Source organism: Alexandromys fortis, unplaced genomic scaffold (genome assembly GCF_014885135.2).
Source record: "Alexandromys fortis isolate MF-2015 unplaced genomic scaffold, M_Fortis_MF-2015_v1.1 scaffold_349, whole genome shotgun sequence".
In the NCBI taxonomy this organism is placed as follows: Eukaryota; Metazoa; Chordata; class Mammalia; order Rodentia; family Cricetidae; genus Alexandromys; species Alexandromys fortis.
Genome location: NW_026068216.1, coordinates 607,057 through 662,699, shown reverse-complemented (window position 1 = coordinate 662,699; position 55,643 = coordinate 607,057). Strand labels below are relative to the sequence as shown.

General features: G+C 40.0%; 2 protein-coding genes and 1 pseudogene across 2 annotated transcripts; 1 reads left to right on the top strand and 2 right to left on the bottom strand.

The window, feature by feature from the left end:
• Positions 1-6,819: 6,819 nt before the first annotated feature.
• On the bottom strand, positions 6,820-19,406 carry LOC126493433 (zinc finger protein 120-like; annotated as a pseudogene).
• On the top strand, positions 19,331-35,295 carry LOC126493443 (zinc finger protein 431-like). Its single transcript, XM_050130452.1, has 4 exons — positions 19,331-19,455; positions 31,584-31,710; positions 31,915-31,972; positions 33,126-35,295. Exons 1-4 carry the CDS (start codon positions 19,405-19,407, stop codon positions 34,417-34,419), a joined length of 1,530 nt encoding a protein of 509 aa, XP_049986409.1. The 5' UTR covers positions 19,331-19,404; the 3' UTR covers positions 34,420-35,295.
• Positions 35,296-42,103: 6,808 nt separating this feature from the next.
• Positions 42,104-51,370, bottom strand: LOC126493432 (patched domain-containing protein 3). Its single transcript, XM_050130437.1, has 4 exons — positions 50,456-51,370; positions 49,448-49,569; positions 45,710-45,855; positions 42,104-43,700 (listed from the first exon to the last, which is right to left on the bottom strand). The coding sequence occupies exons 1-4, from the start codon at positions 51,368-51,370 to the stop codon at positions 42,205-42,207; spliced, it is 2,679 nt and encodes an 892-aa protein (XP_049986394.1). The 3' UTR covers positions 42,104-42,204.
• Positions 51,371-55,643: the final 4,273 nt, after the last annotated feature.

The window sequence follows — 55,643 nt, the reverse complement described above, 5'->3', positions numbered from 1 at the left end:
AAAAAAAAAAAAAAAAAAAAAAAAAAAAAAAAACTTACAACACAGCTATAACAATCAAGACTGTGAGCAATATTTAAGATAAATATATAGAAAAATATTTAGAAAAATAGAATAATTTAATATCTGCTTCCTGTCACAAGGATTATATCACAAAATATAGATTCTGCCCTATCTACCTGCCCAACACCATGCACACTTGAGAAACCTTGGTAGCTCCTTTTATCACCTGGAACTAAACTTCACTGAATCGTATCATTGTGACTGGTGATAACAGAAAGTTAGTAGCATTCTAATCATGTATAGCCAAAAGACAATCAATATCACCACAGTTCTACCACCTTTTAAACTATTTGAAACATTTATATTACAAACTTGAAAGTGGAAAGCAATATTCAGTTTTCCAATCTGTCTTCCCACTGCACACCAAAAGCACACTTCTATGTGTACACTAGACATTGATATTACAAGCATAATATCCTACCATACTACAGCTGCAGAGTCTCCCTCTTCCCAGGAAATCCATACTCAGGGAGGCTCAGAGGATAATGACCACTGGACAGGTCACTACATAAATCAACAGAACCATAGCCTAGCTCATGGTCAATCAAAATCCCAGCAGAAATGACAGCTCAGCAGATCATCTCTGAATACCCTGCACTCACCATGGTAGAGCTAGTGGTCTTCCTTACAACTCATTACAACAGAAGCAGAGAAGAATCCTGGAAAGAACACCTATAAGCTACCTACCACTATTGTTCCTGCTTGCTAAGCCTTCCCAAAGTCCCTCACTGGCTAACACCACCCTGCTGGGCCTCAGAATATTATCAGCGCCCATACTGGGTGATCAGAGATCAAATTACTCAGATATCACAGAACTTTCTGCTCTGCCCTTCCAGTCCAGGGAACAGGGCCCTAGTTTAGAAAGTTAGTATTTTAGTAGACATTACTCCACTTTCCAAGAGCATATCCTGTTCCTCATCCAAAGCACAGGGTCCTTTGTGTCCACATCCCATTACACACTCAATGTGCAGTACAGCCAACCCATGGCTTCATACCTGGAAAATCCTGCAGCCAAACACAGGTCACATTCACAACTGTTGTTAAAAAAATAGGCCATAAATTAGAAGACACTGAGGGGTCATGGTAGGGCTTGGGAACAGGAAAGAAAATGTGGATATGATATAGTTATAATCTCAAAAAATTATTTTGAAAAGTTGAAAGAGGCTTTATGGCCATGTGCTACATAAAATAGGTATTTGTATTAGAGTATATCAAAGATATCTCAAAATTTTACCTCAGGATATATATCTAAAACCAGTAACAGTCCTGTTAGGCAGGGACACAATATTTCACTCTGATCTATTTTGGTTGAACTATTGTAACTATAGCAATTTGGTTTCATAATAAGGTCAGTCCAGATTCTTGATTGCCTGATCTGTGGACACCAAAAAATGACCATCAGGACATTTATGGAGCATCTAAGATTGATTACCTAGTTCCACACTGCTAATCTCAGCTACTGTTGAAGTAGGAAAGTTCTCAACCACTGTCCTGTCTCTCCCTTTCTGCACTGTGAATCTACCAGCTTCAAGCTTTGTCTATGCACTCAGTTCTTGCACAGATCCCTCTTTATCTACAATCAAATGAAAAATCAGAGAGACTGGAGGTCACTCATTAGCTAGTTTATTTTTCCTTCTCATAAACCAGTAAAAGCCTAGTCCTGAAATCTACCCAGCAATGGGCAGCAGATGCAGGATTAGGTGTTTAAAGAAATTCTCAAATAAATAGCATGAGAAAACAATATTACAAGCTCATAGTCTCCCATGCCAGGATGGCAGAGCCTCCCCCACACTCAACAAAGATCAGAGACCAAGGGCCACTACCCAGGGAACCACAAAGAACAACAGAACCTGTCTGGCTCATGGTTCATTCCTGTCCAAGCAGCTCTGACAGCTCAGCCAACCTGCTCCTCCTGGTCTGAGGACAGTGGCTCCTATATTCACCATAGCATGGCTTGTGATTCTCCTAACAGATCCTTAGAGCAAAATAAGAGAATCCTGAAAGAACCTGTAAACTACCTCCTATTGGGGCTCATGATTGCCAACCAGAGTCCCTCAATAGCTAGGACCACCTAGCTGGGCTTAAAGACAATAGCAGTTACCCTACTGGGTGAGCAGAAATCAAATGTCTCAAAAGGCAAAAATCTTCCAGGTTTGTCTTTACACACTATGGTCAGACAAGATCATAATCTGGGAAATTTGTAGTTTAGTAAAATCTTCTATTCTCCCAGAGCACTTTCTGTACCTCCTCCAAAAAACCAGGTCCTATATCTCCATATTCCATTACACACTCAAGTCCAGTGTAGCCAACCCTTCACTTCACAGCTGGGAGGTCCTGCAGTGAAACACAGGTCACATTCAAATAATAATTGTTGTTAAACAAAAAGAAGACATAAGAATTAAAACACAATGAAGGGTTTATGGGAGGGCTTAGAAGCAGGAAAGAAATAGTGGAACTAATGTATTTATAATCCTGAAAAATTCTGTTCAAAAGTTGAAACAGATTTTATGATCATGTGCTCCAGAGACCAGGGATTTGTATTAGAGCACACCAAGTACTACTCACATCATTTCTCTCAGAGTATACATCCTTAAACCTGGAAAATAAATTATGGTAGACAGGGCCACACCATTTTATCCAGCTCTTCTATTTTACTTGAACTACTGTAACTACAGTAATTTGGTTTAATGATAAGTTAAGTTCTTTATAGAGATTCCTGTATGCATGGTCTGTGGACTCACGGAATAGCCAGTCAGCACATTTATGGAACATTTAAAATTGACTAACTCACTACTAACTGCAAATGTCAACTATTGTCACAGCAGGAAAGCTTTTACCCTCCTTCTTGCCCATCCCTTTTTCTGATGTGACTACAATGGCTTTACAGTTGATCAGTGAACTCAATTCTTACACATGTAAATTTACATGTAAATTAACAATACAATCTAGAGAAGTTGAAGGATACTCATTCACTGATCTATTTCTCCTTCACAAAGACAAGTCAAGGTCCAGCCTGGTAGGAGTTGCTGGACTGTTTTTGCAACTAGGTAGCAAAAGCAGAATTAGGTGTTCACAGCAATTCTCAGTGACATAGTATGATGCAAACCTGAGCTACAGGAGACATTAATCTAAACCAGTTTTTCTCAATCTTCCCAGTGCTGTGACTCTTTAATACAGTTACTCATGATGTAGTAATCTCCCAACCTAAAAAACAATGTTCACTACTACTTCTTAACTATATTTTTGCTGTTGTGAATTATAATATAAATATCTGTACTTTTTGATGGTCTTAGGCCTGTCCTGTGATAGGTTCATTTGATCCCCCAAAATGAGTCATGACCCACCAGGTTGAGAATCACTGCTCTAAACTGATATAAATAAAAAGATGAATAAATAAACAGCATTAAAAATGGAATGAAATTCAAAACCTGGGAATCATTAGAAAATACAAAGAGATTATAGTAGTAATGCCTTTGAAGAAAATGAAATCTAAAATATGACAACCAATAATTAACTTCTTAAAATGATAAAAAAATAATTGAATGCTTACTTATACTGAGTTTGAAACAGAGTAGGCAATTCCCTGGTAGGGAGAATGCCATTAGTAAGAGAATGCATGACTTTGTCCCACGTAAAATGTTAACAGCTGAGTGCTATAAGCTGATGTATGGAGTTACAAGCCTGTGTCTCAAGCATCTGAGCTGACTTAATTGTGTCAACCAGGATTGAACATATCTACATGGGAGAGTTCACTAATTGGAAACTAAATATGTAGTAGTTCAAGCTCTCCTCCCTAAACTGTACACCCAATGGTGTCTGTCTTCATTCACATGCAAGGAATTAATTTATGATGGGAAATCACACAGAAAGTCACACACTGTGTCAATCAGGTCCTTCTTTGTAATGGATATCCCTGAAGCTCACTCCATTAAACTTCATTCTCTGATCTAGTTATTGTCCAGTCGTTTTCCCCCTTCTAGTGTATACGGTATACTGTTCCTACACTTCTGGTCTGAAGAGAGAAGCCATGTTCCTCAAAAATCCTTTTATTGTTATTGCAATGGACACCCCAAGATATGACTCAAACTGGTAATTTTAGAACTCTGTGGTGAAGCATACTTGTAATCCAAAATTTTATGGTGGTTAGCCAAGAAGATAGCAAGGGTAATGCCCTGTGGGGCTACAGACAGGAATCAGTATAGGGGACACTGATTGTACACTGCTTTTCTAAAAGCTGAAAAATGCAGCTGTTCTAGAATTATTATACATTCATGGCACACAGGTTGTGATCCTGTAATGGCCCCTTGGGCAGCATGTTAGAGGTCTTTGATGGGGAAGTGGGTCTTTTGGCTGGTTGTAAATCATGGTTGTCTCATTTGTTATAGGAATGTACCTTAATGGCTTATTAATCCTGGTGAACAAACATTTGCATCTCATGATACTAATCTCTAACAGGCATGGTTAGCATACTACTTATCTTTGGGGAATTTGGGATGCAGCCCTCCCTCACTTAAATTCTACTTTGTGTGACTTAATGTCTCCTAAGAACTGGCAAATCCTTAAACCATTTAATTCTATTATCAATTATGCCCTCCTACTTCACAGTTTAGCAGTGGAGTGCTACTCTACACAGGAGAAACCATTTACGAGCTCCACAAAATTAAATACAGACGGATCCTAAACCTAAATGCTAAAAGTGCAGAACTTCTGAAGATACTGGAGAGACCAGTAGGCTCCAAGTTTGGAAAATTTGGTGATATCTCTCCACATGCAACAACATAAGCACTACAGGCACCATTTGCAGCTCCCAAAGCTCTGCTCTGTGCAGACACAGCCTAGGCAGTGAAGTTATTCAGAGGCTGCCACGGGGAGTTGCAAGGATCACTTAGGACTACTTAGGATGAGGCAGGAACACACTAAACTCTGTGTTTGTCCACTGGCTCCCACCCAGCCAGGGGAAGATGCATCACATCGGCCACGAGCCTCAGCAATTCACTCCACCTAGTTTGGGGACAGCAGCCCCTCACCCGCCAAGCCACTCCTCCACAGGTGGGAAGAGCAGCTGCGTGCACCAAGGCCAGCAACTCCTCCCCACCTGGGAACATTGGCCCCTTACTCTCCTTGGCCCACCTCTCCTCCCATTCGGGAGAGCAACCACTTACTCACCATGGTACAGCTGCCTAGCTGACAAACTTTATCCCCACAAGGGATCACAAGGCGTAATGCTTGAGAGAGACTGAGATTTCTTCAGGAAGCACTAAAAGGGAAGCCTGGCTACCGGAAGAACCCTCCCATTTGACTGTTGGAGGCTCTGATTGGCTAGTGAGGTCTGAGTGACAGAACCAGGTGAGCAGAAGGAACACAGCACAGCGTTCCCAGCACTGGCTGTTAATCTACAGAAAGACAAATACCAGATTGGCTGGAGATCTAAGTCAAATTCAACAGCAAGTCTCTTGCTAATGTAAATCAATGGGTTTGGTTTTCAAAGGAAGTATACAAATTCAGAAAGAGGCTAATCAGACAATGTTGCACAAGAAGAACTTTGGGTAAACCAAGAACATTATAAACAAAGTCCACAGTGGTGTTGGAACTGATAACCACAGTTTTCACCCTTCTGTGAAAAGTCTTGGGTGAGGATCTGAAACAAGCCTTTTCCAAAGGCCCGGTCCCCACATCTTTACCCGCTCTCCCAAGCATATTCCCCAAATTAGAGACAGTGCTCTGTTGTTGCTCTATACATCAGGGCCTTAGAGAAACCTCCCAAAGCCTAGGCAGGTTGCCAAAGTCAGAGAGGCCTAGTTTCAAGTATTTTCTAGAAGTTCTGCACTAAGCATTTGACATTTAGGTGTAAGGTCCATTTGGAGTATGATACATGGCATTACTACTGAAAGACCACCAGTGCTGGGGAGACTCACTCAAGTCTTGGGATAACACGACCCCCCCCCCCCCAGTAACTCACGAGGGACTGTCCTTGCTGCAATCACAGGAGGCTTTAATCGATGAGATGGGAACCAGTGCACTGAGGCCGAGACTGATAACCCACGCAGGGGAAGAGTTCAACCCTGAGTGACCGGGAGAAGGAGTTTTTAAGGGAAGAAACCACAGCCCAGTAATCCAAAAGGGTCATAGAAAATTTCGAAAATCCAGTGATGGTCACAAGGGGGCAACTCCCTGCCTCTTAAGATCACTTCCAAGATTACAATCTAACTTTATCTTCAGCTAGTTCCTGAAACACAGTCACTGAACTGGCGAATACTAGATTCCTGATTCTTCTCTTCCTGTTTAGATTTTTGGCTATTTTCTTCCTGCTGGGAGGGTCTGGATTAATCCAGGTATTTCACTACTATAACCATGCTTTTGGGTTTTAATGTATGTAGTTGATACCAAGAAACAGCAAATACATAACAAAATATCATGGAATTGATCCAGTCCAACACAACTAAGAAATCCCTCTTAAAACTGTGATGCTCCAGCTTACTCTAGATAGTTACACAGGCAGACTCTCTATCCTTTCTGTGGGTAAGTATCTCATTTGCTTTTTTCACTACAGACATGTATACACAAAAGTTAAATAAACATTTACATCTTTGCATCCAAATCTCTAATAGTCCTGATTAACATACTACTTGTCTTTGGGTGTATTTCAGAGGCAGCCCTCCCTCAGCTAAATTCTATATTGTGTGGCTTACTCTCTAAGGATTGGTCAGTCCTTTATATCACCAATTCTACTCTTCTACTTTGCGACTGAGTAGTGGAGTACTACACAGTACATGAGATGCCGCTCTCTCCAGTATGGGTTCTTTTATGATTTCAGAGAATATTGTGACATGCAAAGGCTTTACCATATTGATTATATTCATAGGGTTTCTCTCCAGCATGTGTTTTTTTTTTCATGTGCTTGGAGACTACTGCGACATACAAAGGCTTTACAACACTGAATACATTCATAGGGCTTTTCTCCACTATGGTTTCTTTCATGCGTTGGGAGATGACTCTGACACACAAAAGCTTTACCACACTGATTACATTCATAGGGTTTCCCTCCAGTATGGCTTCTTTCATGCAATTGGAGACTACTGTGATATGTAAAGGCTTTACCACACTGATTACATTCATAGGCTTTCTCTCCAGTATGGGTGTTTTTATGTTTTCAGAGATAACTCTGAGACACAAAGGCTTTACCACACTGATTACATTCATAGGGTTTCTCTCCAGTATGAGTTCTTTCATAACTTTGAAGATGACTGTGCTGTGTGAAGGCTTTACCACAGTGATTACATTCATAGGGTTTCTCTCCAGTATGGGTTCTTTTATGTTTTCGGAGACTACTGTGGTATGTAAAGGCTTTACTACACTGATTACATTCATAGGGTTTCTCTCCAGTATGGGTTCTTTCATAACTTTGAAGATGACTGTGAAAAGTGAAGGCTTTACCACACTGATTATATTCATAGGGTTTCTCTCCAGTATGGGTTCTTTCATGTGTTTGGAGGCTACTGTGATACACAAATGTTTTACCATACTGATTACATTCATAGGGTTTCTCTCCAGTATGAGTTCTTTCGTGACTTCGTAGATGTGCTGTGCAAAGGCTTTACCACATTGATTACATTCATAGGGCTTCTCTCCAGCATGGGTTCTTTTATGTTTTTGGAAACTACTGTGACATGCAAAGGCTTTACCACACTGATTACATTCATAGGGTTTCTCTCCAATATGTGTTCTTTTATGCATTTGAAGAGTACAGTGATGTCCAAAGGTTTCAGAACATTGATTACATTCATAGGGCTTCTCTCCAGTGTATGTTCTTTTATGCATTTGAAGGTGACTGTGATATGAAAAAGCTTTACCACACTCATTTCCTTCATAGGGTTTCAATCTAGTATGTGTTTTTTCATGCCTGTAAAGATGACAGTCACATGCAAAGGCTTTAACACATTGAGTATATACAGAAGTTTTCTCTCTAGTTTGACTTTTTTCATGCCAACAATGAACAGTTTTCACCTTATTTGAAACATTAAAGATAATTCTGCCTTACCTATAGTAGTGAGGTTTCTGTAGGTTTCCACCATCACATCTTTGTAGAGATTCTTCTGGGAAGGATCCAGCAAAGTCCATTCTTCCCAAGTGAAGTCGACATGCATGTCATCATAGGTCAATGCATTCTAAAATAGCCCATACATGTGTACAACAGAAAGTATGATTTTGACAACACTATAAATGTATACTTCTTTGACAGTATAGTCATATAATTCTGGTGCTCCCCATACTTATTCCATAACATAGACACCATAATTTAATCACCAAATCACTTTAATTAATACAGTTTCTGTGTGATTATTTTCAGGCTGAGCAACTAGAGCTAACAAGCAGCTTCCCACAACAAACTGGTGCCCACATTGCCAACTAAAATCCACTTAAAATCTTAGAGAGTTTGGAAAGGAATTCTAGACACTAAAAAATGAAGTTGAGCCACATTTATTTCCCCAAATGGGCTCTGCTTACTGGTGACATGCTTAGGCCCCTTTAAGAGAGGTTTCCCTGAGTTAGAGGTAGCAGAAAAAAAGCTGCACCATTTTGAAATGCCAGTTTTCTGGGCCATGCTGCCAGCGTGAACTCTGACTCTTTCTGGATGACTGGCTATGGGGTCTGTGAGCAGATTGATAATGGCAACTTAGACTCCGTGTACACCTGAAAATGGGGCAATGGGCATTGCTCTCAGAGGCAGCAAAAATGCCTCTGCCATGTTGGACTGTGTGGGATAAGCATTTAGGCAATATTTGCTCTACCAATGGCACATCTTAAGTTCATAAGAAGGACTTCCCATTTTAAGAAGTGTTCCTGAACAGTACAGAATTACAGATACACAATAGGAGAGATTCATACATAAAAGACCTCTAAATGAGACACAGTGTGTTTAAAAAATGTACATAGGCCTGGGAGAGAGAAGAAAAATAATATAGAGAGTTATAAAAAAAAGAAGTAAATGGTTTATAAAAAAATTAAATAAAGTTTTAAAGAGAGTACAGACAGTCATAAATTAAAGGAGGAAAGATAACAAAATAAATATTTAAAAAGTAATAGAATAAAAACAAATAAGCCACATAAAGATGGACTATATACAGAGTATCTGGATTATGAATATTACTGTGTTTTCTTTGAATTTTTTGACTATAAAGCAGCTAAGTAACCAACATATATACTTTAAAGTAAACATATCTTCAGAATTTGGGTCTAAGGATTAGTTACTTTGGAAAAAAGGTTCTTCTTTTGTTTCCACAGAGGATGAGAACCTGTGGAATCCTTCCAGACTAATGTGGTTGGCCTATTAGCTCAGGCTTCTTATTAACTAATTCTTACATCTTAGATTAGTACGTAATTCTTGTCTGTGCTAGCCACATGGCTTGGTACCTTTTAACAGTGAGGTATTCTCATCTTGTTTCCACTGTGTCTGGGTGACAACTGCAGACTGAGCCTTTCCTCTTCCCAGAATTCTCCTGTTCTGGTCATCCCACCTATCCTTCCTGCCTGGTTACTGGTCAATCAGCATTTTATTAAACCAATACAAATGACAAATCTTTACAAGGTACAAGACCATTGTCCCCCAGCAAGTAGCATATTGTAAAAATCAGAAAACAAGTTACATCTTTCCAACATACAATGGTACAGAATACCATTTACACTACAAAATAGAGAAATGGAGACATTGTGAGGGAAGATTGAACCAAGGCAAGACTGAAGCATAGCAGGTCAAACATCAAATCCTGTAGCTCTGTTTCAAAGGGCTTAGATGGCCCTCATCTTCTCATACATCTCTCTCTCTTCAGTTACATTCCACTTCCTATATTCAGTTAGTTCTCCATAGAAGATGCCTTACAGTTTAGGGATCTCAATATCTTGTGGTATCAAAATGCAGCCTAGGCTGTATCAAAATACAACCCTGGCTGTTGTGGAATATTATTGTAAGATGAGTTATATTTATTTATGTTGTGAAACAATTGTTTCAATGGTGCAAATATGAGTTGCATTTGTTTAATTCTGTGAAGCTGTGATACTGGGCTGGTCTAAAATACTTGTTTGGCCTAATGAAAGTCAATAGCTTGGTAGGAAAGAATAAGATGGGCTGGCAGGCAGAGAGAATAAATGAGGGAAGAAATCTTGGAGGGAAAAAGGAAGGATGACCAAAAAAAGAAGAGGAAGGCATGGGCCAGCCACTCAGCTACACAGCAAGCAACAGAGTAAGAAGTTAAAAAAATGTATACAGAATAGAGAAAGATAAAAGCCCAGAGGCAAAAGGTAGATGGAACAATTAGTTAAGAAAAGCTGGCTACAAACAAGACAACCGAAGACTAGGAATTTATAAGCCTCAGTGTATGCCATTTTTTTGAGAACTGGGTGGCAGGCCCCCCAAAGAGTAAAAACAACAAAAGATATAAGTTTCATCCTCACAGCTTCATGAAATGAACTCTCACAATCTCTTCACTGGGTTTCTGACACTGCCAAACATGGATGCCAGTAACAATGCTGAGTTGTAACCAAAAACTAAGAACCCATTACCTTGAATTTTGATTCTTTCTTGTTTCCAGGACAAGCATATGATGAGTGATCCTGAAAAGTTTAACTTCTTAATTGACAGATACTACACACTTGGACCACAGGTGTAGCAGGTTTTGTATGAAGTTGCTTCCTAGGACTAGGAATTACTTTGCTTACTCCTTACATAAATTGAAGATTTATGTGGATGGAGTCTTACTCTTGAAGCACCTTACTAGACTTCCATTCCATGACAAGGGCCTTGTCTATAATAGTAATAAACTCCTTGAAAATCCCTGCTTCCTTCAGTAATTGGCTGCCACCTGAAACTATCTTTCCATTTTCATTTATTTAAGCCCCCAATTTTTTTTTACTGTAGACCTAAATGAATAATCAGGAATGAACATCCAACTGATCCAAAAAGATTTTAAAGCCAAAAATAGCACACAAATGACCTCTAACTTAATCTATTATGGAGTCTACCATTTCCAACTGAAATCCTATGATCTCAATCTCTACTTTCTGGCATTCCTCTTAACATTTCAATCATCCTGGTCATACAAGAGCAGTAAATTTAGAGATACTAGGCAGAGTCTAAGAGATGCCATGTAGCTGCCAAAGCAGGAAGACACTCCAGAACCTTATCAGTAGGCTACAGCCTTGTGGCCATACAGAGATTCATAGACATGGGTTAAGATGAAAGAGGTAGCTGGTGTAGGAGGTCCTTCTGTATTTTGTGTTGCTTTCATTGGTTGAATAAAGAAACTGTCTTGGCCTTTTGATAAGGCAGTACTTAGATAGATGGAGAGAACAAAACTGAATTATGGGAGGAAGAAGGCAGAGAAAGGGAGCCACCATGAAGCCTCCAGGTCAGACATGCTGAATCCTTCCTGGTAAGCCATGACCTCATGGTTTTAAACAGATTACTAGAAATGGGTTGAATAAAGATGTGAGAGTTAGCCAATAAGAGGCTAGAACTAATGGGCCAGGCAGTGTTTAAATGAATACAGTTTCTGGGTAATTATTTTGGAGGTGAAACTAGCCGGGCAGACAGGGCGATAAGCCTGCTCCTCCTTAATGCAGCTAGTTAATAAGAAGCCTGAGCTTCAAGTCCAAATGGATCAAAGACCTCAACATAAACATAGCCACACTGAACCTTATAGTGGGAAGTACGCTTGAATGCATTGGCACAGGGAACCACTTCCTAAATATAATCCCAGAAGCACAGACACTGAGAGAAACAATTAATAAATGGGACTTCCAGAAACTGGAAAGCTTCTACAAAGCAAAGGACATGGTCAACAAGACAAAGTGACAACTCACAGAATGGGAAAAGATCTTCAATAACCCCATATCAGACAGAGGTTTGATCTCCAAAATATACAAAGAACTCAAAAATTGGACACCAAAAGATCACATAATCCAATAAAAAAAAATGGAGTACAGACCTAAACAGAGAACTCTCAACAGAGGAATCTCAAATGGCTGAAAGACACTTAAGGAAATGTTCAACATCCTTAGTCATCAGAGAAAAGCAAATCAAAATAACTCTGAGATTCCATCTTACACCTGTAAGAATGGCCAAGATCAAAAACACTAATAGGTGGTGAAAAGAGAACACTTCTGCATTGCTGGTGGGAATGCAAGCTGTTACAACCCCTTTGGATGTCAGTGTGGCGGTTTCTAAGAAAATTAGGAAACAACCTTACTCAAGACCCAATAATTCCACTTTTAGGTATATATTCAAAGGATGCTCATTCAATCATGCCACAAGGACATGTGCTCAACTATGTTCATAGCAGCTTTGTTTGTCATAGCAAGAACCTGGAAACAACCTAAATGCCCCTCTATCAAAGGATGGATTTTTAAAAATGTGGTACATTTACACAACAGAGAACTACAGAGCAGAAAAAAATACCAATATCTTGAATTTTGCAGGAAAATGGATGGAACCAGAAAACATTATTTTGAGTGAGGTAACGCAGACATAGAATGACAATTATCACATGTACTCACTCATAGGTAATGTTTAAACATAAAGCAAAGAAAGCCAGCCTACAAACCACAATCCCAGAGAACTTATACAATAATATGGACACTAAGAGAGACTTAGAAAGATCTAATCTACATGGGAAGTAGAAAGTATAAAAAGACAAGCTCTCCTGAGTACATTGGGAGCATGGGGACCTTGGAGGAGGGTTGAGTGGGGCAAGGGAGAGGCAGGGAGGGGAGTAGAGAAAAATGTAGAGCTCAATAAATATCAATAAAAAATAATATAAAATAAGCTTGAGCTAATAGGCCAAGCAGTGCTGTAAATAATATAGTTTCCATGTAATTATTTGGGTCTGTGTGCTTGGGAAATGAATAAGCAGTCCCTGTTTACAAAATGAATAAATTTTGAAAAGAGAGAGAAAGAAATGTGGACACAGTAAGGAAAGATTGGTTCACAGTAACACTAAAACTCAGTAGGGCAAACNATATCCTTTGCTACTTCTACTTCCTGTATGAAATACTCCATGGCAGATATCTCATAGCTTAGGTATCTCAACATCAGATCATCTAAAACTACAACTCTGTCTTCATCTTCAAAGCTTCATGCAATGAAGTCTCACAGTCTCCTCTGACTCTGCTAAATAGATAGATGCAACAGTGCTGAACTGAAACTAAAGAGAAAGAATATATGACCTATAAATTTTGCTTCTTTCTTTTTTTCCAGAAAAAATACAATATAGGTCCTCCCCACAATTTGGCTTCTAAGTTGTTATGGATGCTACCATGCTTGAATAGAGTTCCAGCAGCTTCTACATGAAGTTGCTTCCTTGAATTAGGAATCAAATTGCTTATTCCTTTGAGAAATTCAAGACTTAGATAGATGGAATCTTACCCTAAGTTACCTTCCTAGGCTTCAAATGATAAGAAGGGCCTTCTATTTAATGGTTCTAAACTTTTTGAAATTTTCTCCTTCTTTTTCACCACAGGACTACCATTTGAATCTCCCTAGTGTTGTTTTTCTCCACAAAACTGACTTTTCATTTCTTTCTACATCACACATTTTTCCCGCTATAGATCTAAATAAATCATCAGTAATAAACACCCAACAGAATCAATACTTTGTCCAAGAAATTACCCAATTATCTTTTAATTTTGCCTTACTCAATTTCTCAGGGAATGGAAAAAATTGGAGTGATTTGGGAACAAAAATATACAAATGACCCCAAGATAATTTTTTACAGTCTATTTCCTACTGAAATCCTATGAACTCAAGCTTCACTGTGTGCATTACTTTCAACACCTCCATATTCCTAGTCCTACAAGAATAGTTAATTAAGCTCTGTACAGTTTTCTATGGCCTTTGACATCTAAAGTCCCAATATCTTCCACATTCCTCCAAAAGACAATGTTCCCACATTCTACCCAGCAACAAAATCACTTTTGGTGTAGCACATTTTGACCTAATTTGTTCATTTCTTGCTGTGATTAAATACTCTAAATAAAGGCATATGCGGTAATAAACAGGTTTGTTTGATATTTCCAGATCACAACCCACAATTGTGGAAGCTTAGGATAGAAATTCCAGTTAGGAACTGAAGGCAAGAGACAATAGGAAAGAATGTTTACTGTCTTTCTCTCTTGCTTAGTCACTGTCTCTTGTTCAGCTAGCCTTCTTATCCCTCTCAGTCCCACTTTCTTAGGGTATTGAAACAATCAGTGGAAGAGAAGAGTCTTACCACATCAATCATCAATCAAAACAAACATAGTAAGTAGCAATTTTGACCTGGACAAAGCCTCAATTGATGTTCTCTCAGATGACGCTAATCTACATCATGTTGACAGCTGAAGCTAATTAAGGTAGAGATACTAATATATACGAAGATTTTTTTAAAACACAAAATCAATATATTAACCGTATAAAACATGAATAACTGGAAAACACAGATAGGTCAATAAATGAGAAAAAGTAAGCGTCTAAGATCAAGAAGAGAAAACTAAAACTGTCTCTCCACAGAAACTTCCTAAACCAAGAAATGCTCAGGGACCTCATAATATAGTAAATTTTCTGAAAAAGAATGATGAAGATTGATCATTTTCTAGAGAAACAACAATAAATTTAGATAATTAGTAAAATCAACAATATAGACAGTATCATAGGCAAAGCAAGACACAAAGACAAGCCTGAAAAAACATATCATGGTTTCTTAAACAAGAATGACAACATACTAACCAAAATTAAATAACAAGAAATCACTGGCCAGCAGTCATCCTGTGCACTCTAGTTCTCTCCTTTGCTGATAATAGAAAATGGATTGGGTGAGGAGAGCTGTTTCACAAAAATTGGAGAAATGTACATAAAAATTTCTGATGTTTTAAATCTATAAAAAAAAGTTTTGATTACTAAAAGGATCTCATTTTCTTATAAAAGGAAAATTATATTAGGATCACTTAGGCACCATTTTGTTTCCTATGACTGAAGATTGCCTGTAAGTCTGCTTCAAAGTGAGGAAATAAAAACTTTTTCAAACCAAATGCAAGATAATAAATTTTTTAAAGAAACAGTGTATGATTTGTATTTTACACCTAAAGCAACCTGTTTGCTCTGTTTTATGAGAAACTAGTATTTTGAAAAAGAGTTTATCCCCACATTTTGTATAAGTTTATGTATGAGAAAAAATGTTTTCCATGTATATACAGGTGACATATAAGAAAAGAAGGTGTCAGATCCCCTGAATCTGGAGAAGCAGGTGGTTCTGAGCCTCCAAACTTGGATATTGAGATATGAACAGGCCTAATAATTTCGAGTCACTGAATAGAAGCAGTATTTTATACAGGAAATCAGTTTATTATTTTGTAATTCGGCCTACGCACTTTCTCAGGACATGGAGAGAATAAGAAAGATTAGGACGAAAATATCACGCAAATAATGTTTTGATAAATTTTTCATGACGTCTTCTAAGCACCTGGGCTTATGTACCAAGCTAAGATCACCTTATGGGGCCATAAGGAATGATGCCAGACTTGGGCTAGAAAGGCCACAACAAGACAAGGCTGTGACTGTTTTATTGAGGACACTCAGACTTTTTATTTATCAAAAATAGAAGATAATGGCAATTTCTAGGATCAAAACAGTTGTCTCTGTAAGCTGTGAATATGTTTTATTCCCATTGGTTAATACAAAAAACTTCTTTGGGCTTATGGCAGCATGTGATAGAGCAAGGTGGGAATCCTAAGCAAAGATAGAGGTGAAAAGAAAGGAGAGACAGGGAAACACCATGAGGCTGCCAAAAGAGACAGACTATATGGAACCTTACTGGTAGGCCACAACCACTGGCAATACACAGATTAACAGAAACAGGTTAATTTAAGATGTAAGTGTTACTTAATAAGAAGCCAAAGCTATTGGCCAAACAGTGTTGTAATCAATATAGTTTCTGTGTAATTATTTCTGGGCAGCCAGGAAACAAACAAACAGCCTTTGTCAACAAAATGGTGCCAAAATGAGGCAACTATATCAACATAAAACCTGAGAGAGTTTTAAAAAATCTAGACACAAAGGAAGAGAGTTAAGCAAGACTTCTTGATAGCCACATATTTTTCCAGATGGGTTTTGTTAGCTGGCAGCAAGCAAGGGTGCCACAGCTCCTATAAAAGAGGTCGTCCTGACTCAGCATTGGCAACAAAGGATATACAGCGTCTTTAGGAAAGAACTTCCTGTATGTGCTGGCACAAATAGCTCTGACTCTTTTGGGAGGTACTGGGGTCTGTGTGTACCATGTTACAAATTGCTTAATGGAGACATAGATGCACCATGTCCCTGGAGCTAGGGCAGAGAGAATGGCTCACAGAGCTAGCAGTAAACATACCTTTGTCATGTTGGACTAAGTAGAGCAAGCAGGCAGGGCTGAGGAGCTGGTCCTAGCCATGCTTGTTTAGCATTTAACAAAAGTGCTTCTGGTCAGAAAATAATTACAAATATGCAAAAAAAAACAGATTCAGATTAAAAAAAAAAAGACCTGTAAATGGGCCACAGTGTATAAATGTATGTAAGCTTGGGAGAGAGAAGACAGTCATAGATTAAAGGAGTAAAGAAAAATAAGCCATGTAAAGATGGGAAATAGAGAGTTTAGATTATGTATATTATTGTGTTTTCTTTGAGTTTTTGACTGTGAATGAGCTAAGTACAGAATTAGCTGTTCAGGTTTGACCATGAAAGCAGGGTGGATTTCATCAAAGAATTTCTCAGCATTTTATATTTCATCTTTGATTGCTATTAAGTGCTATCTAGTTCTTATTAAGTGCTATCTGGTTCATGGTATTTCGTGAGCACTTTTCGAATTCTTTTGGGGTTTTTTTTGTGTTTTGTTTTGTTTTTATGAGGCAGGGTTTCTCTATGTTACAGCGTTGGAACTTGTTTGGCAGATGAGGCAGGCCTTGAACTCACTGATATCCTCCCGCCTCTGCCCTGGAATTCTTTTTGTTGTTGTTGGTGGTGGTGGTGTGTGAGTGTTTTTGTTTTTGGAGACAGGGTTTCTCTTTAGCTTTGCAGCCTGTCCTGGAACTAGGTCTTGTAGACCAGATTGGACTCAAACTCACAGAGATCTGCCTACCTATGCCTCCCAAGTGCTGGGATTAAAGGTTTGGGCCACTACTTCCTGGCTCAATTTTTCCTAATTCTTGAATGGTGTAACGACCAAAGGCATTTCTTCCTACTTGGTTTGTGTTTGATTGCTGTTTTGAGTTTTTAGATCACCTGTTCTACAAGCCCTGGCCTCCACACATATTTCCTGAGGGCACCTGGTAGGAGTGAGACTCACTGACTCCACAGACTAGTAAAGTTCAAGGTTACCACCCCTTGCTAAAACCTTGAACTAGTGGCTGACCCATTAAAGAGTGAGGCTACAACTTGACTGGTCTGCTTAGATATGCACTTTTTTTTTTGAGACAAGGTTTCCCTGTGCAACAGTCCTAGCTGTCCTGGAATTAGCTCTTGTAGACCAGGCTGGCACCAGGGATCTGCCTGCCTCTGCCTCCCAAGTGCTAGGATTAAAGGCATGCGCCACCACCGCCCTGCCTAGACAGGTGTATTTGCTGCCTTTCAGCTAACTATTGCCTTCTTGTTGAAGTTGGGAAATTGCTTATTTGAATTCAGTCATTTTCAGGTTTCTTAGGAAAAAAAAAGAAAACAAAACAAAAAACTTATTTGTATTATTTCACATTTTAACTTGATTTTTTTTTAAAGGACAGGACCTTTTTATTTATGCTTTCAGCCAAACTATTTTAATACATGGCCCAGGACTTCTTTCTAAACACTTCTGCTGCAACTACAATTTAAAGAAGAAAAACTGAAATTAAAATAACTGACATGGGATTAACAAAGATAAAAAAGGAAAAAAGTTGCATTTTCCTTCTTTCTTTCTTTCTTCTTCTTCTTCTTCTTCTTCTTCTTCTTCTTCTTCTTCTTTTTTTGTTTTTTTTGTTTTGTTTTGTTTTTCAAGTCAGGGTTCCTCTGAAACTTTGGATCCTGTCTTGAAACTAGCTCTTATAGACCAGGCTGGCCTTGAACTCACAGAGATCTGCCTGCCTCTGCCTCCCAAGTGCTGGGATTTAAGTTGTGCACCAACACTGCCTGGCTCTTTCTTTTTTCCTTTCTTTTTTTTTTTATTTTTTATTTTTTTTATTTTTTGAGGCACAGTTCCTCTGTGTAATAGCCCTAGTTGTCCTGGAACTCACTTTATAAACCAGGCTGTCTTCTTGGTGAAGAACCAGCCCGGCCCAGGGAGTTGCAAGGCCACATAGGACCACGCTGAACCAGGCAGGGATACAGCGAACTCTGTATGCCCACTGGCTCCCACCAAGCCAGGGGAGGACCCATGACAGGCTGCTGAACCTCAGCCAGCCTCTCTACCTAATTCGAAGGCAGCGGCCCTCACTCACCAGTGCAGAGCTTCAATAGAAGGCTTGAAACTAGTCCTCTCCAAGTTTGGCAACCTGCCTAAGTTTTGAGTGGTTTCTCTAAGGCCCTGATGTATAGAGCAAAATCAGAGTTCCCTCTCTATGCTTTTTTTAATACTTTTTAAAAATATTTATTTATTTATTTATTTATTTATTTATTATGTATACAATATTCTGTCTGTGTGTATGTCTGCAGGCCAGAAGAGGGCACCAGACCTCATTAAGATGGTTGTGAGCCACCATGTGGTTGCTGGGAATTGAACTACAGGACCTTTGTAAGAGCAGGCAATGCTCTTAACCACTGAGCCATCTCTCCAGCCCCCAGAGTTCCCTCTCTAATACCGGGAATATGCTTGGCAGAGCTGGCAACGATCTGGGGCCAGGGCCTTTGGGATGGGATTGCTTCAACTCCTGAGAATCCAACACTTTTCCACACAAAGGTCTGTGGTTATCAGTTCCAAGGTCACTGTGGACTCTGTTTAACGTTCTTGAGTTACCTGTGTTCCCCGTGTGCAACATTATCTGAGTAATCTCCTCCTGAATTTGCATACTTCCTTTTAAAACTGAGCCCACTGGTTTACATTAACAAGAGACTGGTTGTTGAATTTGGCACAAATTTCCATCCAATCTGGGATAGGTCTGTCTTTACGATTGAAGCCAAGGCTGAGAATCATTGGGTTGCATTCCTATCACTCACTCATTACTAGCCAATCAGAGCCTCCAGAGGACCGGCCAGTCAGATTAGTGGGTTCCTCCGGGAGGCAGACTTCTGGTTCAGCATTTCTGAGGAAGTCGGAAGTTTCCTCTGCGCGGAACCTTGAGCTGCATTGTGGGGACAGCACGGATCGTTCTGGCAGCCGCAGCATGGTGAGCGAGGGGTTGCGCTCCACAAACGGGGAAGAGCGGTGGACCACGGTGAGTGAGGATCGGTTGTCCCCATGTGGGGAGGAGTGGCTGGCCATGGTGATTGATGGGCTGCTGACCCCATGCGGGGAGGCGCGGTGGGCCTTGGTGAGCCAGGGTCCGCTGTCCCCACGTGTGGTGGAGTAGCTACCCTTGGTGAGGGAGGGGCCGCTGTCCTCACACTAGGTAGAGAGGCTGGCTGAGGTTCAGCAGCCTGTCATGGGTCCTCCTCTGGCTTGGTGGGAGCCAGTGGGCAGACAGAGTTCGCTGTATCCCTGCCTGGTCCAGCGTGGTCCTATGTGGCCTTGCAACTCCCTGGGCCGGGCTGGCAGCCTCTGAATAACTTCAGTCACCCGGCCTTGTCCGCGCAGAGCACTGGGAGCAGAACTGTGCTTAGTAAGATCCTTGTTAACATCACTGTGAAAAGCTGGTGCCTGCAGTGTGGAGAGACATCACCAGATTTGCCAGAGTCGAAAAATACTAATCTCTCTAGTATCTTCTAGAAGTTCTTCACTTTCAATACTTTTTTGAAAAGCAATTTTGAGTCAGTTTGATTAAGGTGAACTTGAACCGCGTCTGTAGTTCCACAGGACCCTGCGCTTGCTATCCTCCTGACTAAACCACCCTACGTTCCTGGATTGCAGGTCTATAGCACCATAGAGTTCTAAAATTACCAGTTTGAGTCATATAGTGGACTATCCAATGCCGTAACAGGAGAAGGATTTGTGTAGATGGAGCATGGCTCGTCCATTTAGAATAGAAGAGGAGGAACACTGTACTGTGCACCCTGCAGGGCAAACAGACTAGACAATAGCTACATCACAGGTTAAGTTTAAAGGCAGTGAGCTGCAGGGGTCCCCATTACAAAGACAGACCTGCTAGTGTAGGGTGAGGGACTATCTATTTCCTATCATGAATTAACTCCTTCCATGTGAATGAAGACAGACAGAATTGGTGGGTGTTCAGTTTAGGAAGGATAGCTTGAACAACTAAGTATTCATTTTCAACCAACAAACTCTCTCATGCAGCTATGAGCAATCCAGGTTGACACATTTAAATCAGCTGAGAGGTTTGAGACACAGGCCATTGGCTGTAACTCCGTGTGTCAGCTTACAGCACTCAGTAGCTAACATTTTACATGAGACAGTCATGTATTCTCTTCTTAATGGCGTTCTCCTTACCAGGGGAGTGCCCACTCTGTTTCAATGTCAGTATAGCTAACTACTCTTCCAATTATTTTTATCATTTTAAAAGGCCAGTGTTTTGTATTATTTTTTATTTTATTTTTAATGCATTACTGCTATAATCTCTTTGTTTCTGTTTTCTATGTTTCCCAGTTTAGAATATCATTCCATTGTTTTTTCTTAAGTGCTATTTATTCATATTAGTTTAGAGCAATGGTTCTCAATCTGGGGGGGTCTGGCTCACTTTGAGGGATCAAATGACCCTATCACAGGACTGGCCTAAGACTATCAGAAAATAGATATATTTCATAACAGCGAAATTATAGCTATGAAGTAGTAGTGAAAATAATTTTATAATTGGGAGTTACTACATCATGAGGAACTGTACATTAATGAGACAGCATTAGGAAGGCTGAGAACCACTGGTTTAGCTCAATGTCTCCCATAGCTCCGATGCCTCACACTGTGTAACTGAAAATTTCTTTGAACACCTACTCCTGCCTCTGCTGCCCAGTGCTGAAAAGACAGTCCTGTAACTCCTTCCAGGCTGGGCCTTGACTGGAAGGAAAAATAGATCAGTGAATGATCCTGTAGATTTTATTTTGAATTTACAAATGAAGTGAGACCCATGGAAGAATTGAGTCCACTGACTAACTGTAAGCATGTGTAGTCACAGCACAGAGAAGGATGGGCAAGGAGGGTAAAGGGTTTCCTGCTCTGACAGTACTTGACATTAGCAACAGTAGTAGGGAATCAGTTTTAGATGGGCAATAAATGTTCTGCCTAGCCATAGCTTGGGTCCACAGAGCAGGCAATAAAGAACCTGGAAAAAAAAACTGAACTAGAATCCAAATTATTGTAGTTATGCCCGTTCAACCTAAATAGAAGAACTGGATGAAATGGTCCCTGCATTGCATGACTGTTTTCCAGGTTTCAGTTGTATACCCTGAGAGACATGAGTGGTATTGGTGTGCTCTACTAGAAATTCCTAGTCTCTGGAGCATATAGCCATAAAGCCTGTTTCAACTTTTTAACATAGTATTTTACAGTTGTAATTACATTATTTCTCCTATCTCAGTTTTTGCCTCCAAGCCCTCCCATAGACTTTTCATTGTATTCTAATCCATGGCCTCTTTTTGTTTAACAACAGTTACTATTTGGATGTGACCTGCCTTTGGCTGCAGGACCTCCCAACTATGAAGCAAAGGATTGGCTGTACTGGACGGTGCACACATAGGACCCTGTGCCTTGGAAGAGGAGCAGGAAGTGTTCTGGGAGGTTGGGGGATTTTACTAAACTGCAGACTTCCCAGATTAGGGCCTTATTTGATCATATGTGGAAGGACAAGGTTGGGAAGGACCGTGTGGTCTGAGTCATGTGATCTCTACTCACCCAGCGGCATTGCTGCTATTGTCCTGAAGCTCACTGGGTGGTCTTAAGTGAGGAGGAAATTTGGGAAGCCTTAGCCTTCAGGAGCACTAGTGGGAGGTAGTTTACAATTTCTTTTCATGATTCTCCTCTTGTTCTGCTGGGGGAAGGGGCTGAAGTCCACAAGCTAGTCCATGGTGAGTGTGGGGGCCACTGTCCCTAGACCAGGAAGAGTAGGTTGACTGAACTATCAGAATCAGGACTGCTTGGACTCAGATACCCCATAAGCCAGCCTGGAGTTTGGGGTTCTGTTGATCCCTGTGGTGACATGAGCAGTGGCTCTGGACCTCTGAGCTTCCTTGAGTGTGGATTCTCTGGGCAGGGGGAGGTTCTGCCGTCCTGGCCTCGGAGACTATTATCTAGTAATATCACCGTCCAGTGTCCACACAGAGGCATTGCTTATGTTGTGCCATGGGAAGACAGATTGGAAAACTGAAGATCGGGGTTGTAGAAGTTCTGAATGTTTCATTCCACTTTCAGGTTTGTTTAACACATGTGTCAGATACTTTAGAAACTGGTAGAAAGGAGGTGATGGGCATCATCCTTCAGCAATACATGATTAGAATGTTTTCAACTTTCTGCTACTGCCAGCCACCATGGTGTGAAGCTCAGTTCCAAGGGACAAAATGAGCTGCTGATCTGTAGCGGTATCTCAGGTTTACATGGTGTTGGGCAGGTGACTAGAGCAGGTGCCACAGCTGTGCTTGCCTCCATTTGCAGGGAGGGCTCCTGAGCGCGGGGCCTCTCAGGAAGACATCAGTAGCTGGAGGTTCAAAACATGAACAGTTTAAGTGTCACTGTGAGTTAATTTTGTTGAAGTTGTGAAATCTATCTTTATTAATTTCTGTACTATCATATCATCAGCAAACAGTGAGAGTTTGACTTCTTTTCCAATTTGATTCCCCTTGATATCCTTTTATGTTTTATTGTTCTAGCTAGGACCTCAAGAACTATATTGAATAGATATGGAGACAGTAGACAACCTTGCCTTGTTCCTGGTTTCTGTGGAATCTCTGGGAGTTTCTCTCTATTTAGTTTGATGTTGGCTGTTGGCTTGCTATATATTGCCTTTATTATGTTTAGGTATGTTCCTTTGAATCCTTGCTCTCTCCAAGACCTTTATCATGAAGGGATGTTGTATTTTGTTGAAAGCTTTTTCGGCATTTAATGAGCTGATCATGTGGTTTTTATTTTTCAGTTTGTTTATATGGTGGATTACATTGACAGATTTTCATATGTTGAACCATCCCTGCATCTGTGGGATGAAGCCAACTTGATCATGGTGGATGATGGTTCTGATATGTTCTTGGATTTGATTTGCCAGTATTTTATTTAGTATTTTTGCATGTTCATGAGTGAGATTTGTCTGTAATTCTCTTTCTTAGTAATGTCTTTGCTCTGCTCCCTTGGAGTTTACTCTCTCTAGCCTACTTTGGCTTAGGTTACTGGCTCTGACCTGTTTCTGTAAATCCTGGTCTGGATCCCCTCCTGCAGAAGTCCCTGGCTTGGAGTGTGTCCTGCAAAGGTTTCTGGCTCCAATTTACTGCCTCCAAGTTCCCAGGCTTGGGTGCACCCAGAACCGCAGATGACCTGGCTCAGGCTTACTGCCTCAGATGTCCCAGATTCATGCTCAGACCTGCAGAGTTTCCAGGTTCCTGCCTATTCCCTTTGATGTCCTAGATCACAGAGGTCCTGCCTCAGGCCTACTCCCTCTGAGGTCCCAGTCTCACGCCTGGCCCTGCAAGATCGCTCATCCCTGCCTACTCCCTCAGAGGTCCCAGATTCATGCTGAGACTGGCAGAGGTCCTGGCTCAGGCCTAGTTCTTGGGAGGTCCTAGACTCACATCTGGACCCTCAGTGGTCTCTTGCTCTGGCTTACTCGCTCAGCGGTTTCTCCCTGATTTTATTTGTAATATTCTGGAGTTACCCTGTGTTCCTCTTGGGCAACATTGATTATCCTCATTCTGAATTTGTTTAGTTTTTTTATAACTGAAACCATTGGTTTAGGTAAACAAGAGATGCGTTGGTGAAGTTGCTGCAAATCTCCAGCCAGTCTGGGATAGTCTGTGCTAAGGGTGGAATGGAGGCCAAGGCTGGGAACCACTCTGCTGGGTCCCTTCAGCTCACCCTGTCTCCAAGGGAATTTCTCCTGTCATTCAGATCTCACTAGCCAATCAGGGCCTCCACTGGACCTGGAAGCTCAAATGGGAAGGTTCTTCTGAGCCCCATGCTGCCTTCTCAGCTACACTACTGAGGAAGTCAGAAGTTGGCCTGTGTGTTGCTCCTTGTGCTCCATTGCAGGTAGAGAGCAGGCATGCTCAGCAGACATACCTTGGTGAGCAAGGGGCCACTGTCCCCAGACAGGGAGGGATGGCCTGCTAAGCTACTAGATCTGGTGTTGTGTGTTCTCCCCAGGGCTGGGTTGGAACCAGTGGCAAGAGGCAGAATCCCCTGTGACTTGCATGATTCTGCATAGTCCTGCATTATCCTTGCAATTCCCTGGGGCTGCCTCTGTGCAGAGCATTGGGAGTGGACTACTTAGACATATTCTTGTTTTGGGGGTCATTATGAAGAGGAGGTGTCTGAACTTTCAACATTTAACATTTAGTTTAGAATTCATCTGGAGTTAATTTTGTACAATTTATAAACAGTATCTGCTGTGTAGAGTAGCACTCCACTGCTAAACTGTGACGTACCAGAGTAGTGTTGATGGTAATAGAATTGATAGTATAAGGATTTTCCAATTTGTAGGAGACATTAATTCACATAAAGTAGAATTTAGCTATGGGTAGGGCTGCCTCCCAAATACACCAAAGATAAACATTAAGGTAACCAGGCCTTTTAGAGATTAGGATGCTAGTATATGAATGTTTGTCCATCAGGATTTGTTAAGCTACATTCCCATAACAAAAGAGACAACCCTGATTTGCAAACAGCCAAAAGGCCTCCATCAAAAAACAGTCCTCTAATACGCTCTTCATCAATGGGACATTACAGGGTCACAACCAGCATTGCCATAAAGGTGTATTATAGAACAGCTGCATCACCAGCCTTTTTGAAAAATGGTTTGAGTCAAAGTCTCTGATGTTTATTGAGGTGAACTTGAACCCTGTCTGTAGACCTTCAGGGCATTGCCCTTTCTATCATTTTGACTAGCCATCCTAAATATCTGGATTACAGGTCTGTAGCGCCACAAATTTCTAAGATTACCCATTTGATTACTGTAGTGGACTGTCCATTTCAGTACAGGGAAAGGATCTGTGTGTGAAGCATGGCTTCTCCGTTCAGACCAGAAGTGGAAAAACAGTGCACTGGGCACACTGCAGGGGGAAATAGAATAGACAATAGCTAGATCACAGACTGAAGCTTAAGGCAGTAAGCTGGGGGATCTCCAACATAAAGAAGGACTGATGGGGCAGGGTAAGTACTTTCTGTGTGATTTCCCATTGTGTGTTATCCCTTCTATATAAACAAAGACAGACAGAATTGGTGAGTGTACAGTTTATGGAGGGTAGCTTGAATACTGAGTATTCAGTTTCTAGTTAGAGAACTCTCCTATGCAGATATGTGCAGTCCTGGTGGACACAGTTAACTCAGCTGAGAGGTTTGAGACACCAGCCATTGCCTGTAACTCTGTATGAGTTTACAGCCCTAAGCACCTACCATTTTATACAGGACAAAGTCATACAATGTCTTATTAATGGCATTCTCTACCAGGGAAGGGCCTATTCTGTTTCAAATAGAACTAAGTGTTCTTCCAATTATTTTTATGTCTTTAAGAAGTCAATTATTGGTATCATTTTTTAAATTGTATTTTCTTTAAATGCATTGCCTCTCTAATTTCTATGTGTTTCTGTTTTCTAACATTTTCCAGTCATTAAGAATTTTCATACCATTTTTTCTTAAGTGCTTTATTATCTATCGATCGATCTATGTATACATCTGTCTATCTACCTGTCTGTCTATCTATCTATCTTTAGAATAGTGTTTTTTAACCTGTGGGTCATAATTCCTGGGGTCAAAGACCCTAACATAGGGGTCACCTAAGACCATCATAAACACAGATATTTATATTACAATTCATAATAAAAAGCAAAATTGTGGTTATAAAGTAGCAATGGAAATAATTTTATGCTTGGTTGTCACCACAGGAATTCAAACTGTATTCAAAGATTGCAGCATTACAAGGGTTGAGAACTACTGGTTTAGGCCAATGCCTCCTATTTCTCAGGCTTGCTTTACAATATGTAATTGAGAATTACTTTGAACATTTACTCCTGACCTTGCTTCCCATTGCTGGGAAGGCAGACCAGTAACTCATTCCAGACTGATTTCATTTCCACAATTCCTGCAGTTTGTGTTTTCTTTTCTATTTCCATTTTCAGTTCTGAACAGTTTCACTTGTTTTAACTATTTGGTTTTTCTTTTCTTTTTATTTTTTGGTTTTTTGAGACAGGGTTTCTCTGTAGCTTTGGGGCCTGTCCTGGAACTAGCTCTTGTAGACCAGGCTGGCCTCGAACTCAGAGAGATCCACCTGCCTCTGCCTCCCAAGTGCTGGGATTAAAGGCGTGTACCACCACCACCCAGCCTGGCTTTTATTTTCTTTGCTTTATTTTGGGAGTGTGTACTACAGCTATTTATGTTTTCCTTGATTTTTTTGGTGATTTATTGATTTCCTCCAACATTTGTGTTTTCCTGAATTTAAGTATTTTATTCATTTTTTATTTGAGGACCTCTGTTATCTTCATATAATTGTTTTCTTCCTTTCATTTATTTATTTATTTATTTATTAAAAATTTTCACCTCCTCTCATTTTTCTCCCACTCTCCCTATTCCCCCTCCCCCTCCCTCTCAAGTCCTAAGAGAAGTCAGTGTTCCCTGCCCTGTGGGAAGTCCAAGGCCCTCCCCACTCCATCCAGGTCTAGGAAGGTGAACATCCAAACAGACAAGGCTCCCACAAAGCCAGTCCATGCAGTAGAATAAAAACCCAGTGCCATTGTCCTTGGCTTCTCAGACAGCCCTCATTGTCAGCCACATTCAGAGAGTTCGGTTTGATCACATGCTCCTTCAGTCCCAGTCCAGCTGGCCTTGGTGAGCTTCCATTAGATCAGTCCCACCATCTCCGTGGGTGGGTGCACCCCTCGTGGTCCTGACTTCCTTGCTCATGTTCTCCCTCCTTTTGCTCTTCATCTGGACCTTGGGAGCTCAGTCCAGTGCTCCAATGTGGGTCTCTGTCTCTATCTCCATCTATCGCCGGATGAAGTTTCTATGGTGATATTCAAGATAGTCATCAGTGTGGCTATGGGAGAAGGCCAGTTCAGGCACCCTCTCCTCTGCTGCCTAAGGAACAAGCTTGGGACATCTCCTTGGACACCTGGGAACCCCTCTAGAGTCAAGTCTCTTGCCAACCCTAAAATGGCTCCCTTAATTAAGATATCTACTTCCCTGCTCCCATATCCATCCTTCCTCCATCTCAACCATCCCATTCCCCCAAGCTCTCCCCAATCCTCCCCTTCTCCCCATCTCCCCGCACCTCTGCCCCACCCCCACCCCTGTGCTCCCAACTTTTACCTGGCAATCTTGTCTACTTCCAATATCCAGGTTGATAACTATATGTTTTTCTTTGGGTTCACCTTCTTATTTAGCTTCTCTAGGATCACGAATTATAATGGATGGATATAGAAAACACTTTACTGAGTGAGCTAATCCAGACCCAAAAAGATGAATATGGTATGTACTCACTCATAAGTGGATTTTATCCATAAATAAAGGACATTGAGCCTATAATTTGTGATCATATAATGGTTTTTAAGGGCTTTTTGTTGTATTTTAGCTATGTTGGAATATTCAGTACCTGCTATGATAGGATAGCTGAGCTCTGTTGGTGATATATGTCTGTGGATGTTATAGATTATATTCCTATGCTGTTGTGTAAGCATTTGGGGTTGGGATGATTGTAGGTCTAGGCGCTAATTTCTGGCTTCATTGTTGGACGGGAGGTTTGTTCCTGGACTTCTGTGTGCTCTCTGGAATATCAGAGTGTTTGTTGGCTGAGTGTGTCCTTTTTTCCTGATCTTCTTGCCTGATATGCTCATGGGAGAAAGCTTGCTGGTGTTAGAGGCTGGGGGAATGAGAGGCCAAAGGGAGATCTTCCTAGGGATCCACAGTAGGTATGGAGAGGGTCGAGGGGAAGCTTCCTCTCATTTCTATTCCAGTGCTAGAGGCAACTGGGAAAATCGGATGTGGGCTAATAGATAATGTGGTAGATCTGAGAGTAGCCTCCCTGATCTTCTGATGGATGTGGCAAGTAGTTGAGCATCTCATTTCTTGGCATATCTTTGTTTTCCATTCCTTACTATCATCAATATTTACACTTTTGCTATTTAAGTTATTGAAGTGGTTACTAGGTTGGTTTTTGCTTTTTAAAACTATCTTGCATCTGGATAGTTGTGTCACATGCCTTTAATCTCAGCAATTGGGAGGCAGAGGCAGGTGGATCTCTGTGAGTTCAAGGCCAGCCAGGTCTATGGTGCAAGTTCCAGGATAGGCTACAAAGCTACACAGAGAAGCTCTGTCTCAAAAACAATCAAACAAACAAAAACATTCTTGTATGTTATTGTCTCTGTGCTAGTTAGCTCCAGGTGTCAACATGTCAGATCATACACTTGATGTATGATGTCCTTCTGTATGTGCTGCTTTTCTTGGTTAATCAATAAAGTTGTTTTGGCCAATGGCTTAGCAGAGTAAAGGCATGTATAAAATCTGAACAAAGACATATAGAGTGAATAGGCAGAGTCAGAGAGACTCAATGTTCCGCCAAAGGAGGAAGACACTGGAATCATACCCATAAACCACAAGCGTGATGGTAAAATATTAAATCACTGAAATGGGTTAATTTTAAATGTAAAACTGGGTAGGAATACACCTAAGCTATTGGCCAAGCAGCTTTGTAATTAATATACTTTCTGTATGATTATTCAGATCTCTGTTCCCAGAAATGAAAGAGCAGTCTCTATTTACAAAATGGCAGCCAACATGGGGCAACTACATCCACATAAGACCTGAGATAACTTGGGAAAGAATTCTAGACACAAAAGAACAGAGTTAAATTTGTGGTAGCAGCAGTTTCTTGAGTGAGCTCTGTTTGCTAGAAGCAAGCAGAGGAGTGATTCCTTTAAGAGAAGGCTTTCTGTCTCAGCATTAACAACCTAAACTGTCTGCTTCTTTGAGAGACAGCTTCCTGGTTGGTGCTGGCAGCATGAACAGCTCTGGCTCTTTTAGGAGACTGAGCACTTAGATGGGATTTGTGAGCAAAGTGCTACAAGTTGCTTAATAGAGACATAGACCCTCTGAGTCCCTGGAACTGGGGCAGTGAGCAAGACTTTCAGAGCTGGTGGTGAATGTACCTCTGCCGTATTGGACTGTGTGGAACCAAAAGGCAATGCAGCCTTAGTCCTAGCCATGCCATTTAGCATCGGGACCTTACCTGTAAACCATGAGCCTCGTGGTAAAATAATTAAATCATAGCAATGGCTTAATTTAAGATGTAAGACCTAGATAGGAATACGCCTAAGCTATTGGCCAAGCAGTGTTGTAATTAAATACAGTTTCTGTGTGATTATTCGGGTCTGGGCAGCTAGGAAATGGAAGAACAGTCTCTGTTTACATACAGTCATCTAATGGAGCATCAATTGAGGATGTGCCCTGAGAAATTGAATAAGGCAGAAAATTAAAAACTGGTGGGCTGATCTCTTAGATGAAATATTGAATCTCCTAGATGGCTATTAATGGTGGCTCATTCAGGACTCCAGTGAAAACAACAACAACAAATTGGGCAGAAATAAATGAAAATCTGTGGGATGTAGGGAAAAGCAGGCCTAAGTAGTTTCACATGGCAGCCAAATGCTGAAACAGAGGCAGGAATTTTCAGGGAGATTATCACCATTAAAGAGATGGCCCTTGTTCTGCATTGGAGCAAGGTGCCCTAAGGTTAAGAATCCGTCCTTCTATGCCCTCAGTTAATGGAAGGATTAGGAAAAGTGATTTCTAGTTCCAGGAAGAAATTTTCTATAAAAATCTTAAGCAACTCTGTTTGAAGTATGCAGGTCCCATCACAAATTAGAAGCCAAATTTGGTGGAATCATTGATGTTGTACTGAGGAGGACTAACTTAACATTAGTGCAGCCATGAAAGGCTACAGGCTAGGAATACTGGTACTAGGCCTCACCCTCATATTGGTCCCGAGTTCAGCCACCAGTCAGAATTGAGACAAACAAGTACCAGACATTCCAGAAAGTTAAAAATAGCTTACATAACTTGCATATAGGTTTCAATTTCCCTGCAGCAGTGCCAGCACCAATCCCTGTTTGACAAGACTCCTGTTGCCTCTCACCTCCCAATGAGGAGTTCCCCTACCCCATCTCCCATACTTTAATCATTGAAAACCCTGCCACAGCTGAACTTGGGGCTCTCCCTGAACCAACCTCTGTTTCAAAACGGATGGAGAGTTTAAGCTCGTGGTTGCAATAAATAAAAGCTCATGACACTAATACTGCCCGAGCATTCTGAGTCATTGGATTGCAAATTTGTGACATTCTTCCTGCCTGTTGTATTTGCTTTGAATTTTTTTTAAGTTAATATGAGTCTTTGTCTGTTTCCCTGGACATACACCCCATGGGTGCCTGGTCCTCACAGTAATAAAAAGATGGTCTCAGAACCTCTGAACTTGAGACAATAGATAATTAGGATCCCCCCCCTGTAAGTACTAGCAATTGATCTCACCTATATGAAAGATCAGCAAATATTCTTTTCTACTGAGCCATCTCTCTTGCCCTATGTTGATTATTTATGATCAACATTTACATTGCTTGTTTCCATCTGTCCATTTGTACCTGTTTAAATATGCAGTTCCTTTTAGAAAGGTCTTATTTATATTACAGTTTAGACAGGCACTTCATATTTCTCGAATATGAATGCAAAACTGGAATGAATACATACATAGTCTTTGTAGGAACTTCAGTAAGAAACCCCTGAGTTCTTAATATCTTTTCTGTTTGTTTGATTTTTGCATGGGAGACAGGTTCTTACAATGTGCTTCCGTCTGTGTTGGAACTGGTTGCATAAATGGGGCCAGTATTCAACTCAGAGGCAAACATACCTACCTGCCTTTGCCTTCTGAGTACTAGGATTACAGACATAAGCCAGCACACCAGCTTGCCCATCATGTTTTTGTAGTTGGTAGTTGTTCATACAATTTCTCTGATGTGTAGTCAGTACTATTGATCTGTTTGCTTGTCTCTCTGAGTCTGTTAATAGGCATTTCTCTAACAAGGCAATATCCCATATAAAGGTGCAGAAATGACAGAGTTGACCCTCCTGTTTAATTTTTTTCTAAAATAACTTGGTGATTACATTTAAACTTCTGTGTCATGAAATATGTTGAGAAGCACCAGAATTATATGACTATATTTTCAAAGAAGTATACATTTGCAAGGTTATCACTTTCTTTTGTACACATGTATATTTTAGAATGCAGTGACCTATGATGATGTGTATGTTGACTTCACTTGGGAAGAGTGGTCTTTGCTGGATCCTTCCCAGAAGAATCTCTACAGAGATGTGATGCTGGAGACCTACAGGAACCTCACTGCTATAGGTAAGACTATGAATTTTCCTTCACATTTTAAAATAAGGGGATGACTGTTTCTTGATTATAGATGATCTTTTCTCATTGTAATTGAGACTAAGGAAGGATGATGTGAATAAGTTGGGCATGGTTCTAAGGTTCACTGAAGATAACAACTTAAATTTTGCACATTTTCCAATAATACATTACTCATTTTCTGTTACTATATTTTAGGCTGCAAATGGGAAGATCATAATTTTGAAGAACGTCGAAGTTCTAGAAGACCTGGAAGGTAATTTTCATATGCAAGCTAATGTAAATATGCCTCAGGAAATTGTAAGACATTTTAAAAGAAAGCAACAGTGTAAATAAGGACAACTTAAAGTGCACTAAAGATTATTAAATTCTCACAAAACCACATATCTTGATGTCATATAGGTGAATTTTGTTTGCAAATCATTATGTTAAAAAAAGAAGAGAAGGAAACAGTTTCTTAATAGATAGATATCACCATTTCAATTATAGCCCCATGCGAGCTGTACTGTGGAACTGCCCATCCATTTAGTTTCATACCAGTCATAGTACAAAAGGTATGCTCATTAAATAGGTGATATGTATATGTCCCAAACCTTCTAATAAGCAAACAGTCTATAATAAAGCTCGTGTTCCTCATATACTTGTTGTGATTTTGCTATGTTTGGTGTGAGGATGGGTAGTTAGAGTCAAGAGCCAAGGGGCAGTTGTTGTGCAGGAACCTTAATCCCTATACCATATGTCTATGAGGAACAGAAACTCAAACTTCATAAATGGAACATGGACACCTTTTATTTGTAATTCTTCCTTTAATAGGTATATCCTATGTCATTCTGGATACAAGCCAAATAAACATAGGGATATCAAAAGAAGCAACATACCCCTCTCCCTCTCAGATCAATTAGAAGATATATATTAGTCCTCACTTTGAATGAACTTCTTCAGTAGGTTTCAAGTTTACAAGTAAATGCTTTTACTTCTTTGAAAATTCAGCAACAAACTCACACTGCAGGAAGCCCTGTGAGTAGTAGGGATGTCTAAATACTTGTTTGTTCTTGTTCACTCTGCAAATGTAGTATGACTCACATTATAGGAGAATTTATGAATGCAATATGTGTGGTAAAGCTCTGAATTTTTCCAGTTCTTTTCAAATATGTGAAAAAAATCTTAAATAGAAAAAAAGATGTTATAAATGTGAACCATGTAATAAAGGCTCTTACCATCATAGGTATCTTCAAAGATGCAAAACATCCCTTAATGAAAGAGTACAATATGAATGTGATCACAGTCATAAAACCTTAAGATCTGGTTCCTATTTACAATTAGACCAAATTGTAAAATTAATTTATGCAATATATTCAATAGTGTAATGAATATGGTAAAGCTTTTACATGTGCCAATTATTGTTGCAGGAATGAAAGAAGCCATACTGGAGAGAAGCCTTCTGAATATACTCAAAATGTTGAAGCTTATGCTTATAATAATCAGCTTCAAAGGCATGAAAGAATCCATACTGGAGAGAAACGCTATGAATGTGATCAGTGTGGTAAAACTTATGTATGCAACAGGAATCTTCTAAGGCATAAAATAACACATACTGGAGAAAAACCCTATAAATGTAATCATTGTGGTAAGGCCTTTTCACGTGACAGTAATCTCCAAATGCATAAAATAATACATAGTGAAGAGAAACCATATGAATGTAATAAATGTGGTAAGGCCTTTTTACGTGACAGTATTCTCCAAGCACATAAAAGAATACATACTGGAGAGAAACCCTATGAATGTAATCAATGTGGTAAAGCCTTTTCATTTCACAGTTATCTCACAACACATAAAAGAATACATACGGGTATAAAACCCTACGAATGTAATCAATGTGGTAAAACCTTTGCAAAGCACAGTCGTCTTCTAATGCATAGAAGAACACATACTGGAGAGAAACCCTTTGAATGTAACCAATGTGGTAAAGCCTTTGCATTTCACAGTTATCTCCGAATACATAAAAGAATACATACTGGAGAGAAACCCTATGAATGTAATCAATGTGGTAAAGCCTTTGCTCAATACAATCATCTTCTAATGCATAGACGAAAACATACTGGTGAGAAACCCTATGAATGTAATCAGTGTGGTAAGGCCTTTGCATGTCACAGTAGGCTTCAAACACATAAAAGAACACATACGGGAGAGAAACCCTATGAATGTAATCAATGTGGTAAGGCCTTTGCATTTCAAAGTTATCTCAAAACACATAAAAGAAGACATACAGGCGAGAAACCCTATGGATGTAATCAGTGTGGTAAAACCTTTGCATTTCAAAGTTATCTCAAAACACATAAAAGAACACATACAGGCGAGAAACCCTATGGATGTAATCAGTGTGGGAAATCCTTTACCACTCACAGTTACCTTCTGATGCATAAAAGAATACATACTGGAGAGAAACCTTATGAATGTAATCAATGTGGTAAGGCTTATGGATATAGCAGTGCTCTTCTAATGCATAAAAGAACACATACTGGAGAGAAACCCTATGAATGTAGTCAATGTGGTAAGGCCTTTGCACGTGACAGTAGTCTCCAAACACATGAAAGAACACATACCAGAGAGAAACCCTATGAATGTAATCAATGTGGTAAAGCCTTTGCATTTCACAAATATCTCAAAACACATAAGCGAACACATACAGGCAAGAAACCCTGATTGTTGATATAATCAACGTGGGAAATCCTTTGCATGTAACAGTAGATTCCACATATATAAAAGAACACACACTGGATTGAAACTTTCTGAAAGTAATCATTGTGGTAAAGCCTTTGTATGTGATTTTTGTCTTTGAAGCCATGAGAAAAAAAATCAAAAACTGCATAGAAACCCTACAAATGTAGTTAATGTGGTAAGGTTCTGCACTTCATAGTACTCTTTATACGACAATAAAACTTTTAGTGTGAAACCATTCTGTTAAAGCCTGTGCATATCACAGTAGTCGTTGAGGACATGATAAAAACTCATACAGCAGAGACTCTAGCTGTAAAGGATTTGGGAAGACCTTTAGCTAACACATTTAAGTTACACAAGGGAATTCTGGAGATAAAATCTGACAATGTCAACAATCTGTTCAAGCAGTGTATTATTATGTTTATACCTACAAACTCGTATGAACAGAGCCCTACAAACTTAAATGTTAAAGTAACTCTTTTGGATTTCATGTATCTCTTCAATGACATGAAATAACTAATTCAGTTGTAAAACTTTATGGATATTTGATGTGGGATGGTGCTTTTGTACACTGTAAAGATTTGTTACTTGTATTTGTTTAATAAAATGCTGATTGGCCAGTAGCCAGGCAGGAAGAATGGGGAGGGGAGTGACCAGGCTAAGAGAATTCTTGGAAGAGGAAAGTCAAAGAGTCACTCACCAGCCAGATGCAGAGGAAGCAAGATGAGAATGCCTCACTGAGTAAGGTACCAAGCCACATGGCTAAACATCAATGAGAATTATGTGTTAATTTAAGTTGTAAGAATTTTAGTAATAAGCCTGAGCTAATAGGCCAAACAGTTTATAACTAATATAAGCCTCTGTGTGTTTCTTTGGGATGAATGGTTGCAGGATCAGGCCAGACAGAAACTTCTGTCTACAAATGGCACCCTAACGTTTGGAAAGAATATCCACATGAAGCTTGAGAAAGCTTTCTTTAAAAAAAAAAAAGTATTCTATGGCAGGGAACCCTGATTGCTCTTTGGGCTGACGAGGGAGGGGGACTTGATTGGGGGAGGGGAAGGGAAAGGGGAGGCGGCAGTGGGGAAGAGACCGAAATCTTTAATTAATTAATAAAGAAAATAAATTAAAAAAAAGTATTCTAGTCAGACAAGAACAGAGTCAAGTGCAGCTTCTTGGTAGCCATCTTTTCTCTGGTAGGCTCTGTTTGCTGGCAGCAAGCAGAAGCTCAGCTCCTTTAATTGAGGCTTCCTAACTTAATGGCAAAAACCACATGGCAGCCCTTATAAGAGGTCCTGTTTCCAATCACTTAAAAGGTTTTTATAAGTAGCTGGTGGCATGCTTCCTGGTGGTGCCAGGGACCTACAGATTTAATGTTAACCGTGTTGCTTAGTAGATTTAAGACTCATGCTCAGAAAAAGATAGAAATATACATCTAAATGGTTTACAATATGTTTAAAAATATATGTAGGCTTAAGAGAAAAAGGGTAGAAAAAAATTTTTAAAGTAGAGTATCTGGGCATGATGGTGCATGCCTTTAATCCCAGCACTCAGTAGGCAGAGACAGGTGGATCTCTGTGAGTTGGAGGCCAGCCAGATCTACAGAATGAATTCCAAGACAGCCAGAGCTGCTACACAGGGAAACCCTGTCCTGAAAACAACAATAACAAAAGAGAGTTAAGCTTTTATTTTATGTACAAGAGTACTCTATCTGCATGCATGCCCCTTTACCCAGAAGAGGGCACCAGATACTATCATGTGCTTTCTGAAAACTGTAAAGGAAGAGCAATCAGTCCATCTCTCCAGGCCTGATTCTTTGTTTTTCCTGCAGGTCTGCATTAGTGGAAGAGTGGGCAGCTTTCTATTTCTTGTGGACTGCTTTGCCCATGTAATGATTAACCTGTGACAAGAAAAAAGAATAAACTTCCTCGTGTAAAATTTACAATAAAAGACTGTTATTAATTATTACCATGAGGCTATGGCCTACCAGCAATGTTCTGGCATCCTCCGTTGGCAGTTACGTGGCATCTCTTTGACCCTACCTACTCTCTCTATAGATCTCTGTTCAGAACCCTGTGTTTGTGTACTCACTTCACCTTCCATATCCCAGATTCGAGACACATGCAGCTCCGTGATCTGTGCCCTTTGACCAAATGCACCTGAGCAGAGGTCTGGAAAGGGGAGGGCACAAGAGAGAAGAAGGCAGGCAGATGGCAAGGAGCCAGAGGGAGGAAAGGCTAGGAGGAAAGTGGAGCAATGGAGGAAGGGAAGGGGAAGAGGCAGGAAAGTTGAGGAGGCAGGAGGAGGGTTGAAAAGGCAATGTCAGTTGTCGGGGCAGGAAGTTAAGCTTGGATAAGACAAATTATCCCAAATGTGCATCAGTACATATTAGTCCAATATACCAACTTCGAATGCCAGTCGGCTAGTTAGGAGTTACCTGGCAGAGTCAACTTCATCTTTTATATCAACTTAATGCTACAAACTTACAAAAATGTACTGCTGAACCCCTGAGGAACAAGAGCTCCCTGGGGATGAGTGGAGGACCTCTCAGCGGCTTTACCTCCAGGTGCACCTGTGACCTTGGTTCAGCCCAGAGCATTCCCCATCCCAGGAAGGGAAATGGAGGAAAGTTGACTCCTGTCCCTGTCTAACTACAGGGACTCTAGCTGGTCAGCCTCTGGGGAAATAAGTGGAGCCAAGGCCTTTCCCACATCCCAAGAGAGATGGCAGGCACTAGCCCATCTCCTCACTAGCTGCTGAGGCCTTGTCTTCAGTGAAGACTCTCCCTGTCACTCCATCAGTGTCCCAGAGGGAGAGGTGCAAACCTGCCACCAAGCTAAAACCCCAATCCTAACCATCCTCAAATACTCAGTTGTTACAGCGATATCCACTAAAAAACATTTTCCCACATTGATTTAGGAACTTCTTTCAAAATGCAGCTGGTGTGGGAAGTCCTGTGTATGTGTTGTTTTTATTGGTTAATGAATAAAGAAGCTGCTTGGGCCTATAGCAGGGCAGAATAGAGCAATGTGGGAATTCCAAGCAGAGATAGAGGAGAAAGGAGGGTGGAATCAGAGAGACACCTTGTAGCTGCCAAAGGAGAAAGACACCAGCCACCAGCCAGAACCTTACCAGTAGGCCATAGCCACATGGTGGCACACGGATTAGTAGATATGGGTTAATTTAAAATGTAAAAGTTAGCTAGGAATATGCCTAAGCTATTGACCAAACAGTGCTGTAATTAATATAGTTTCTGTGTCATCATTTGGGTCTGGGTGTCCAGGAAATACACAAGCAGTCTCCACCTACATACAACAATGTATATGAATATGAATTCAAGACTATGTTTTACTGATCTTATGTTCATGTCAAAGATATTTCTTATTAGTATACTTATTTGGTTCTTTTGAGACAGGGCTACACTACATCCTCTAGACTGACCTGGACTCACAATCTTCCAGCCTGTGGCACACACTGAACTGCCTATTAGTGTAACTAATGCATTTCTATGGTAAGCTTTAAAATTATTTAGTGTTTAAGATTTTCCATTTATTCTTAGAAATATGCATTGGTTATTCTCAGACTTTTTCATTTCCACACAAATTTTAGATTAGCCTGTTCATTTAAACACAAAATGCCTCTGAATCTAAAAGTTAATTTGTGGAATACATGTTATGTTTACAATACTTAGTTTTCCATTTTGATCATGATATCTTTCTGCATTATTATGGGTTTTATAATTTCTTTAAATTTTATCTGTCTTATTTGGGGAGGGAGAGTGCCATAGTATTCGATGTGGGACTGCGGTAATTGGATCTTTCCTTCCATGATGTAGGTCCAGGCACTGAATTCTCAAGCAAGCTCCTTTACCCACTAAACTACCTCACTGGCCCTTTGCTTCATAATTTCATTTAACATTACTTTAGTTTTCACCCTAGTCCACACGTATTTCATTAATAAAAAAACTGAATATATTTATATCATTATAAATGTAGCTAGAACACCTAGCTAAGAGAGTCAATGGGCCCTGTTGCTTTGGGGCCTGGACCAACATAGCACATCATTGCAGACAAGTCTGGCAGAAGAGACCTGTTCATGTCATGGTCAGGAACAATAAAGGAAAGAGATCAAGGCCTCATTAATCCCTTAAGAAGCATATATCCAATAATCTAAGGTCATCTTGCTAGGTTCTACCTTTTAGAAGAGTCCACTACCTCTCAAGGCTGGATACAAGCCTTTAACATGTGGATAATTAGGAGATGCATAAGGTCATTCTTTTCACACATATCTGAGAGTGCAGAGATACATTGACATAAAAACCCATATGCAAGTATATGAAACTGGAAAGGGCTTTATAACTGCCCAAACATCTTCCAACAGAGAATGCAAAAATAAGATGTGGTATATCCGTATGATGGACATATATTCAACAATAAAAACAAACTGCTAACTTATGTACCAGATAAATCTCAAATTAACTGAGCATTGTCAAAGAAGCTGCAGCCAACACACCACATAATTCCATCCATGCAACATTTCAGATAAGCACACTCTATGGATAGAGAAGAGCCATAGAAGCAATGCCAGGGCTCAGTAACCTGGCTCCTCCAACTCCACTGGATCCACAGGACATATTTTTGTTTTTGAGGCCCTCCTATCAGCCCTTGTAGTATCATTTCAAATGTATTTTAATAAATAAAGACTTCCCAGAGATCTGAGAGTAAAACAAAACCAGGTTATGGTAACAGACACCTTTAATCTCAGTAGCCACAATGACACACACCTTTAATCCCAGTGACACACTAGTTGCCATAGAAACTGGGTGGTACATGCCTTTAATGACAGTGGCGCACACCTTTACTCCCAGCCCTAGAGAGAAATATAAGACAGGGGAAGAGAGCTCTTAGAAGCAGTCTCCTGAGATTTCAGAAGGTACTATCGCCATTTCAGACTGAGGTCGAGGTAAGAGCCAGTGGCTGGCTGTTTTGCTTTTTGGATCTTCAGACTGAACACCAATTTCTGACCCTGAGCTTTTGTTAAATCATGCTTCAAGCCCTGTTACCAACCAGAGGAGAGGGACAAAGTCTTAGATAAAGGGGTCACACAAACAAAAGACAAGAGTTTATACTTAAGTAGCCACCTCACCAAGAGCTGTGGGAGGCAAGGAAGTATTGGCTGGTACTTCACTGTGTTTGGGGTGATGGAACTGTTCTCTTTTTAGTTTTTTCTTTGTTTGTTTCTTAAGCACAAAGTCTCATGTAGCCCAGGCTGACCTTTAGCTCCTGTTTCTCTCTCCAAAGTGCTGGTGTAACAGGTGTAAACTACCACGCTCATTCAGTCCTACAGTTTGGAGGAGGTAGTGGTTACACAACTATTGGCATTTGCCAAAAAAAAAAAAAATCACCAAAATGGAAAGAATGGACTGTAAAAATGCAAAAGTTAATACAAAACACATTATTTTAGAAATTATTTTTATAGTACTGGGAACTGAACCCATGGTTCCACATATGTTAGGCAAAAACTGAACCACTAAGCTGTATTTCCAACCCAATACAAACCATTTTAAGGGAATATTCTGTGAAGTTTTGTAGGCTGGATATTGGCACAGCCATATCTGATGGAAACGGCAGAAATCATAAAGCCAGCACAGCTATTTGGCAAAGATCTAGCAAAGCTGAGCCACATGACGGCCGCCATACTACCTTTGCTTTTCATCTCCACCTGTTGCATACTTGGGAGACTTTTAATATTTGTACAATTTGGGATATTGGATTGATGGAACATTTATTATGAGTCATTTAGGCCTTCTCCCAGGGATGGCATTTCTAAGCTTCCCTAGCACAGTCCCTAGCATACAATTCCCCTCCCCCCACTTTGGAAGACATCCTCATCTACTTGAAGGTCTTCCTTACACCTTGCAGGTTGTGACACACATAAAGAAGCCAGAAGTCCTCTGTGAGTTCGAGGCCAGCCTGGTCTACAAGAGCTAGTTCCAGGACAGGAACCAAAAGCTACGGAGAAACCCTGTCTCGAAAATCAAAAAAAAAAAAAAAAAAAAAAAAAAAAGAAAGAAGAAGAAGAAGCCAGAAGTCTCTTTATGAGGTTATAAGACATTCTGAAACATCTGTCCCTATACTTATTCAGGAACAAGATAATCAAAACAAAGTAAACTTCAAAAGGTCAACAAGATTCGGTGGGCTAGAGGAACTGGCCACAGTTCAGATCACAACCCTCTTCCCACTGTACACTCAGGCAACTGCCTGGCATAGGCAGCAACAAAGTTAGATTAACTGAAGTTGCCTCTGTCCTACACAGAGACTTATACTGATGGGCAAAGAATGATATAGAAACATGATAAAAGTATTCCATAAAGATATAAAATATAAACATTATATTATGCCAGAATTTGCATAATAACTGCAGCAGCTTTGGCCTGAGGATATTTCTTGGGCACTCTGACCATTAAGAGTTAAAAATACACTGCTTGGGATGTGGCAGCATGCTCAGGATGGCTTGAAGATGGTTTGATCAAATGTCCTTGTAGTCACAGAAGCAACCAGTCTGAGAACAGCTTTTCATATGCCTCTAGATTCTTAAAAATTGGGTTATGGGGTTAATGAGTAAAAATGATAACTCTGTTAATCAATAATGTCAAAACTTGAGGGAAAATGATTGGAAATGATAAATCTGTTCTGTCATAGTTTATTAATGATGACTAAAAGATGAGCAAGAAGAAATAAAACATATGTCCAAAACCAAAAATAATATAATACATCTTTTTGGAACAACATCCCTACTTACTAATTACTAATAAATTTATTTATTCAGAATTGAATGCTATCTCCTTCAAAAAACTATGTATGTTCCCAAACAGCATTATGACAAAGGTGGCAGGGCTGGCACACACCTTTAATATCAGTACTCAGGAGGCAAAGGCAGGCAGATCTGAGTTTAAGGCCAGTCAGGTGTACAGAGTGAATTCTAGAACAGTCTAGAACAGACAAAAAATCCCTGTCTCGAAAAAGAGAGAGTAATGTCTTGTTTTTGATAGCTGAGTACCCACAGTATCTAGCTTACAGTCCCTTCATGGGCCATCTCTGGAAAGGTTCCCTAGGGTATGTAAGAAATCAGGCTGAGCAACCCATGAGGAACAATCCAATAAGAGTTTTTCCAACAGTCTATGCCTCAGTTTCTGTCTCTCTGTTCTTGTCCTGACTTTCCTTTGTGATGGACTGTAAGCTGCAAACTGAAATAAACCTTTCAAATAAAGTTTGGTTTTGGTCATCACATCAATAGAAAAGTAACTAAGACTTATGGTAGATATTAGAATAAAGATGATAACATTTTTCTGAATTTGGTAAAGACATTTTAATTTTTCTCAGAATATGTTAAGGAACAATTTAATATGGAACTTCAAAATCAAGAAAACATCTTTTAAGTGGAATGACTATTTTTAACACTTTGTATCTGTTTTCAGTTATATATTAATAATTCATACTTTATTAGTGCATACCAATTGAACAAACTAACGGTTTTTATTGAGACATTTTCATACATGTATACAATGTTCTTTGTTTATATCCAACATTACCCTCTCTTCCCTCCCACCCCTACCCCTGGTTTTTCTTACCCTGAAATGCCTCTTCTAATTCATCTCTCTCTTTTTCTATTGACTAGTCTTAATGAGTACATTTTGCAATCAGACTGGATTCAGGTCATCAGGAATTCTCTAACTGGTTAGGGCTATTTACCGTGTATTGAAACAAACTTTCAAAAAAAGGTTAAGAATACTGGAATAAAAATTAGGCCATGAGCGGCCCCAAAAAACATAACAAGAAACATAATCTTAAAAAATGTCCTGAAGATGTAAGCTTTAGCTGCAGATAAAACACACACCCCTATTATTGTTGAAATTGCACTTTGCAACACTGGATAGCCTAGCATATATAACGCCTCAATTGACTTTTTATTTACTGAGGTCTCAGAACTGGAAACAAATGCATAGGAAATGTGTGCAGAAAAATCAAAAGAAAACCCTATACAAATAACAAGATTAATCATGGATATGGAATCAAGATTAACATTCCAGAATGCCATGAAACCCGTCACTCCCACAATCACAGATGCAATAGCAAAAGTAACCCACAAGGAGCACACTGGGTGAGGAATTAGCAATAGGGAGACAATGAGCATAGCTGTTGATGCAACCATGACATTCCGAACAGTGTTTTCTATTATCGCAGCATACTGATCAAAATAGATGAATGCCTGGTTATACACCATCAAGGGAACCTCACAGTTCTCAGCTATGCTTCGTAACTCTAGTAACATTTTCTTCTTACTGCTTGACGAAGAAACCCCTACAGTCTGAATGAAGCCTCTGGAGGCAATGATCTCATTTGATGAGGAAATATTAACATCATATGTAAAAATAGGGGAAACTTTTAAAAAACCTGAAATATTATTCATAAATATATTCTTGTCATTAGGATCCTTTCTACTGTTATTCATATATTGAATATATGCTTTCAACCAAAACTCTGTGAGATTTTTATCTATATATTCATTTTCTTCAAATTTTACCATACAGTTGTCCAGCTTCTGTCTTACATCACCATCCCAGTAGTTAACACTCTCAGTGACTATGACCATAACCCTTGGACCATAGTCTGAAAAATAATCTTCCTCAACATTAAAATATGGTGTGATGTAGGAATCATCGCTCGCAAGGTTCCGAAGATCTAACCCTTCCTGCACTTGGAAACATCCATATATACTGCTTATGATGTAGAAAATGTATATCAGCACTACAAAAAACTTGGCTTTAGAAGTTGTGAGGAAAGGACCAAAATAGTCTCTAAAGAACAAATTCATTGGATGCTTATCTTCCCCATTCTCCTCTGGGGTTGAACCAAATGGGACACAGCAGGATTTTTTTAATGAGGCATATTTTGGGTCTGGCTTTTCTAGCCAGCGGAAGCACGCAACTTCTCTTTTACCATCCAGAGCCATAATTGCTCCAAAACAGGTGATACTATAAAAATAGCAAAAGAGCAGAGTTGTTCCTGTATAGATGCAAAAATACTGTACAGACCTAAAAGAGCTGCTGATTCCCGTGTAAAAAGCAAGGACATTGGTGAGGGTGGTGATTGTAATGGACACTGCCACCTTTGAATATGAATTGGAGAGTCGTTCTCTTATGCTTTCCATGAGGCTGGTCTTCTGCCAGGCGGAAATCATGATAAACATGTCATCAACCCCAACACCTATAACAAAAGAACAGATCTTTCTATATATTAATAATACACATTAAATATTAAAACAACCAAGCATTGTTTATTACTTGTCTTGAAAATCTGTTTCAACACCATCTTCTCAGTCTGCTTCTGAATTTATGGCAAAATTTGTCACTCTTTCCTCTGTAATAGGTCTTAGCTTTGTACATACCTATGTTGCTAGTACACAGAATACTCCCTAGTGTTTACCCAGGGTGTCTTCGTGATAAAATGAAGACATCTACCTGATTGCATACCAGTTGAAACAGCATCAGCAATCTGAGTCATTTCAACTAATACACAAACACATCCATCAGACATTCTGTGGGAGTTGGCAAATGTTTTTGCAGGTAAGCATAAGGCCATCCAAGTTGTGCCATTTTTATTAGGCATACACACAAATCTAGTGTCTCTGTTGGTTTTTGACACCTTGCATGCAGTGGACAGAATGTTTCTTTGGTCCTGAGATGAGAAAGGTGTGCAAAAGTGAATCTTTGGAATCCTTTCCATGGTGCCATTTCATGGTTGGCTTGAAACAAAACTGAAGAATGTTTGAGAGCTTTTACATTAATAGTGTAAAGAATGAAGATGCAAAAGCAGGGAGACTAGACAGTCTGAGCCAGCTACCAATGACTTCCCTCCAGCATTAGACTGAAGTGGAGACCACTTGCAGTCAAGTGTGCTTTTAATTTCCATGTTTATTTAACAGCAGGTTTGGGACTGCAATGCTGATCTTTACTTCTTTTTCATTGGTTACAAGTTAAGGTTAGGAGAATACTGAAAATTACAAGCTGGCCTGTAGTTCAGATATAATTGAGGTAGGAAGTTGCGCAAAGGTAGAGGGACTGACATATACTGTATGGTAGCACCCCATGACCAGCAACTGAACAGAGGAAACAATCAGAGGCACTAAAAACTAAGAATGGAATGGAATGCAGTGGTAACTCTTGGGTGTTTAAAACCTGATTTTATTACTTATGGAAATTTGTTCAGAAATTCTCCTCACAGTTATTGAGTTGCTAGAATTACATATACTCTTTACAAATCTATACTTACACTCCTATGGATATAGACCGTATGAATACAGTGAGTACAAACTGGCTTACAATAAAGACATCAACCTAATTATTGATGACTATGGGCACAGTGGCTGACTGTATGAACATGGGAGTGTAATCTTAAGAGCAGGCTAAACTGATGTGCAATATAAACCCATCTATTTACAGGGGAATAAACTGATTTCTCTCAAATTGCATAGTTTGACATGCATACTTACTGTAAAATAAAATTTAAAAACAGCAATACAAAAAACTATAATCACCCTTGCAAGAAAAATTCTGAAAACACATTTAAAAAATTCATCTAGAATTTGTTCTATGCAGCTACATCCATGAAATTATCTATTGCATGTATCTTGATTCATAATGACAAATTTTCATTTAATTCATTATATGTCTTTTTTAAAAGGTCAAATACGGTTTCCATTTTTAATATGTTTGATTTGACAAATGCCATATTGATATGGGATCAAGTTTCTTTCAATATTTTCTCATTCTAAAAGACACCAAAATAAACCCACTTGTTCTTATGATCAATTACATGTATCAAATAAATTTTATAGAACTGAAATTGTTGCTCTATAATTTTTTGCTATAAACTTGGGGAATACAAACCAATTTATATTTTTTCTACAGCAAACTCTTGAGTACTCATTCACACACGACATTCCAAAATAATCTTGCTAGTACTGATTAACCTAGAGAAAAACTTTTTTAAATTTAGTGTGTATCCCTTGATACAAAATACTTCTTGCATATTTTCAGTGTGAACTAAAGTCCATTCTCCTTTCTATTTGTTTGGGATACTACATTTTTCCAACTCTGAAGATAGATAATCCAATTTTTTTCTTCCAGTTGCTTGATCTTTCTACACAAATGTGTTCCCTTTTTCACCCCACATACCTACAGGCTCAACACAGCTTCATATTTTGTTTTACTCACCAAGAATAAGAAATGGTGAATTTGCAACTATGATCACAAACGGGACTCCAATGTGCAGCATCAAGCCAAAGCCGCTCACCACTGACAAGGCAACACAAAACACTCCAGAGACTGCTACCCACATTTTGTTTCTTACACAGTCCAACCTGTAAGTTTAGAGAGAAAAATAAAAACTTGTGATGGCAGCTTTCATACTGAAATCCGACCAATTGGTTGTTGACTTAGACACCATGGCAAAAGCCTCTAGGATGATAATTTTTATATCTGTCATATATATATCTCATATCCATACATATGCATATATACATAAATAAATATATACATATTACAGGTACATCAAACAATCCCTCAGGTCAGGCAGTTATAGAAAAATCAAATTGAACTATAAAGGACATGCTAAACAAACAGAAAGAGATAGAAAAATACCTCCAGAAATAGACTGTATAATGCTTTATTAACCTTGAATTTTCTTATCACTAATGAGAAAGAAACAACAGCAGAGAGATTGGATAATAGAAAAAAATTTTGAATTAAATCAGCCAGTGTATATCAAGAATGTGTTGACTTCAGAATGGAAACTAGGAGATTGGGGAAGGGGTTTCTCTCTTGTTTCTACAGGAGAAGAAGAGCTATGGATATCATCAAAATTAATAAAAATTCAGTTTGAAAAAGAGAAATCTCTGAGACATAAAAACAGTTCATCCACAGAGATTACAATCATATAAGTGGTAAGAAACCCTCATAAGGGTTGGGGCAGATTCTGTTCTTGTCTTTGCAGAAAAATACTCATCTTCAAAAAGTCAAGAGACTTTGGACATTTAGATGCCGAAAGAAGAAAACATAGCTATCCAGAAAGAATCAACAAGCAAAGAGAAATTTGACTTATGGTACCATATCCTTTACAAGGTAAAATTTCATTACATATATATTCACTTCTCAGTATAACAGAAGCATAAATCACTTAAAAATCAAAGTTGGCTTTGGAGTTGAACAATGACTATCCATCTCTAAATCCAAGCATTTTGTTAAAAGACAAATTCAGAGTTTCTGTCTCATATAGAGCCATCTGGTATGGGACAGAAAAAAGAAAGAATTTAGGAAAGATTTTACTTTTCTCCATAAATATTTCTGTCTCTATCATACCTTTCATTGAATATATGTCTATATGAATAATAATGATGAACAATAAATTTTCCTGCAGTATTCTTTGAAGTTTCCAGGAAGAAGATGGGGGTCCCACAACAATGATTTAATCTGGCTGTTATGACATCATGATGTTGATAATGTTACTTTAAGATCAGTTTTGGGTACCAGTTTTGAGCACAAAATGATTCCAACTTGGTCAGCTGAAATGGTACACCTTCTTACGACATTATGGCCAGAATTTCAAACGAGAACTTCAGAAAAACCCTACCCACTACTCAGAGACTATTTGCAATTATATCAGACAGTACTCTTGAAATTTAACCATCATTTTAGTTTTTACAGGATCCCATAGAAAGAACATGGCCTTCATGACAGCTGGAAGTAATTCTAGAAGACAATGTCCCTTCGGTTAGGGACATCAATTAGGGGTTGATTATAACTGGCATAGGGTTGGAAGTTGGGGTGTAAATTTTGTAATCTCAGGGATCTCCTTTGGGGGATTAAAAGTAAAAAGGGGATATAAATATGACAAGATAGAAAGGTAGATTATTGAATCTATTCTAAAAAGAAAAAGGAAGGATATAGATATGATAAAAGGTAGATGTTGAATCTACTTTTTAAAAGCAACTATTAATTTTAAATGTTTTACATTGGTGGCTTGATACTTTATAAAATAAAAACCATTGATTTAGTTCACAATTCTGAAGGTCCAAGAGGATGATGCAGCATCTTTGCAAGAGCTCCTCGCACTGTGTTATCACATAGTACATGTCTTTGTGGTAGGAGAGAGAGAGAGGGAGAGAGAGAGAGAGAGAGAGAGAGAGAGAGAGAGAGAGAGAGAGAGAGAGAGAGAGAATAAAAGGAAAGATGGGAAAAGAAAGATTTTCTGTTTTCATAACAACTTTTTGTTACAAGAACTAATGAGAGCCATACCAGTGCTCTCTGAGGACAGCATCCCTATCACTTTTCATAGACTCTACTGTCTCCCAATATCACAATGCTAAAAACCAAGTTATCAATACATGAACTAGGACTCCCTCAAACCACATTCAAAGCACAGTCAAGGGCAAGCTGTGTGTGAAATGGAGCACATATTCAGCTCTTTGTCCATCCAACCCCTGACTTCAACTAGACATAAACATAGTAGTACAAATAGTCTGCAATTTCAAATTAGTCCAGTAGATACTGTACTAAAGGTATGGAAACATTGTTTAAAATCATTTTCATGATTTTTATCTCTTTGATGATGTGTGCTTTATAGAAAGGTTGATAATTTGAAAAAGGAAAGAAAAGAATTGGAGTACAACACATTTTGAACAACCAACCTATTTCCTTGTCAAGACAACAGAAAATTTTAAAATTTTTGGATTTATTTTCTTCTGTGTGTATGCTATATCTGTATGTTCATAATGCCCATTCCTTCTTCCCACAGAGGTCAGAAGAGGATGCTTTATCATAAGCCACCAAGTGAATGCTGGGAACTGAACCTGGGTTCTCTATAAGAACCATCCCTCTGCCCCCATCAGTACATTTTAAAACCTTGGCAATACACTACAGGTTTTAGACTTCACTTGCTAGAAAGTGCTTCAAAACCGTGAGTGACAACTATACTTCCAAATACATTATGGGGAAAAGAAAACAAGTTAGGGCCCTACATGTGTGGATGATGAATAGGAATTCAAATCAGAGATTCTAAGACAAAAAAGAAAGAGCGCATTCAAATAGGCAAAGATTTCTTCACCTATTCCTATTCCAGGAAGGAGGAAGAAACTCCAGAGACACACATCTAGGAAAGCAAAAGCTTGTAAAAATTCTCATAGATCTGCTAGGAGAGGAATCTAACCAGTCAAGACGCAGAAAAACCCTCAGTCTATCCAGTTTCCTTGCAAATTATGCAGAAAGTTCTAGGGATACAACTTTCATGAGTGGCCACCCATGTTGAGTTGTGCTTTCTGGTGATCCAGCTGCTCTTTTAAGTCACCCCTATTCCTATAAGTAACCCCCTTACGCATATTACTTTTAGTAACCCCATTAAAAACTCATTAGTTCTTCAAATTTAAACTCTGCACAATCATTACTTTGATCTATTGTGAGCTCCCTTTCTGGGGTGAGTAGGTGTGTATTGTGTTGTGTTTTCCCAAGAAAAGTATGTCATACAATAGTGACAAATGATGTTCCAATAACAGTTGTTTGGAGGCAGTGGAAAGTGCATAATCAATGGTGGTTCCAGAAGATTAAACCAGGGCTGACAACTTCATGTCACCTGCTCAGTGTATAGATAAATACGCAGAAAAATGAAAAAACGCCACAGAATAATTTTCATGAAAAGTTGTAATGAGGGACTTAGCTTTTCAGACCTCAACAAACTCTTTAAAGAGTTAGAAAAAGGAGCTGGAGAAATGGCTCAGCAGTTAAGAGCATTGGCTGCTCTTCCAGGGGACCAGGGTTTGGTTCCCAGCACCCACAGAGTAGCTCACACCATCTGTAACTCTGTTCTAGGGTATCTGACAACATCTTCTGTCCTCCATGGGTACCAAGCAAGTACACAGCACACAGACATATGCGCAGGAAAACACCCAAAAGTGAGATTACCTGAAACATGATACAACTGCAAACAGTATGATTAAAATGTATGCCAGATGGAACAGAGGAATCACAGTCTTGGAGGTTGCCTCAAACTCTAGCTGCCTTGAAATGGATGTAAAGTAGACTACCTGCAACAACAACAAAAAATACTCGGTATCAATCCCAGTTCCAGAGTCTGTCAGAAGTTACAGACTCTGCTGGACACTTCAGCTTGTTAATGGCCACGCTGTAAAAAGTCATTGGTTTGCCTCACAGAATCTGCAGTGTGCTTTCCAACCTTTCCCTCAAAATGCAAAGTTTAAATGGTTGCTCTACATTTTAGCAAGGTTTTTTTTTTAAAAAAAAAAAAAGCCAACCCTAAATATAAACAAACCAAAATTGAATTTTATGCACACTGTAAAACCTTATCCTCACTGACAACTGTGGGAAATTGTGGGTGTATTCTACATTTTATTAGATTGGTGTCTTCATATTTCAGTTGCATCAGTAGCACTTTAAGAAATGCTTGGCTTCCCAGTAACCATTTGCTTTCACTAGGGTTATTTATTGGAATTGCTGGCCCAGAATTTTAACAGATGACATATACTTCAATACTAAGCTAGGTGTCTTATCTATAACTAACCATAAAAGGGCTGAAGTAGTTATCTTCTTAAATAACATGACATAACTCAAAAGTCTTGTCTTTTAATTCCATAGGGCACAACCAGGCTGTAGGAACTCCTAGGAACAAGAATGGGCTCAATAAAATATTTTTCAAGTAACTTAATTAGAAAACCAAACCCCACACCACGTGTGAAAGTCATTTTCTATATTAAGCAGAGTTCCTGATGCAGGATTCGTGTGCAGACAAGAATGGTGCCAATGCTTTATGATCTGTGGCTTCATCTATCCGTGTTACAATGGGATTCCATACCGAGCATAGCAGAGCATATTCAGCTTTACTTCAAGGGCCACCTCATCTCCAACCCTCCCACCCTTATTGGCCTCCCTTGCAAACCCTAACCTTCAGAATACCTCTGTCTCTTCTAAAGTCAGACTGCTCTTCATGTCGTTGAAATGGTCAAGAAAGTGAGTCAGCCATGCCTTGCTACGCTCACTGTCCTCGGGGTCTTCGGTCTTGAGGTAATACAGCAGCCTCAAAGCTCGGGACTCGACAAGTCGTTGACTTCTTCCCACCGATTGGCCCAAGACGTTTCCCCCAAAGAAGCCCGCCAAGTAGATGAAGTGGTTGGACATGTTATGAATGGGGAAGGTGAGTCTTGATAGATCCAATGACAAGTTATGCTGCCAGGCATACAGCAGAGGGTTGGGTGGCACGCACAACGTCTTGTACTTGGCGCACACCTCTTTGTACAGGATCGGCGGTCCGTTTTCCTGTCCCACCTTCAGAGCCTGCACCGCTTTGTCCAGCTTGCTCACCTCTGTGAATGTCCTCGGCTTCAGGAGCGAGTCGGTGAGAGATACCACCAGGATGGACACGAAGTTGGCCTCGGAGCTGGTCCTGGAGGCCGAGAAGCGGTACGTGTCGTTGGTGCTGAAGTGAGCCTGCACGAAGCGCCGCTCGGCCTTGGCAGGGCTGCCAGTCGGCGTGTACTGCTCCTCCAGGTTCTCCTTCTCCTTGGGCAGGAAGATGAGGCCGGTGCCCAGCGCGACCGTCAGCAGCAAAGGCCCGAGCAAGAACAGCCAGGGGTGCGAACCCACCGCGGCGCCAAGGCGCTGGAAGGAGCGCGACAGGGGCGCTTCCAAACAGTCGGTGTGGCAGCGGCGTGGCGGAGGAGCCTCCTGACCCACGGGCGGCAAGCGCTCTGCCGGCGGCCCTGCGGCCCAGCTAGGGCCAGCCTCGTCGGAGGACTCTGCCTCCAGTCGACCTTCAGACAGCGTCTCCCGCTGAGCCTCCTCTTGGGGCACCACCTTGGAGGAGGAGATCATGTCGCCTACAGCTGCTCAGAGCATCTGCTGCCGAGCTACTTGCGCGCCCAACGGTCTGGGACCCATGGACCGTTGGCTGCTGGAGGCGACGGTTGGGAGCACGTGACCGAGGGGGCCTTCCTGATCCGGGGTCTGTCCCAGGGTTAGGGTTGGTACCATTCTCCTTGTTACAGAGCTTCTCCTCAAGCCAAGCCCTATGGAGCACTTCTCCCTCACTGCGAGTATGAGCTTACCCCGCCAGCATGGCGTCCCAGTGGCAGGGACAACTTCACACTTGCTTTGTCGTAGCCTAGTCGCTTTTCCCTACTAGACTGTCAAATCTCTGAGAATGAGGCTTGTATCTAGGCTTGTTAACAAACGTAAATGCCAATCAGGAACGGAAGCATTTCTTAGAGGAAATACTGCTTAAACAATTACAGAGTTATCAATCTGAAGTTTACAGTTTCCAATCAAAACAAAAACTGTACTGAGACAGTTAGATTTGAGATTCATTATAAATTGGCACCCAAAGAAGGAAGTGTAGCACATAGATTGTTACTTTCAGCTTATTTCCTCTATATTCAAGTAAAAAGCCTGTAACCAGATAGCACTTACTGGAGATTGGTTAAGATCATCTAACAAAATTTCCTCTAAAATTGTTGCATCTTTGTGCACTTTGCAGTGTCTATGAACCAGTATCAGTTGCTTTTATCACAGCAGGAGGCAGATTCTTTGATAATTTGCTGAGTTATTGTGCCCATCCTGGAACTGTGGTATGCAATCGTGTGAATTTCCAAATGTTTATTCACCCCAAAAAGGAAGGGCCTAACAGATTAAAGATTCTGCCCCCGCCCCACTTTAAACAAATCAATGAGTATTAGGATTACTTACAGGAGCAGGGGCAACAGCGCACCACCAAAAAGACCCACCTCAGTCAGCATTTTACTTCCTGCCTAGAGCTAGGAAAGGGGGGAACAGGAGTTGAAATAGAGGAGTGGAGGAGATCCTGCTAATAACTCACTTACTACACGTCTCGCTAATCTGATGTATATTTCTGTTGATTTTGTTTCCATAGCTGCAGGCTAAGGGCTCCTGTAGGTCATCACAACCATTCTGGAATATGCCAAGAGGAGTAAGTAATCCATCACCTGTGCTTAAACTGAGGTCAGTTTATGGTTGGCCAAAAATTACAGATGAAGCCAGATGCAGTGGTTTGCACCAGTAGCCCTAACTATTCAGGAAGTAGAGATAGAAAGATTGTAAGTTCAAGGCCAGTCTGGGCAACAGAGTGGGACATGTCTCAGAACAAAATATTGAAGCGGAGAAATGAGACTGTAGCTCAGTGTTAGAGTGTTTGTCTAACATGTACAAGATCCTGTACATAATCCCCAGGACCACACACATACATGTATGTGTTTGTGTATATAGATATATAACCTTGTGGAGGTCTTGTGGTTTGATGGAACAAGACCCTCCAAAAAGGTCTCTATGAACCCTAAAATTACTTCACCCAACAAACATTAGGAAGTAGTTTGGAGAAAACAACACCCAAATTCCCAAAATGATTGTTTATGAATGTTTGTTTTCATTTAAAGGTGATTGATTATAGATGATTAATAGTCACAGTAAATTTCTAAAAAAAATAAACAGAATATGATATAGAAATTAATACTTTATATTGGTATGGATTTTGGTTATTGAAACAAATTTAAGGTCAATTTTGTTATATGTATATTTCTAGTTTAAGGTATTATGTTCATACAGCTCACTTAAAATGTAATATATAATTAAAAATGACAGATGAATAGTCATTTATAATAGTCGAACTTGTAGTCATGCTAGGTTTTCTAGATCTATAGAAACATATTTCAGTTAGATAATCTTCAACACTCCAAAGACCTACAGAATATGGCATTGAAAAGATTTTAAGAACTTAGACTTTCCTCAACAGTGAGACATGTCTGCTTCTGGCAGGACCATTATACTTCAAGAGGATGATGGGCATCAAAAAGGCTCCTTATGGAGTTGGTTAGCCAATTGGGCAAAAAACCACTCTTGCCTGGACTGCTTGATGGTACGTTGTATTAACTGGACATGCAGGACCCACAGAAAAATGACTGCTGAACTTGCCAAAAGAAGGTGAAACAGTCCTTCAGGGTTCCTGCTCCACCAAAGAAACTGGCAGACATTCTGAAGGACACAGAAGAAAGGGACTGACAGACTGCCAATATCAGCAAAACTTTCAAATTTTTCAAAAAATCTTTCAAATTTTGTGTTTCACTGAAATGTCTGTCAGATATTATGGGCTGAAGATGGGTGCCTACAACATTATAGAAGAACTTTGGGTGACTGTCCAGGCAGAGAGATGTCTCTGTCAATTCTAGAGTTTTGGAAGTTGCTTACAATGCACTTCCTGTTAACTTAGGTAATACTGTATCCTTCTGGGGTCTTTGATGAAGTTGAAGTAGGTAGTTATAATTTTCCTTAGTTATGATAAAAGATAAATTAGATATGAAACTTTCCAGATACAAATAGACTGAATATTGTAACTGTAATTTTTGTTTGACACCTGTTTTGTTATATGTAATTTTACTGTATTAAAGTTAAAACCTTCCTTTTTATTTAGACAGAAAGGGGGAGGTGATGTGTGAGTCCCCTCTGTATGCTGTGAATATGTTTTACTACCATTGGTTAATAAAGAAGCTATTTAGGTCTATGGCAAGGCAGAATAGAGTTAGGCAGGAAAAGTAAACTGAATGCAGGGAGAAAGAAGGCAAAGTCAGGGAGATACCATGAAGCTGCCAAAGAAGAAAGATGCCAGAACCTTAGTGGTAGGCCACAGCCTCATGGTGATACACAGATTAATAGAAATGGGTTAATTTAAGATGTAAGAGCTAGCTAGAACTATGCCTAAGATATTGGCCAAAACAGTGTTGTAATTAATATAGTTTCTGTGTGATTATTCAGGTCTGGGCAGCCACAAGGATTCAGTCCCTGGCTCTCTATGTATTCAAAGTCTTGCGCACTAAATCTCACTTTATATGGGCTGTGGGGGAAGAACAGGAAGTGTGATAGAGCAAAGTCATGAGCCTGTGGGAAGGACTCATGCTTCACTCAGATCTGTCCACCATCCTGGTACCTCCTGCCTATCTCAGAAACAGCAAGATATAAACAACAGGAGCTGCCCTGTTCAAGCAGTAAAGTAAGAATTGGTAAGAACTGGCAGCCTGGTGGCAGGGGCGCACACCTTTAATCCCAGCACTCAGGGAGGCAAAGGCAGGTGGATTGCTGTGAGTTCAAGGCCAGCCTGGTCTACAAGAGCTAGTTCCAGGACAGGTTTCAAAGCTACAGAGAAACCCTGTCTTGAAAAACAGAACAAAATTAAAAAAAAAAAAAAAAAAGAATTGGCAGTGGACAGGTTGTCGTCTAGGAAAGCAGAGTTGTGTTAGAAGTACTCCATCTACAGTAACTCTGGTCCTGCATGGCTAGAGATTGATTTCTCTCAACACAAGGGTATTCCTGCCTTATTCTTTCGCAACTCTTCTCTCCCCTTCTGCCTTTACTCTCCTGGGACTATCCAAACTCTGACTTGATTTTTAATCTTCTCTAGGATCACTGGAGCGCCTTCAGGGTGTCTCCACAAAGTGTGTCTATTTCCTGGAAGGAAAGCTTTTTCTCACATTACGCAAATTCTGAAATGGTTACTAAGAGGTGCCTGAAGGAATTATAGCTTGCATCAGTTCCTCGGCACAAACACTTGGTGTCAGCAGAGTAACGCGCAGGCTGGGCTCTGACTCAGAACTACCAATGTAACTACAAGTTAATTTTTCCTTTTACTTGGTTTGGATTGTTTTTCCAGCTGTGTGCTTTGTTAGAAAAAGGTTTGATCATACCTGGCAGCTGGATTTGGTCCTCCAAGAGAGTCAACTAGACAGAGAAAATCTATAGAGTGTGACTGCTGGCTGGAAGATTCTTAGTGAGCTACCCAACATCCCCAAGTTGTTTGCTAACTGGAATTGTAATCCCCAAGAAGCAAGTGCTCCTGGGCATTAAACAGTTGGGCCAGAAACCATACCCTATCCCTGGCTGCGCCTACTTTTCCCCTCACCCTGCAACAGCTCTAGGGCACAGTGGAGCAAGAGCTCCAAAAGCACATATTGCAAAATGGTGGTGTGCAATCTAACAGCACTAAAAGACCCCTGTCACACTTGGATTCTTGGTTGTCTAGAGCACAACAGAGAAAGGAATACAGACCTGTCTGCTGTGTCCCCCCCCCCCCCCCCCCCCCCCCCCC

Bases quoted from the DNA above. Each gene is read 5' to 3' on its own strand.
- LOC126493443 (XM_050130452.1), top strand. From the start codon at position 19,405: ATGGTGAGCGAGGGGTTGCGCTCCACAAACGGGGAAGAGCGGTGGACC. The intron at 31,711-31,914 runs GTAAGACTATGA...ACTATATTTTAG, and splicing joins CAGGAACCTCACTGCTATAG to GCTGCAAATGGGAAGATCAT. The intron at 31,973-33,125 runs GTAATTTTCATA...TTATTGTTGCAG, and splicing joins AGTTCTAGAAGACCTGGAAG to GAATGAAAGAAGCCATACTG.
- LOC126493432 (XM_050130437.1), bottom strand. From the start codon at position 51,370: ATGATCTCCTCCTCCAAGGTGGTGCCCCAAGAGGAGGCTCAGCGGGAG. The intron at 49,570-50,455 runs GTATTCTGAAGG...TTGTTGTTGCAG, and splicing joins TGACTTTAGAAGAGACAGAG to GTAGTCTACTTTACATCCAT. The intron at 43,701-45,709 runs GTGAGTAAAACA...CTTTTGTTATAG, and splicing joins TTCACCATTTCTTATTCTTG to GTGTTGGGGTTGATGACATG.